General features: G+C 33.5%; 5 protein-coding genes across 5 annotated transcripts; 3 read left to right on the forward strand and 2 right to left on the reverse strand.

Moving 5' to 3' along the window:
• The first annotated feature begins 15,672 nt into the window (after positions 1–15,672).
• Positions 15,673–16,938, forward strand: LOC105764095 (uncharacterized). The gene is made up of 5 exons (XM_052624963.1): positions 15,673–16,073; positions 16,178–16,265; positions 16,364–16,437; positions 16,519–16,575; positions 16,661–16,938. The coding sequence occupies exons 1-5, from the start codon at positions 15,978–15,980 to the stop codon at positions 16,784–16,786; spliced, it is 441 nt and encodes a 146-aa protein (XP_052480923.1). The 5' UTR covers positions 15,673–15,977; the 3' UTR covers positions 16,787–16,938.
• A 10,956-nt stretch (positions 16,939–27,894) lies between these two features.
• On the forward strand, positions 27,895–31,630 carry LOC105764096 (ethylene response sensor 1). The gene is made up of 6 exons (XM_012582565.2): positions 27,895–28,130; positions 28,780–29,709; positions 29,930–30,298; positions 30,401–30,667; positions 30,924–31,051; positions 31,205–31,630. Exons 2-6 carry the CDS (start codon positions 28,804–28,806, stop codon positions 31,446–31,448), a joined length of 1,914 nt encoding a protein of 637 aa, XP_012438019.1. The 5' UTR covers positions 27,895–28,130; positions 28,780–28,803; the 3' UTR covers positions 31,449–31,630.
• Positions 31,631–33,025: 1,395 nt separating this feature from the next.
• Positions 33,026–35,188, reverse strand: LOC105764097 (60S ribosomal protein L19-2). The gene is made up of 5 exons (XM_012582566.2): positions 35,016–35,188; positions 34,265–34,387; positions 33,631–33,944; positions 33,421–33,482; positions 33,026–33,327 (listed from the first exon to the last, which is right to left on the reverse strand). Exons 1-5 carry the CDS (start codon positions 35,125–35,127, stop codon positions 33,303–33,305), a joined length of 636 nt encoding a protein of 211 aa, XP_012438020.1. The 5' UTR covers positions 35,128–35,188; the 3' UTR covers positions 33,026–33,302.
• A 1,031-nt stretch (positions 35,189–36,219) lies between these two features.
• Positions 36,220–37,880, forward strand: LOC105764098 (proline-rich protein 3). The gene is made up of 2 exons (XM_012582567.2): positions 36,220–37,266; positions 37,350–37,880. The coding sequence occupies exons 1-2, from the start codon at positions 36,252–36,254 to the stop codon at positions 37,688–37,690; spliced, it is 1,356 nt and encodes a 451-aa protein (XP_012438021.1). The 5' UTR covers positions 36,220–36,251; the 3' UTR covers positions 37,691–37,880.
• Positions 37,881–38,546: 666 nt separating this feature from the next.
• Positions 38,547–45,896, reverse strand: LOC105764099 (putative GTP diphosphokinase RSH1, chloroplastic). The gene is made up of 24 exons (XM_012582569.2): positions 45,551–45,896; positions 45,094–45,284; positions 44,366–44,536; positions 44,187–44,252; positions 43,998–44,090; positions 43,785–43,913; positions 43,560–43,661; positions 43,390–43,467; positions 43,242–43,313; positions 43,038–43,145; positions 42,753–42,850; positions 42,215–42,275; positions 42,054–42,116; positions 41,911–41,967; positions 41,723–41,824; positions 41,320–41,478; positions 41,069–41,200; positions 40,881–40,967; positions 40,720–40,791; positions 40,200–40,286; positions 39,658–40,111; positions 39,294–39,355; positions 39,135–39,203; positions 38,547–38,980 (listed from the first exon to the last, which is right to left on the reverse strand). Exons 1-24 carry the CDS (start codon positions 45,573–45,575, stop codon positions 38,876–38,878), a joined length of 2,643 nt encoding a protein of 880 aa, XP_012438023.1. The 5' UTR covers positions 45,576–45,896; the 3' UTR covers positions 38,547–38,875.
• Between the last annotated feature and the right edge of the window lie 26,193 nt (positions 45,897–72,089).

Raw genomic sequence — 72,089 nt, forward strand, 5'->3', positions numbered from 1 at the left:
ATAAATTATTAAAAGAATATATAAATTTACATTAAGGCTTAAATATGAATTAGGTTGAGGGATTCAAATCAATATTTCTTGAATTTTAACAAAATTTTCAACAAATTTTAACAAAATTTCTCTCGAATTTTTTGAATCAATATTTTTATTTTTCTTTAAACCCCAAACAAGTCCTATAAAATAATTTTTTGAATCAATCACTATCAAATCCAATCAGAACCATGATTAAATAGTTAGTTGAGGAGTTCAAATAAAAAAGCCTTTACTTATAGAAACATCTTTGGCTCCATTTCAGTGGCAAAGTGTAGGGCTTTGAGGGATTCAAATGCTTAAGACTAACAGGTGCTTCACCGACCGATTTTTCCTAATTAAAAAGAAAACACAAAACTAAGTTTGAGTATGTCTTTAAAAAAATCGACTTTGGGTGTGAGCTTAATGGTGAGTACTCAATGAGGATGTGATGATGTAGTTTGAGTCTGGTAAAGTTGGATATGAATTTGGTATGGTATTTGAGATTGTGAGGTGTGGCCGGGAGTACGAGAACAATGGGAAGCTTAAAGATGAACAGGAAATTAGATAAATGGATGAATATTGTTTTACAAAGTTTCTCTCTTTTGTTTGATTGACCAGAAAATCATGTAACAAGAAAGAAAAATTTGAACTTTTTTTCTTGTAATTAATCGCAATGTTGTGCAGTTGCATATATCAAAAGTAGGAGCATTTTGTGGGGTTTTCATGATTTTGAATTACAACTAAGAAAATTTTACTTACTTTGATTTTGGGTTTTGATCAATTATTTTTGAATGGTTTATTTATAAATTTTTAAAATTTGGACTAAATTGATAAAATGCACAAACATTAAGGGTTAAATTTATTAAATTTTAGAATTAGAACCAAATGACAATTAAGACTCGTAATTTATATATTTTTATGTCATTTTATAATAATTATATATATTTTTAAAGTTCTTAAAATTATTGAATTTTTGAATTTGGATTAAATTGACAAAATGTGCAAACATTGAGGGTTAAATTTATTGAAAATTTCTAGAATTAGAACCAACTTGACAGAATGTGTAAAGTATTAAGGGCTAAATTTGTTATTATACCTATCAAAAGACTACTGCATCAATATTCCATTCAGTGACTAAGGCATTTAACGGTGGAGTGATTAAAAATAAAAATTAATCTAAGAGAAGTAAGTAAATTAAGAAAAAAAATCGATAACCAAAATAGAAACGCATTAAAACTTGGGTGACTATCTGAGGAGTTTACCCTTTAAATTTTTTAGAATTATTATTAAGAAAGTATCAAATTGATATATTAGTTATAGTTTAGGGGCTAAATTGGCTATTAACCCTTTAAATTAACGTGCCACGTCAACCCTATTAAAGGAAGCTAACTAATGAGCGACAAAAATGTAATATTTCAATAACTTTAATGACAATTATATAACTTTCAAAAGTTATATGATTGAAATGTAATTTTAATCAAAGTTAGAGACAATTGATGTATTCTAAAGAAAAGACAACGATTGGCTAGGATATTATGTCCAATTTGCAAAGGTGAAGCTCATTGGGTCATAATGAAACTAAGGGTTAGTTTAGTAATGTTTTTAAAAAGTGCTTTTGAAAAGTGAGGTGGAGAAGTGCTTCTGAAAAGTTTAGTTTAAAATTTAAGTGTTTAGCATTACTGTCAAAAAGTGATTTTGAGAAATAAAATTTCTATTTTAGACATATTATTATTAAGTAACAAATATGCATTTAAATAATACTTATATTAGTTAATATTATTATATTTTAATAAGAATATTATAAAAAATTATTACAACTTGTTATTAATATTTTAATATATGAAATATAAATTTTAAATATTTTAAGCAATAAATATTAATTATTGATAAATTTTAATTAGAATATATAAACTATATTTTAAATATTTAAATATAACCATTAAATATTTATAATTAGTATTTTAAAAATATTTTTATTTTAATTAATGATTTTAACACATTTATAATTAAGCACCAAGAAAAAAGAAAATACTATATTATTGAAGGGATGAAAAAGTAATTAAGCACCAAAAGTGCTTTTAGGAGAGGAAAAGCTAAATTTAGCTTCTAACAAAAAATTTTAGCCAAAAGTAACTTGTTTAGAACAGTTTTTCTTCTAAAAGTATTTTTCACTAAAAAGCAGCTTGTTTAGGAGTGTTTTATCCTAAAAATATTTTTTAAAAGCAATACTAAACTTACCCTAGACCGAGGTTTTAAATGTAATTATCAAAACTAAAAAAAAAATGAACAGTTGAAAGAAATTGACACAAATATATAAGTATCAAATTTTATATTAATAGAATACTTTAAAATATAGCTATTGCCAAGTTTAGTAAATTGTAATATCAAATTGAGTAATTAATTATGATTACATTTCCAGAACTTATAACTAATGCTAATCTAATTGGAGACTATAGATAGATAGAGCAATATTTCAGATTCCAAGCATTAGCTCACAGCAGTCCAGAGGCTGTCCTTCTTAATTGTTTTCGCGCCATGTCTGAGCCTATGCTACTTCCAGCTAAGACCTAAGTTTAAAAACAAGAGGGAAAAAAATCAATCTCTAGATACATTATCATGTATATGTATATGTATATATATACTTGAAAATATTGGAGAGAAAGGGAATTTTGTGTAAGTACCAGAAGCAGCCTTTTCATATCTGCGTTCTTCTTGCGGAATTTCTCCACTTCCACTTCTAGCCATTTGATGTAAGCCTGATGATATATATATATATATATATATATATATGCAAAACAATGAAAAAAGGGTTTCATTTGGAAGTCTAAAAATTACAAGCTAGCTTTAGGGTGTTTTTTACCTTCTTTTCTTCAAATGCACGAGCTGCTGCCTCTCTATTTTTGATTTTATGTAATTCCTTCTTTTCTGCAGCTTCTTTAGAACCTCTTTCAAGTCTCTTCCTGGTACACCATTTCTTGATCACATGTTGTTCGTTGTTTAGTTTAGGTTTGACATTCATTAGTTCAGCAGTGGTCACCATGGTGGTAGTGCTGCCATGGCAGCTCCCACCTTGATCATGTCCTTGATTAACTTCCCCCTCATTTAGAATGGAATGCAGTTCGTCAAAATCGACGAGTTCGTTGATGTTAGTGAGATTGTAGTCCAACAAAGTTGGGGGAAAGAAGATACTTTCAAAAGCATCATCGTCTTGTAAAAGTAGCTTCATGTCAAGGTGTTGGGCTCTTAGTCCACAAAACTCAACTTCATTTTTCAACTGCTCCATAGTGCTTCAATTCTTAATTTGAAAACAGGGACTGATTTTAGATGAAACAAGAAATATGATTGAAGTCCAAGATTATTTAAGTGACTGGACGCAAGGGGAGGGAAATCACGATTGTTGCATGAACTATCTGGGAATAACAAAAGGAAATCATGTGTACGGCCCCTGGGAGAATTCTAGAGCCCCAAATATAGACTTGTTCCCTTCTGAACTGTAAGAGCCTTGAACGTGAACATGGGTTAGACTTCTTGGGCTGGCCTAGACCCAATTTTCCAAGCAACGGCTGGTTGTTCCCCCATGGAGACTAATGCTATCTGGACAAACATAAAAAGCTTCAATCACCATACGTCCCCGGTTTAATTTTAAATTTTCTGTCATCTCGTATCAATATCGTATCAATCAAGTCGTTCTGTTAATTTAGTCATTAGATTAGGTTTTACATGTTTAAATATGACGTGGAGAATATTTAAAACATATGAATCAAATTGTAAATACATGTACATGTACAATATGGACCACTTGAATCTGAAGTAAAAACAAAAAAGAATTATAATCTTCCTAAATTTTAAAGACGTATTTTTTTAATGCTTTAGATCCAAGTTAGGCTTATACATATGTGTTTACTATTTGATATATGTGTTTTAAATATGATATCGTTAAATTTGAATTAGTATTATAATGATAAACTTGATAGCTAGGTTGACAGAAAGATTTGATCAATGCAAGAATGATATTTTAAGGATTCAATTAGAATATTTTAAATTTTAGAGATGAATTTAAAATTTGGATGATAGTTTAAAACATTTGCTACAATTAATCCAAAAGAAAAGGAAAAGAAAATGGATATTGTTGACACCATTTTTGGATGAAAAAAAGAGTCGACTTGGGTTTTGAAAAATGAAAACGAAAGTGGGAGTCGCCACCAATCCTTTTTTATGAGGTGTGATTTGGATCACCTCGAAAAGTGGTTATTTTTAATAAACGGTTTGATTTTATTAAAACAACAAGTTTGGTCCACGAAATTAAAAAAAACGGGTTCGGGAGTCAGTTACGCACGAGGAAGGATTAGCACCCTCGATACGCCCAAAATTGGTACCTAGTTGATTACTTAATGTCTTAATGTCGAAAATTGAGAACTTTGAAGAATTTTAAAAATACGATCCTTGTATTAAAACGTTGAAAATTTTCAAGAAAATGGGCATATTTCACGTTATTCGAGAAAGATAATCATATCCAGTAAGTTAGGACACAATGTCTCGAATTCCCGATACGCGAATGAAAAATGCTTATTTAAAAGATATTTAACTATCTTGGATTAAAAAAGGGATCACGACCAGTAAGTTAGGACACAATCCTTTTTTAATTCCCGATACCGTTTAAAACTTGAGTTTGAAAAGATTCGTGTATTTAGATTTATCGTGAAAATCGAAACCCAGTAAGTTAGGGTACGATCTTCTCGAATCTAAACACGAAATGCCATTTTTTTTAAAACAAATTTTGTTATATCGAGTAAAATAAAACACAAAGTCGTAGTAAAAAATGTGAAAACTAATTACATTGTTGATATGCATGGTAATATCATAATGAATACGAAAGTATAAAAATAATACAGCAATAATAACTAAAATAAAATAAAGAAAAAGTATAGATTGATAGCATGCGAAATAATGAACCGTAACACATAAATAAGATGCATAAATACGTTTAAATATCATATCTAAAAAAATATATAAAAAAATGTACATGTGAGTTATATAAAGAAAAGATAAATATATATATATATATATAAAAGAAACTGTATAAAATATATATATATAAATAAATATGTATACATATATTCGTGAGAAAAAAGAAAAAGTTATATAGTTATACATATAAAAGGTATTTATATATATTAAATAAGTCTTTTAAAAAAAGAAATAATGATATTATACATGTATGTATATTTAAACTATCGTATAATAATATGATAAATAATATAATATAATAATAATAATAATAATAATAATAATAATGAATGATAATATATAAAATAATGAAGAAAATAATGAAAATGCTAAAAAGCGGACTAAATTGAAGTAAAGACAAAAATACTGGGCGAATTCGGAATAAAAAAAACAAAAGGGACTGAATTGTGTCGCGCACTGAAAGGGGAGGGATCAAAATGGTAAATACCCCAAAGCCCCAAAACGCTGTGCTTCGATGGGGACTAAAATGAATCAAAAATAAAATTATGCAGTGAAATTAAAAAAAAAAGAAGGATCGGATCGAGCTACAGCACAAAAGCGGAGGGGCCTATTGCGCAAATATCCCCTCAACTTCACAAACACGCGGATCCCCTCACCAAAATGGCGCCGTTTTATAATTAGTATAAATATTAAAAAATAAAACTCTAAAAAATCAGTTTCCTCATTTTTTCTAAAAAAACAGAGAGAAAAGCTCTCTCTCTCTCACTCTCTCGGTCCCTCCTCCGGCCATGGTCCGACGAAGGCTCCGGCGTACCTCCGCCGCAAGTGGCGGCCTGAGGCGCAAAACCGGGCCTTTCTTGGCCTCGTTTAAAGCTCGTTATGCCTAGAACCTGGATTCAAGGCTGAACCCTTTGAAAGGTGGCCACAGACCCCTGGAAACGAAGGGAAACCGTTTGGTTCCTCCTCTTCCGGCGCGGCGCAGGTGAGTAGTTTTCCTCTTTTTGTTTTTTATTTTATATTTTTTAGTAAAAAATAGAAAAAAAACTTGTAAAAAAAATAACAGTAAGTAAAGGAAAAAAAAAGAAAACCCAGTTGATGTTCAACCCCTTTTTTTATTTCTGTTCTTTGTAAAAATAGGGGCCGAACCCCTTACAATTTGTTTTGAATGGCCTTTTATAGCTATTTTTACAATGTTTTTATATTATTTCTTGTCCTTTCTTGCAGGCCACTTGAAGGCGGTGGAGTAGGTAGGCAGAGACGTGATGTGCGGCAGCCAGCAGAGCAGCGGTGGCAGGGCAAGTAGGCGACCCTAGGTGCGGCGCACCTAGGGTTAAGGTTACTGTTTTTTTGCTGAAAATGGGTTGGGGTGCTTTGGGCTAGGTTTGGGTATTTGGGCTTAGGTAGGTTATTGGGCTGTGGTTTGGGTTAGTGGTTTGTTACTGGGCCCGGGCAAAATAGCCTACAACAGCTGCCCCTCTTTGCTTGTTGTCGTGTAACGAGAACAGAGTAAATACCAAGAAAGGCCAATTTTGCCCGGTCTCGCCTGTTTTGGACTTGTCCTGTGCTTCTCTTCAAGTAGCTTTATTTCAGTCCACTGTAGTTTGTTGCTTCGCTCTACTCCACCGCACTTCTTACTTATAGCTTCAATCCACTCTTCTGCAACTTCAAGGGGACGAGATTCACCATTTTGGTCTGCTCCACTGCAACTTTAGGGAGATAAGACTGGATGCGATCTGCTCTACTACAACTTTAGAGAGATAAGATCTGTGGTTTTAATCCGCTCCACTGCAACTTCAGGGAGATAGGATTGGCTTCTTCTGCCTGTTCCACTGCAACTTCAGGGAGATAAGACTGGATGCGATCTGCTCTACTGCAACTTCAGAGAGATAAGATCTGTGGTTTTAATCCGCTCTACTGCAACTTCAGGAAGATAGGATTGGCTTCTTCAATCTATTTAACTACAATGTCGGGAAAGTAAGATTCACCGTCGTAGCTTCAATCTGTTCTGCTGCACCGCCTGGGGAGTAAGATTCGCCGTTGTAGCTTCAATCTTTTTAATTGCAATGTTGGGGAAGCAAGATTCACCATTGTAGCTTTAATCTGTTCTGCTGCATCGCCTGGGAAGTAAGATTCACCATTGTGGCTTCAATCTTTTGAATTACAATGTCGGGGAAGTGAGATTCACCATCGTAGCTTCAATCTGTTCCGCTGTATCACTTGGGAAGTAAGATTCGCCGTTGTGGCTTCAATCTTTTAAATTGCAATGTCGGGGAAGTGAGATTCACCATCGTAGCTTTAATCTATTCCAATGTATCGCCTGGAAAGTAAGATTCGTCGTTGTGGCTTCAATCTTTTGAATTGCAATGTCAGGGAAGTGAGATTCGTCGTCGTAGCTTCAATCTGTTCTGCTGCATCACCTGAGAAGTAAGATTCGCCGTTGTGGCTTTAATCTTTTAAATTTCAATGTCGAGGAGAACTAAGATTCGTCGTTGTGGCTTCAATCTTTTAAATTTCAATGTCGAGGAAGCAAGATTCACCGTTGTAGCTTCAATCTATTCTGTTGCACCGCCTGGGGAGTAAGATTCGCTGTTGTAGCTTTAATCTTTTTAATTACATTATCGGGGAAGCAAGATTCACCGTTGTAGCTTCAATTTGTTTCGCTGCACCGCCTGGGAAGTAAGATTCATCGTTGTGGCTTCAATCTTTTGAATTACAATGTCGGGGAAGTGAAATTCGCCGTCGTAGCTTCAATCTGTTCCGCTACACCACCTGGGAAAGTAAGATTCGCCGTTGTGGGCTCAATCTTTTAATTGCAATGTCGGAGAAATGAGATTCACCATTGTAGCTTCAATCTGTTCCACTGCACCGCCTGGGAAAGTAAGATTCGCCGTTGTGGCTTCAATCTTTTAATTGCAATGTCGAGGAAGCGAGATTCGCCGTTGTAGCTTCAATCTGTTCCACTATACCTCTTAGGAAAGTAAGATCCGCCGTTGTGGCTTCAATCTTTTAATTGCAATGACAGGGAAACGAGATTCGCCGTTGTAGCTTCAATCTGTTCCATTGCACTGCCTGGGAAAGTAAGATTCGCCGTTGTAGCTTTAATCTTTTAATTACAATGTCGAGGAAACGAGATTCACCGTTGTAGCTTCAATCTGTTCCACTGCACCGCCTGGGAAAGTAAGATCCGCTATTGTGGCTTCAATCTTTTAATTGCAATGTCGAGGAAGCGAGATTTACCGTTGTAGCTTCAATTTGTTCCACTGCACCGCCTGGGAAAGTAAGATCTATCATTGTGGCTTCAATCTTTTAATTACAATGTCGGGGAAACGAGATTCACCATTGTAGCTTCAATCTGTTCCACTGCACCGCCTGGGAAAGTAAGATTCGCCATTGTGGCTTCAATCTTTTAAATTGCAAACTATGGTATCTTCGATCTGCTTCGCTGTCAGTACAGAAAGGTAAGATCTGGTATCTTCATTGCTCTGTTCCCTGAGGAACATGACCTGTATAATCTATTTTATGAACCTATTTATGTCTAGTGATTAGGATGACATGATCAGAATGAATCAAATGCTCCTAACTAGATGTGTATGGATAACATTTGAATGAATGCAAAATGTCATGAAAATGATTCCTTAATGCTTAGGTTATCATCACGCAAAAGCTTATTAAGGTTTTATCACTGACATGCTACAACGCCTTCTTGCTCGACTGGCATATCCAAAGAAACACTTAATCTGATTGCCCCCCACTGTGAACGTCAAAGTTCAATCCACTAGGACATAAAATTTGTACCATCAATCTCCCACTGTAACCCAAGGGTAGAAAGATATGGCTTTTCTCAATCTTCTCCTATCGCAATTCAAGGATACAGAATGTGAAGCTCTTTGGTCCTTTACCTCATTCTTAGGTGTCATACCAAATGCTCATGCACAATTACAAAATTTTCTTCTCCAAGAAAACCTTTTCTTATCACTCAGTAATCATTGAAGCCTTGTCACCAACACGATATTTTGTCATTTTGTTCAATCAACGTTTGGACAACAAAATCCGAAAGATGGTCTTAATTTAGACTCTTCCTTCTTAGATATTTCACCCTTTAAACTTGGTGTTTTCTAAATAATAGTCCTGTTTCAGGTCCCTATATTATTTAGAAACTTCTAGAGTAATATGCAAAACTTCCATTGTGAAAGTATTATTAGTCCATTAATCATTATTCTAATACAACATGCTTGCAAAAAGAACATAACGATGGATGAAATAGAATTAATTTGAGAGCATAGCCCGAAGTGGATAAATTATCAATGATAGTAAGAATAAAAGGGAATTAATTGAGAACACGTATCTTGAAAAAGAATGAAGTATTCCAAGAACAAAAAAAAATTCAATATAAATAGTATGAGGACTAGATGCCCCAAATATCGCAGCTTGAACATCTCTGTATAAACTCTTTGAAAGAGCATTCTGAGTTTGACATGTGTTTAGGAGATCTACAAGACTTTGTTGATGCCCCAAGATGTCGCCTACCATTTCCTGTTGATTCAGATATAACAAGAACACCACATGCCCCAATTTGATCAAAACTTGAGCGGCTCTGATCACCTCATGATCCATTTTGTTCCAAAATTTGAGCCGCCCTTTTCGGGTTTTCAACTCAAATCCCCTTTGGTCTCAAGGCAACCTTTGCGGATTTTCACCTTGGCCTCTCATTTTCTCTCTTTTTTCTTTTTCTTCATTTTTTCTTTTCTTTTCTGAAATATTTTTATTGACTCTGAACTCATAGGATTAGGCATGTCCTTGTTATCCCTTTCTATCAAGATCAATGCTTTTCCAGATAAGGCCTTCTACATACGGTCCTTTCTAACTTGGCATAAAATTCTTTTTGTATGGGAAGGATCTTCTTCAATACCCGGTCCTTGTCATGGAATTCTCTAGGGCAAACTTTTTTGAGCTCGCATCATTTACTTTTGGCGCATTTGACAATGATGGATAACTTGAACATTCCTCTTCGATCAGGATTTGATCCAAAAACTCAAAGAGAAAGAATCTTATCTTCAATAGGCAAAATCGCAATAGGCCCAAAAGGCAAGACATTGCCTCGGTAGAGGTTTTTTTTTTGCCTCCACTATACTGTTCACTTTGGAGCAATATGGTGTTATTCTTGAACTGACTACAAAATTTTGATATGATGTCGTTGTTCAAATTTGATGAATTGTCAGATATGATCCTTTTTTACATTCCATACTAACATATGATTTTTCAAGGATTTGTTGACTGTCGACTTCGTGGCACTGGCATATAAATCGGCTTCTACCCACTTAGTGAAGTAATCGACGGCTGCAAAGATGAATTGTTGACCGCCAGAAATTTTTGGCAAGATCGGCTCAATGATACTCATGCCCCACAAAGGGAGAAGTTGTGGATTCCAATGATTCTTTATAGGGTAGGATCTGTTTTCCATCTTGTTCTACCATCCTCAATAAGTCCGGAGATAGGCTACAATCTATGTCATCTTTAAAGTCGTGAGATCCCTCTAAACACATGTCTCGTTTAAAAGGAGATTCTAAGTCTGCAGCAGCGTCATTCATGTCATTGATATTTGGGGACCTATTGTAGGTACAAGAGAATATACAAAGAATATATGAAGTTATGTACAATATGATTATAAATGCAATAATGATTTGGAAGAAAATCTAAAATAATAAAATTTGGAAGAAAATCGAAAAGAATGAAAGAATCAAAGATACTTATTCATAAAGAATGAAAGAATATTGGCTAAAAAAAAGATCAAAAAGACGCATTTCATAATGATGTTCAGACATGAGCCTATTTTTACAAAGGAATTCTTATCGCCTGTAGGCTGAAAGCAGCAAGTGTGTTCTGGACATTACTCTAAATAAACTCTAAATACTACAAAGATTTCTTCTGCAGTCCGATTATTTAGAACACTCCCAAGTTTATAAGGGCGGATATCTAACAAGGTCCATTTTCAGTTGTCTTCATGTATGACATTGATATGAACATTTTTTAACCCCTTCACAGAACTCTATCTTATTGGACCTTAGCTAACCGATCTTGTATTTGCAGTTGTAGTTGGTCTTGCCTTCCCCTTTGGAGTCGTTCAAGTTTTTTCAATCTTTGGTCCATTTTTTTTGTTCGGGTACCGCAAGAATGTTGGTTTTCCAGATTAGCTGAAATAATTTTACTCAATTAGGGTCTTTTAATGTCCTTAATGTACATAATGTTATGTAATGCAAATGCATGAAATGAATGCAAAAAGAGACGTTGATTCTTGGTTCAATTCTATTAGAACAACTTTACTAGAAAACAAATCTCTATACATAAAGCGGATATATATACGGTTTTGCCCTCATAGGCGGAGACATTCGATCCTCTTCTTCATTCAAGCATTAAGATAAATCTCACGAATTCTTCAAAAGGGACGTCTCTTCTATCTCCTTTTTGCTTGATCCGGGCCGTGACTCGTTAATCACTTATCCTCGTGACGCTCGTTGGCTTCTTTTTAAGAAAATTTAGCGGCTCTTGAATAGTCTTTGTCATCTTGAATCCTCAGGCAACAAAGCAATAGTCGTGTAGTCCTCCATTAAATTATCATCCTTCTCTTATCACGTTTTCTTGGACCATATTCGGACAACCGTATTATTATCCACTTTATCAAGAAACCCATTTCTTTATGACAAGCTCTCTATTTAACAACCGAACGTGAATCAACACCTCTTTTTATAATGCAATGCAATCATAATAAAAAAGAAAACAGGTTAGTACAAAGCAAAAGCAAGCAAGAATAAATAGAACACCTATTCGGGTGAATACTAGGGGTTCGAAGTGGTTCTACCTAGGGTGAGCTCCTAAGGGCTTCTACATGTGGTTTGGTTCTAAAGTAAAGGTACCCGAACCAGCAGATTCCTCGATCCTCACCCATTATAGGTTCATACGGACCGAGTTCAGTTCAGGAGAATACATTTCCCTATGGCTGCACGGAGATGAAAATCTCACGAAGACATAGGTACGGATGTATCCCAAAAGCGATCCACTATCCTGCACGGAGGTGAAAACCTCACGAAGGAGTAGCTTCTCACTCTCACTTAAAAAGGTATGACCAACGGTCATGCAATGCAATGTGCAGAAAGATGCCAAAATTTAAGTCAACACAACAATCATAAACCACAATAATGAAAATTGTAATGAAGACAAATGAAATGCAATGAAAGGATCGTAAATTTAAACCAAATTTTCAATTTTCGACAAAAAGACAAAAAGTAATCAACTCGTGGTTTGACTCTCTTATTTTAGGTCCCCAGTGGAGTTGCCAAGCTGTTGACACCATTTTTTGGATGAAAAACGGAGTCGACTTGGGTTTTGAAAAATGAAAACGAAAGTGGGAGTTGCCACCAATCCTTTTTTATGAGGTGTGATTGGATCACCTCGAAAAGTGGTTATTTTTAATAAACGGTTTGATTTTATTAAAACAACAAGTTTGGTCCACGAAATTCAGAAAAATGGGTTCGGGAGTCGGTTACGCACGAGGAAGGATTAGCACTCTCGATTCGCCCAAAATTGGTACCTAGTTGATTACTTAATGTCTTAATGTCGAAAATTGAGAACTTTGAAGAATTTTAAAAATACGATCCTTGTATTAAAACGTTGAAAATTTTCAAAAAAATGGGCATATTTCACGTTATTTGAGAAATAGAATCATATCCAGTAAGTTAGGACACAATGTCTCGAATTCCCGATACGCGAATGAAAAATGCTTATTTAAAAGATATTTAACTATCTTGGATTAAAAAAGGGATCACGACCAGTAAGTTAGGACACAATCCTTTTTTAATTCCTGATACCTTTTAAAACTTGAGTTTGAAAAGATTCGTGTATTTAGATTTATCGTGAAAATCGAAACCCAGTAAGTTAGGGTACGATCTTCTCGAATCTAAACACGAAATGTCATTTTTTTAAAAACAAATTTTGTTATATCGAGTAAAATAAAACACAAAGTCGTAGTAAAGAATGTGAAAACTAATTACATTGTTGATATGCATGGCAATATCATAATGAATACGAAAGTATAAAAATAATACAGGCAATAATAACTAAAATAAAATAAAGAAAAAGTATAGATCGATAGCATGCGAAATAATGAACCGTAACACATAAATAAGATGCTAAATACGTTTAAATATCATATCTAAAAAATATATATATATAAAATGTACATGTGAGTTATATAAAAAAGATAAATATATATATAGATATAAAAGAAACCGTATAAAATATATATATATATATATATATATATATAAATATATATACATATATTCGTGAGAAAAAAGAAAAAGTTATATAGTTATACATATAAAAAGGTATTTATATATATTAAATAAGTCTTTTAAAAACAAGAAATAATGATGTTATACATGTATGTATATTTAAATTATCGTATAATAATATGATAAATAAAATAATAATATAATAATAATATAATAAAAATGATAAGAATAATAATAATAATAATGAATGATAATATATTACAATAATGAAGAAAATAATGAAAATGCTAAAAAGGGGACTAAATTGAAGTAAAGACAAAAATACTGGGCGAATTCAGAATAAAAAAAATAAAAGGGACTGAATTATTCGCGCGCTGAAAAGGGAGGGATCAAAATGGTAAATACCCCAAAGCCCCAAAACGCTGCGCTTCGATGGGGACTAAAATGAATCAAAAATAAAATTATGCAGCAAAATAAAAAAAACAAGAAGGATCTGATCGAGCTACAGCGCAAAAGCGGAGGGGCCTATTGTGCAAATATCCCCTCAACTTAAAAAACACGCGGATCCTTGGGTGCGGGTCGGGTCGACGCGACGTGCGGATCCCCTAACCAAAACGGCGCCGTTTTATAATTAGTATAAATATTAAAAAATAAACTCTAAAAAATCAATTTCCTCATTTTTTCTAAAAAAACTGAGAGAAAAGCTCTCTCTCACTCTCTCAGTCCCTCCACCTGCCATGGTCCGATGAAGGCTCCGACGCACCTCTGTCGTAGCTCTGCCGCAAGCGGCGGCCTAAGGCGTGAAACCGAGCCTTTCTTGGCCCTGTTTAAAGCTCGTTATCCCTAGAACCTAGATTCAAGGCTGAATCCTTTGAAAGGTGGCCACAGACCCCTGGAAACTAAGGGAAACCGTTCGGTTCCTCCTCTTCCGGCGCGGCGCAGGTGAGTAGTTTTCCTCTTTTTGTTTTTTATTTTATATTTTTAGTAAAAAAGGGAAAAAATTGTAAAAAAAATAACAGTAAGTAAAGGAAAAAAAAGAAAACCCAGTTGATGTTCAACCCCTTTTTTTATTTCTGTTCTTTGTAAAAATAGGGGCCGAACCCCTTACAATTTGTTTTGAATGGCCTTTTATAGCCATTTTTACAATGTTTTTATATTATTTCTTGTCCTTTCTTGCAGGCCACTTTAAGGCGGTGGAGTAGGTGGGCAGAGACGTGACGTGCGGCAGCCAGTAGAGCAACGGTGGCAGGGCAAGTGGGCGACCCTAGGTGCGGCGCACCTAGGGTTAAGGTTACTATTTTTTTGCTGAAAATGGGTTGGGGTGTTTTGGGCTAGGTTTGGGTATTTGGGCTTAGGTAGGTTATTGGGCTGTGGTTTGGGTTAGTGGTTTGTTACTGGGCCCGGGTAAAATGGCCTACAACAGATATTAGGTCATGTTGAATACAATTTAAGGGTGAAGGTAGAAATTTTTTTAAAAAGTTAGAATTGAAGTAAAATACAAATTTATCAATATATTAATCTATAACTTAACAATTTTGTGAAGAATCTATGGTTAATTTTTTTGGGGTGACCATAGCTCCTATTAGATCTGATTATGGGTTGGGTTTAAGTCAGGTCGATATAAAATTTTAGGTCCAGGTTCGATTCAACCCAAAAATAGGTTTAAAATTCTGTCCAAGTTGGACCTAGATTAAAAATGTTAAATCTGAGCTTGACTCACCCGTTAATATTATTATTTTTAGATTATTTTTATATAAAAAATTAAAAATATAATACATTGAATACACTAAAAACATTAAAATAAATGTTTCTCAACAAAGTATAAAAAATCTTTATACTTAAGTAACACAAAGATAGTTACAACTTAACAAATAAGTACCTTTAAAATAGTAATATAATAGTGAAATGAGAGCAAAATGACATTAAAAAAATTAGATTAATTTAGGTCGGGCCTAGGCCAAAAAATCTATCTAAGGCTTGGTCCGTTTAAAAAATTGACCTTATTTTTTTTTTTAATCTCATTTTTTGCTTATATTTTTGTTTAAATTTTTTTATTTTTTGAAGTAACCTTCAGACCTGGACAGATGACCTAACACATTATCAGAACTAACTCCAACCTGTCTTTGATACTATCATGTCTCTTTGATTCAACATTATCTCAATCGAATTTAAAAATATATAAATTTGAATTATTTATATTTGAGTTACATTTAAAATCAAACTTAATTGACTAGCTTTATTTTTTAATGCCCAAAATGAAAAAATGACAAAAAAAAAAGCAAACTGGAATAAAAGTAGAAATTGATGCAATGGCAAGGTAAAACGTAAGCCACAAATGGTATACTAGCATGGACCACAGCATTTTCTCAGCCATGGGGGCTTTTACTTTTTAGACTTTAGAGACATCAATCTTGTGGCTCCGCACCTGTTGCTGCTGCATGTGGCCAACAAAATCCTCACTTTCAATCGAACCCTCTCGAACTTTCTGCAACCTTTCCCCCATCTTTGTGCCTTTCTACGCCTTCCACACCTATTTTCTTGCAGAAATTCATGTTGTTTTTGCATGTCTCTATAAATCTTACCCAAATATTATTTCGTTAATCACAATGCCATTGTGTCAACCTCTTTAAAGTGCCGAACCCTCATTTTATAAAGTCCAAACAGCTTCATTGCTGTTTGTTGTGCTGGTGGTGGTGGTGGTGGTGAAAAATGTCCAAATCTGGAACTTGTTATTATTCAGTTCTTGGAATTTGTGAACAAGCTTCCCCTTCTGAAATTCGTGAAGCTTATCGTAGACAGGCTTTGGTATATATATACTATATAATTATGTCAACTTTTCTTGACTCCTTGATTAATGTAAACTAATGGGTTCTCTTTCATTTTGTAATTTGTGCATGTGATTTTGAAAGAAATGGCATCCTGATAGATGGATGAAAAACCCCAATGTATCAGGTGAAGCTAAGAAACGATTTCAACAGATTCAAGAGGCTTATTCAGGTGGGTTATTTGTGTTCTTTTTTTAATGTTTGTTTATTAAATAGATAATCACAGAGATAAACTTAATTAAAGGAGATGTTTTTGTTATAATTATGCAGTTTTGTCGGATAAAGGAAAGAGAAAGATTTATGACGCTGGGTTGTTGGGTCTACTTACAGACGATGATGATGAAGTGAGTCATCTGTTATTTTTTATTAGAAAAATCCCATATGTAATATTAATCTATACGGTACTGATATGAATTATATGACAGGGGTTTCTTAACTTCATGCAAGAAATGGTTTTGATGATGCAAAATGTGGAGTCAAAGGTATACCCTCTTTTTTCCATATGCAAAAAATTAAAAGGGTCATGGTTTACCGAAAATTTCTGGGGTTTGGCTTTACTTTTTGTAGGAAGGAAACAGCTTGGAGGATCTTCAAGGATCGTTAATGGATATGATGGCTGAAGATGAAAGACGAATATTTGGATTTGAATGGGATTCTTCTCAAAATGCTAAGAAGAGAGCACGTTTTTGCTGATGGCCTTAATGGTTGGTTTTTATTTGGCAAATTAAGGGGCAATGCAAAGAAGGCATTCATCTGTTCTTCTTATATGTGTTTAATTAGTGTATTAAATATTCTTTCTTTTGTACAAATTAGCTAAGAAATATGCAAAATATTTCTATTTTCTCCTTTCTTTTTCCTTTACCATGATATTAATTCATAATATTATCATTTCTAAAGGGATAATATAGCAATTTTTTTAAAATTTTTTGAGGAGTCAAGGCCACTCCTTGCTTTTTTTAGTGCCGTCCCCTGCTCCTCTTCCTCTATAGACCCTTTCATCGCCACCGCCCTTGCCTTCTTTCCCTTGTCTCTCCACCTCCACCTCTTACTACTTCTCACTATCTTCACCGGTTCCCCACTTCTACCCTCTTTTTACCCCGTCGTGGGGCTTGTGCCAATGGCTCGTGCTCAGTGGGGGTTTACTTTTTCGAATATGTGACTTGCATGTTTTGTCTACATTTGATTCGAAAAGCTATGCTAATACCCACCGGGAAGATTATGAACATTGGCATTACAAACAACACACTAATTCACAACACTTTTGATGTCTAAAGCCCAAGAATGGTTTGTTTTCGAGTTGATTGTGATTTACCATAGTTTTTTTTCGTTGTGGCAATTTTTAAGATCAAGTTCCTGGTATGATTTGATCTAACATCAAGCACTCATACTGTTTTCTCTGGCAGCAATACACGACAGATTCCCTCCCAGTCTGGCTTGGGTCTCTTAGGGTTCATTGTATGATCATCACGAACTCTATATATAACCGACAGTTTAGGTTGGCCAAATATTTGCTGTTAAATGGAAATACTTCATCCATTCAATTTCTTGTTTTTGCTTGGCATAAAGTAACCAAAGAACTGTTAAATGGGGAATAGTGCCGGTCACTTTCTCGAGCAATTTTTTTCAACATATGTGGACTCTAGCTTTACATATTACCAGATTGGTTGAGTACCACAAATTTTATGGTCTTGTATTGGTCCCATCCCATTGCCTTCGATATATACGATGGTTTTACAGGTTGCCCATGAAAAGGGACACACATCCCCCCCCCCCCCCAAAAAAAAAAAATGTTAGGTACCCTCTAGAACACGTACAAACTGGTTATCCAGCTTTGATATCAGCTAACACCTGCATAACATTTTCATAATAGTCCATTAGTTTCGTGGATCAAATTGATTCATCCAATTTTATTAAATAAAACATTAAAAATTAATAAAAAAATTTAAAAAATTCGATTCAATTGGTCCATACCAATTTTTAGGTCAATAAATCTAATGTCCTTTTTCGGACTAGACCCTCGCCGATTATTGATCCAATTGATTTAACCGACTAGTTCGGTCCAATTTAAACAACTATGATTCTGCCTATTAGTCTAAATTTATTTTGTTCCTCCCTATATGAGAAATTTTAAATCTGCCATAATCTAGTTATTTATAAAATTTCTAACCGAGTTGGTGTCATGAATTAATTGGATACCAAATTAATTAAGTAATGACTAAAATACAATTATTTTACAGAATATATTATACTATTTTGAATATATATTTTTTATGTTTTATATCTTTTATATAAAAATAACAAAATATAGGCACATAAACTTAAAAGATATTATAGTTTTTGACATCTCTGCCTTACCATTTCAATTAAAATTTTATTTTTCTGATAAATATATTTTTATTTTCCACCCACGTCATCAGTCATAAGTATGCCATAAGCTAATTTATATAAATAGATTTGAACTATTTAAAAGTAAAGGTGATCATGGGTTGGGCTACCCGGCCTGATGGCCTGCCCGAAAAATTAGAGGGTTCGGGTAAAAATATAGGCTCGAAATATGAGTTTGGGCAAAAAAACGAGGCTCGTTTAGAAAACAAGTCAGGACTCGGGTAAAACTTTTTAGCTTGGGCCCAGCCCGACCCTAATTATATATTAAATATATATATTATTTTTAATCAAATATACTTTTTAATCAAATATATATATTAAATATATATTTTGGTGTTGTAAAATTTAATATGGGCCGGGCCGGACTTGGGCTTATCAATTTTCTTTTGGGCCAGCTTAGACAAATTTTTAGGCCCATATTTTAGGTTGGGCCGAACCCGGGCCTAGAAAATGGGCCTAAAATTTTGTCTGGGCCCGACCTGAACCCGGCCCGGCCCATGATCACCTCTACTTAAAAGCCATTTATTAATTTATTTTAATAAAAATAAAAATTATTTAAAAATAGATTTCACATTGTATTAATTCACGTTAAAATTAATAAAATTTAAATATACAATTTGTATTAATTTATTTAAATTAAAAATTCATTATGTATATTTATTAATTTATTTAAATTAATTCAACTACATATATAAAAATAAAGTATTACCTTAATAAAAAGTGTTATACAAGATAATATTAAATAATTTACAATATATTAGTCAAATATTAGCTAAAAATAAAAAAATTGCATTAACAAATTAATAATATTATAATAACTAATGAATGACATGGTAATATTATAATAACATTTTAAATATTAAGGATTTAGAATGTTGGAAGCATATAAAATTTTTGAGAAATTGTTCAATATGTTTGTTTATGTAAACATTTATATGAATTGAAATGATTTAAACACATGTGGTAAATTTGATATAATGAATAGTAGTTGAAGGAAGATTATAAATTGATCCAAAATATCTATATGTATTTCGTAGAATGATCATGATCAAAGTTTGTTATAATTATTGTTGAAACTCGTACAGAGATCAAAATATATTTCTCCAAAATTCTTTTCACTAATGACATTCAAAAGAATGATTATATAAATACTTAGCAAATATGTTGAAGTGATCATTTGAAAAGCTAATATTCAAAATTGAATATGTAGAATTGTCATGAGGAGAGTAAATACACAATGTATTTTTTCTCTTAATCGATGTTTTATCCTATTGGATTTTCTTGGTAAGGTTTTTAATGAGCAACATGTTATGTGTATTATAGATATGTGTACTTTTTTTCTTCACTAAGATTTTTTTCTCTCACAGGCTTTTATCTTAGTAAGATTTTAATGAGACACATTATCTATCAATGGACATCCAAGGGAGAGTGTTATGAATATCTTATCATTAAGTGGATGTCCATCAATATCAAGATAAGTTTGATTTACTTTAGGACTCTAATATCAATAGATTTATTTCATTTAAACTTCTTATGTCTATAAATATAGATTTTATAGAAGCACTATAGGCATCCTTATTGATTAATAAAATACGCTCTCTTTTGTTCCCCATATTTTTCTTTGTTATTACTTTCTTTATTTCATAACAGTTGTAAAAATATTATTTTTGAAGTTTTTAAAGCTTTTACAGAATTTTTATCATTCACTTTGTCTTTTTCAGTTTTGCTTTTTTAAAGCATGCAACAACGTTTACTTTTTTAAAATTTTTATTTTAAATTATGTCATGTCATATTTTATATACCATTTTACAATTAAATTAAATAATTTTAAAAAGCAGAAGGACTTGATTGATATAATATTAATAGTTTAGAGACATAATTAGAATGTTTTGTAATTTAATGACCAAATTTAAAATAAATATCATAGTTTGGAATGTTATGCAATTAACTCTTAAGTTAGTAAATTCTGAACTTTTGGGTTGATTATTTTAGATTTTATACTACTAATAATTTATGGTAAAATGATAGTCTCTCCTTCCATTAAATTGGTCACTTAAAACTTTAATCTTTTATTATTTAATTTATTATGGATAAAATATTTAAAAATGTCATAAACACTTTCGATATATATTTTTATAAAATTCAATTAATTAAAATATTTAAAGTAATTTTGGTTGAAGTTTAAAAATTGATCCAAAATAGTCAATTTTAATATTTTATTAAGACATAAGGAGTAATAAATGGATACGTGTTATATCTGTATATAGTTCATACATAATATAATAGTTATTTATAATTTTAAAATTTCAATATAAGAATTGATATTTTAATGATCGGATTATTGATCAAACTAGTTAAACTATTAATTCTTAATAGGTCTAATTTTATTATCAGTCAATAATAATTAAAATTTTATTTTATAAAATTTTAAAAATCAGTTTAACTGTCGGTTTTTATTATTATTTCAACTTCTAACTTTTTATTGATTTTGAATGACTCGTTTTGAGATCGATTCAACTCACCTGCCTAAACCTATATACTGACCAGTTTTCTATATAATTGGTCTGACCAATCAAATAACACAGATAACAATATATCATAATTTACACAATTAACATATAAAGATAGATGATATATTACTCTACCTTACATTTCTCCTTGAATTGCAATGAAAGGAAATTCAAACACCATTTGGAAAGTTGTAGAATAATAAAAGCCATGTAGAAATAAGAAATCAATGGGAATGCTTTACATTTACATCTAAAAAACACATTGCATTGAGGAATCCCCTAGCAGCCTTTTGACTTAGTTTTTAATAAGCAATGTTTATGGCAATGATGCTTAAATCAGCTCGATTCGATCGGTCGAATCTGATGGATTGAAAATCGATAGAATATCGATTTAGATAATAATATTAAATTGATTGAACTACGAATCGGTATGAATGGTTGAATTAATTCTTAACTTTTATGTTTTAATAATTTTTTAATCTAATGATAAATCGATGATTGATTGATTTAAATATTGATTCGATTCTTGGTTGATGTTGAAGGGAATTTCTTATTCACTCGTGGAAACAATGAAAGATGTATGTAGGACGCTCTTGGGGAGAACCCACTTTTGGGCCGCACTCAGAGTTTGCGAATCACTAGCTATGCACTCTCTTGTGATCCTCTCCATAAATCTTGGATAGATTTGATTAGAATTGTGAGTCGCGATAGATTTGGATTGAATTAATTCGAGTTTTAAAAATTTTAAATTATTTTGGGTTTAGTTGATTTCAAGTAGTTTTAGGGTGTTTTAAATTTAAGTTGTTTAAATTTGTTATGTCAATTCGAGTCAGTTTAATTACAAATTATTTTAAAATTAAACCATTTTAGGATTGAATCATTTTGGATTCTGATTAAGGTAGTTTCAGGCTTGATTGAGATTGCTGCCTTTTTATTATCAAATCAAAGGTAAAATTAAAATTTATTTTTTAGGGGTTACTAAAACTTTTAAAAATTAAAATATAATTCTACCCTTATATTAATTTATAACTTTATAGCTTGGAGATATTAAATAACAATTTCCGATTTTAAAGACTATTTGTGAGGCATTTAGATGAAATCAAATTGGTTAATTTTTGGTCAAAATATTCCATATCTATCCTAAGCTAATTGTGCTGCCGATTACTCTTCCAGAAAAAGTGAGCTACTGGTGTAAACTGACCTTTTAGTTAAAATTTTTTATCCAATTTTACTATTAAAAATTAATCTCTGTACGTCAGCATGAGATATACATGGCACGCCGTGTGCTATTGTTTGGTTACTTCGTCATCCACGCTAATTTTTAATAGTACAAATGAAAGAAAATTTTAATAAAAAAGATCAGTTTACTCTTTGATCTCACGTACAAAGACTAATATATTTATTTTGTAATAGAACAAACAAAATACAATTTGATTCATAATATAAAAACCTTAACCTAAATGAGTATGTTATATATTATAATAAACATAAAATATATATTTTTTAATTTTTAGCCTTTACTTTCCTTAACACGCATGGGTTGAGAATAGGGATTATCAAATCAAATGTCATGATCCAAAAATGGTTAGAGCATATTTCTGTGTTTCTTTTTCTTTTGTTGGTGGCATTGACGTAAACAAATTATTATTAAATATTAGAAAGGAATACTCCAAAAATCCAAATGCATTGAATATGGGCTAAGTTTGTAATACAGAGTATTGTGGTCCCACTCCCATCCCATCCCATGATTTCACTGTAAAATCTTCCAATTGGGGGGGTTTAAAGACAAGACACAACACAAGGGCATGTGGGGTTGCAAATATATCAATCAATTGAAAAAAAAATTGTTCATTTCATATTGCCAGAATATGTAACTCTCAATCTCAGATCAGACCCAGTAAAAGGGTTTGCCTATCTTATTCCTCTCTTTGCTTCTTTGCCTTTCAACTTGGCATCTAAAGTACCTTTCCCCTTCAATTCATGGGTCCAATAACCAACTCCTCCTATGTTAATCCATGCCAACCAACAAACTGTCCAAGCATATAGCTACAACACTTGTACCTTTTTGTCAAAAGAAAATAACATGCATTTAACCAATCATCAAAGAGAGTAGAAAACGATTGCAGCATTAGAGATCATCATATAGAGTTCCAAACATTATCACCATAAATCCTAAGAAATATCATATCAAGACTCAACATGCAATTAGATAAATCACATACCAAAACAGATATGGAAAAACTTTCAATTTGCACTTTGTTCCAACTATGATATGCAACCTATTGGTGGAACAGCAAAATTTGGTTTACACTCATTTAAAAAGTAGTTTCCTTCTAATTTTTGTTGGAATAGAAACTGAACAAAATTAGAGACCCAATCTTATATCAGTCTCGCTCAAAGAATGATTTTTATTCAACAATTGTAGGCTTAAGCCTAATTTACCCTTACATAAATAAGCATTTATAGCCCCAACCAACATTTACGGCTGAAGAAGAAAGTCGACCATCAGCCTATTTATGAGCTCTTCTCTAACCTGATAAGCAACCAATATATAAGAACTTATCACTAGTTTAAATGATGATAATTATCTTCATAAATTATCCTAAACACTATTCAAGTAAATCTTTTTATAGAATAACTTTTCATCATCTTCGAAACTCCTAAGAGATAAGGATAGGATAGTTCAAACTTCTCCCTTGTTCTCCAAACCGGTAAAATAGATAAACATGATATTTTTGTACAAAATGCTTCTTCATTTGCTGCACTAATGAGATTAAATCAAAAGTTAAATATATCAATCCAACAACTTTAACTACACCAAAGCTACCATTCCATCTGTTATTCGAACATGCAGAAGTTAAAGTCTTAACAAGATAAATAACATATTCGATGAATACCAAATCCTTTAATCACCTCCTTATAATTACCATATATAAGTGAATAATCCATTATTATAACCACTATAAAGAATCTCCCATCAATGGCGAAGCCTAGTAGAGGCCCAAGGGTCATGGCCCCCCAAAGTTTAAAATTTTTACAATTTAGCCCTTTATAGATATACTATAGTCCTCTAAAAAATATAAGTAGACCTCCCAAGGTTTAAGATTTTTGCAATTTCTCTTTTTGTATATATACTATAGCCCTCTCAAAAATCGGTTATTTATATGTTTAAATCGATTATTATGTAACACGTCTAATTTTAGCTTATTCCCTTTAAAATTAACATTCGACTCCGTCATTGTTTCCCATTATGCATGAACAGTAAGAATATCTAATTAAAAAAAGTAAATCCCAATATTTTTAATCTTAAAATAAATAACAAAATCATAAAAGCTATAAATTAAAATTGTTAAATCTTAAACAATTATAAACTGATAATCGCACTGTCATAAATAATGTTACAATAATAATTATAACGCTGTAAGTAATGCTATCAATATTTTAACCAAATTTATTAAATTATTATAAATATTATTATTTATGAGCATAATGAATACGACAATTACTAATATAATCTAATCCGGTTTCTCCACTACTAGTAAGTGTGTCGATGGATTGTAATAATTTATAATATAATAATATAATGACTTATTTCGTCCTCCAACTTTATAAGAAAAAGTCGTTTTAGCGCTCTATTTAATTTTTCATCTTTTTAACCCTTAAATTTGTGCTATTTATCAAATTATCCCAAAATAAATGGAAAAGCTAATAACGTTTGTTAATTTTATTGATGTGGCATACATGTGGATTGCCACATCAACAATTAATTTTTAATTTAAAATTCTAAAATTATTTTAAAAATTAAAATTATTAAAATGCCTTTTAAATATTTTTAATTTTGGCATATTAACTTATTTGGCCATCCAACTTTACTAAAAAAAAAGTTATTTTAGCCCCCTATTTAATTTTTTGTCTCTTTTAACTCTTAAACTTGAGTTTTTTTTTTTGAAATCACCCCAAAATGAATGGAAAAGTTAACCTTTTTTCAGCTTTGCTGATGTTGCATATACGTGGATGACACATCAACATTTAATTAATTTTTAAAATTTAAAAAAAAATTAAAAACTATAAAAACTATTTTTAAAAATTAGAAATTATATTAATTATGAAATATTTTTAAAAATAAAAAATTAATTAAATGTTGATGTGTCATTTACGTGGCAACCCATGTGCATGCCACATCGAATAGTTAATAAACATTAATTATTATTCATTTTGGATGATTTGATGAAAAATGCAAGTTCAAGAGTTAAAAGAAAAGAATAATTAAATGAAGGGTTAAAATAGTTTTTTTTAAATTGAAGGGCCAAAAAATTAATATACCTTTAATTTTTAAAATTAATTAAGTAGATTATCATATAGATATCACATTAGCAAAATTAACAAATGTTAACTTTTTCATTCATTTTAAGATGATTTGACAAATAATATAAATTGAAGATAAAAAATGAAAAACTAAAATAAATTTTTTTTATAAAATTAATACTTGATATAATCAAATCCGCTCTCTTAGCTAGGGCTGTGCATAATTCGGTTAACCCGATTTTTTTTCGGTTAACCGACCGAGTTCGGTTAATCGGTCAGTTAACCGAAAAAACTCGGTCGGGGGTCGGTTAATTTTTTTTGATTTTTTCAGTTAACGGTTAAATCGGTTCGAAACCGGTCGGTTAACTGAAAAAAATCGGGTAAACCGAATTTTGTAGGGTAGGGCCTAAAATAGATCAAATTAAACCCGACCCAATTTTTTCTCAAGCTCAACACCGAACTTTTTTGGTAATTTTCAGGTGATTCGGTTAATTCGGTTAATCGGGTAATTCGGGTAATTTGGGTAATTTTTAACCAAAATAAAAAACACATAATTTTCGGTTAATTCGGTTAACCGACCTTATTAACCGAAAAAAATTCTGTTCGGTTAATTTTTTTTTAAAAATTTGATTCGATTAACGGTTAAAAAGTTTGGAAGGTCGATTAATTCGGTTATAATAATTTCGGGTCAGTTAACCGGTCAGTTAATCGAATGAACACCCCTACTCTTAGCTGCTACCGACTGTGCATTGGAACTTTGTCTTACATTACTGTAGGCAAGATCATACGTTTCCACCCTTTCCAAAGTTCGTGAAAATTTGTGCACACACGTTTAGTTATAATGCAACATAAGTTATTAAATATTTATATTAATTTAAATATATCATCTTTCTAATAGTTTTTAACTTACCAAATTATGAAATATCTCCACTAGAATTTAATTATAATAATATGTATTAGGTGTATGTCCCTTGATTCATGGAATAATATGGACTCCAATCTCCTCAAATCATCATCATTTTTACCTCTAACTACATCACCATCATTCACACCATCCACAATCCACAATTATGAAATAAACTTGTTACATTAGCATACATAAATCTCATATTAGCCTTAGCTAAAACCACTCGCTTGAAAAAGACATGATCTCTTACATAAAATCATCTTGTCAAAGATAAAAAGAATCTCATTTAAGGAAATGATCGCTTAAACTAAAGGCTAACAAAATAAATCTTAAATCTCATTGATCCATCATTTCTTAGCATTAAATTTAACAATAACTAGTCACATCATGTCAACTCAGACAAATCTTAAACCTAACCATGTGTCACACTATCATTAAACTTATGAGGTAAGATGTTATTTCTGATGAATTCACAGCTGCTCCTCTTGAATATAAATTCCCATCGTCATTAAGAAAGTTCTCAAGCCCTTCCCCGTTAATCAAAACTCTACTCAATTTCTTTCATAATCCTTCATATGTCTCCAAAAGTCTTCTAAACATCTCAATGCCCATTGCATGCTCTCAACACCTTTAAACCTATCAACAAGTTTTAAGCATCAATAATCTTCATTATTTGTATAATTTCAAACTAAAATTAACTATAATTTAAAAGTTAATTATCTGGTATACTGCCAATAAAATTAAATTATACATATGTTATTTATTTAACCCTACTCGAATCCATTGAAAATCTAAAAAATAATAGCCCTTAAATCAATAGCTAACATATAGTTTGAAGTTATTCCTATGAATACCGACCATTAATTTTGAATTTGGTCCTTATAAAAATTCTTTCCATTCAATACCATTTTAATTTGTTTTTCCATAATTTATGAGGGATCTTACAAAGGTAAACTACAAAATTAGTCACTTTTATTTGCCTCGAATTACATTTTAGTCACTTATGTTTGAAATATTATGTTTTAGTCACTTACGTTATTGTTTTGTTACGAAGTGGTCACTCTACCATTAAACTCTGTTACCTCCCTAACGGCAGTCCTACGTAGTAGTCCAAATGAGTTTTAAATACCAATTTAGATATTTAGTTACTGAGATGAAAATAGATTTTTAGTTAAATAAATTTAATTTGGATTGCCACGTAGAACATCCAAGTTGGCATTTAAACCTCATTTGAAATGCCACATAGGACGTCATTAGGGAGATAATATAACTTAATGGTAGAGTGATCACTTCATAATAAAACAATAACGTAAATGACTAAAACGTAACATTTCAAACATAAATGACTAAAATATAATATGAAATAAACAAAAATAACTATTTTTAGAGCTTACTCATCTTACAAATTATAGCACACATAAATAGATTATAGGATTATAAATGATAAATAAAATTTAAAACATAAAATTTCAGCCCGATGATTTCACCCAAAATTTGAAATTACCACCAGTGAAGTTCCCAATCTTGTATACGAGTTTCATTCCCCCCCCCCCAACCCCCCAAAAAAAAACTCACACGTGCGAGTAAGATCCAAAAAGAAAATAAATTACTAAAAGGAAAATCCAACACAGTAACCGCACGTGTAAAATCGCCATTTGAATTCGTGCGTCACCTTCCCTTGTCCGTGAAGGATTTTTTTTTTCTTTCGGCTTTTGGCTGCCCATAACACTTTACTCATTTTCCAACCTTTTTTTACTGGTTCTTCTTCTCTCTCAGTCGCAAGTTTAACAACATCAAAAACAAAGAGGCTTAAACATTGGCCAAACAATTTTTAAAAAAAAGCCTCATTAATGGACGGCTGGATCACGAGCTTTATCTCTGCAACTGATCTCTTGCCGTTCATCCTCTTCTTCTATCTTCATTAGCAGTGGTAATCCATTTACATTTCCATTATCTTTTTTTTCTATTAGTTCATGTTTCTTTGTAGATTAAACTTTCAGATTTAAATACTTTTTTTTATTTACTATAAGATGTAAATTATGTTCCTTTTATATGCGGTTTGAGTGATTTTTGTTTCTTAAGTTGTGTTTGGTTCGAGGGAAAATGTTTTCGTGGAAAAAAAATCATATAATTAATATTACAGTGATGTGATTACTGAGTAGCTGTGTCGCCTTTTAGGAAGACTATTAAGAACAAATTCTCTTCAGATGGCCGAACGTTGAATTGTTGCCTGGCTTTTATATTTTTCTCTTCTTTTTATTTATAAAGATGGAGAAGCGACGAAGAATATTTATAGAAAAAAAAAAAGCATATTTAAAAAAAAAAAGTTGTGATGGAATCTTATGCTAATGTTTGTGTAGGAAAACTAAAAAGAAAAAACTTCTAACGGAATCTTATCGTTTCATTGATTGTTTTTTTTTCTACTAATGTAGCGCAATATTCTGTCAAATATGAATGTATAAATTTTGAAAAACATCTTATTAAGATAAGAAAATCTGTCATGAGATCACTGAGTTTATGTAAATTTCGCATTGTACTTTATTTATAACATTTTCTTCTTGATTTTTTTTTTGGGTCAGATTTAGCGCGGTTGTTGTCACATAATGGAGACTTGTGATTGTATTGACTCACAGTGGCCACCTGAAGAATTGCTTGTTAAATATCAGTATATATCGGATGTTTTAATCGCACTTGCGTATTTCTCAATTCCATTAGAGCTTATTTATTTTGTTCAGAAATCTGCATTCTTCCCGTATCGATGGGTGCTTATGCAATTTGGTGCTTTTATCATTCTTTGCGGGGCAACACACTTTATAAACTTGTGGACATTCACTATGCATTCTAAAGTTGTTGCTATGGTGATGACCATTGCCAAGGTTGCATGTGCTATTGTATCATGTGCGACTGCATTGATGCTTGTACATATTATTCCTGATCTGTTGAGTGTTAAAACTCGGGAACTATTTCTGAGGAACAAAGCCGAGGAGCTTGACAGGGAAATGGGACTTATTCTCACTCAAGAAGAAACTGGAAGGCATGTAAGGATGCTAACTCATGAAATCAGAAGCACGCTCGACAGGCATACGATATTGAAGACTACCCTTGTTGAATTGGGTAGGACCTTGGGTCTGGAGGAATGTGCCCTTTGGATGCCATCAAGGACCGGTATGGATTTGCAACTTTCTCATACTCTCAATTACCAAATACAAGTTGGATCTACTGTGCCAATAAATCTTCCCATGGTCAATGAAGTCTTCAATAGTGCTCGAGCGATGCGTATACCATACACTTGCCCACTAGCCAGGATCAGACCTCTAGTGGGAAGATATGTGCCACCAGAGGTTGTTGCTGTTAGGGTACCCCTTCTACATCTCTCAAATTTCCAAATTAATGACTGGCCTGAACTCTCTGCAAAAAGCTATGCAGTTATGGTTCTTATTCTCCCCACGGAAAGTGCCAGAAAATGGCGAGACCATGAATTGGAACTTGTCGAAGTTGTGGCAGACCAGGTCATCTTATGATTTATGTGCTTTCATTCATTGGATGCTTCTTTGATGTCTTAATGATATGCTGACCTTCAGTTTTAATTTTGTACTTGGCTGTAAGTTTATGAATTCACTTTCGAAAAGCTTCAATCACTGGATTTGATCTTCTTGCTCGTTATTCTATTTAGAAAACTTATTTACTTATTGAGAGACTGTGATTCTTATCATGATAATATTTGTACAGGTCGCCGTTGCTCTTTCACATGCAGCTATTCTGGAGGAATCCATGCGGGCTCGTGATCAGCTCCTGGACCAGAATGTTGCTTTAAACTTGGCTCGTCAAGAGGCTGAGAAGGCAATTCATGCACGGAATGATTTCCTTTCTGTAATGAACCATGAGATGCGCACACCAATGCATGCAATTATTGCATTGTGCTCACTTCTTTTAGAGACTGAGCTAACTCCAGAACAAAGAGTTATGATTGAGACAGTGCTAAAGAGTAGCAACCTTTTGGCAACACTAATCAATGATGTTCTAGATCTTTCTAGACTTGAAGATGGCAGCCTAGAGTTGGATTTTGGAATGTTCGATCTTCATGGAATCTTCAAAGAGGTAAGTGATGGTGATTTTGTACTTCCTTAGCATAAAAATGGAAATAATCTTGCCTTTTGCAGTTCAATTTCAGTAATAATGTTCATATTTCCATAAATTTAGGCCATTAATCTTATAAAGCCCATTGCATCCATAAAGAAGCTATCTATGACTATGATCCTGGCACCTGATTTGCCAATGTACGCTGTTGGTGATGAGAAACGGCTTATGCAAACCATTTTGAACATTGTTGGTAATGCTGTGAAGTTCACAAAGGAGGGCTATGTTTCAATTATAGCTTCACTTGCAAAACCAGAGTCTTTAAGAGACTGGCGACGTCCTGAATTTTACCCAGTGTCAAGTCAAGGCCACTTCTACTTACGAGTCCAGGTTCTTGACTGCTTCTGCTAAACTTATATTTCGTACTATGATCGCAGTTTATAGTTTTGACGGCATCTCCCGATTTTCCTTTGCTATCAAATGCTATAATTTTGATAATGCCATATAGGATTTCCGGTTGAAGACCATCTTCTAGTGTTTGTGATATATAATTCAATGAGTTACTGTCCATGCGGAGATTATCTAAGAGCTTTATTAGCTGCATCACAGGATTCTCTTGCTGATATCCTATCATCTATTCTGGCAGGTTAAGGATTCTGGTTGTGGTGTTCTCCCACAAGATATACCAATTCTTTTTACCAAATTTGCACAGCCGCGCAGTGGATCCAGTCAAAATAGTGGAGGTGCTGGACTTGGACTTGCCATATGTAAAAGGTAAAACTACAAATTCTTAAACATCCCCTTTTATTATAGGGATTAGTTTAAATTAGTCCCTCTATTATTAAATGGATCAAATGTAGCAATACCACAATAAACAGAATCTAGTAGATAAAAAAGTTTTATACGTTTGTTAAAATGTTGAGCCAGGTTTGTGAATCTGATGGGAGGGCACATATGGTTGGAAAGCGAGGGTGTTAACAAAGGTAGCACGGCAACATTCCTCATAAGGCTCGGGATATGTAACAACCCGAACGATGCATTGATCCGTCCTCAAGTTTCGTCTCGTGTTAGAGCTTATCATGGAAGTGCAGATCTGAGTGGACAAAAACCTATATTAAGAGAGAACGATGGTGGTGTTTCAGCCAATGCACGATACCAAAGAAGTCTTTAAAACTATTAAAAGTGGGGAGCAAAAGGTACAACGTTTAAAAAAATAAAAGAAAGGCAAGTAAAAGATTGTGTTATAATTTTGCATTATTTTATTGTTGGATGATAAAAGGTGAGCAGTGCTGTTTAAAACTGAATGTTTCAATATATCTACATGTTGAATGAAGGTGGTCAGTTAACCATAAAGGAGATTTATTTATTTATTGGGGGATGATACAGGATTTTCATTAGTAACTGTAAATGAAAATATTAAAATGTAAATTTTGAAAATTATAATTTTCAAGGAATTACTTAAAATTTTATATATAAAAAATCCGTCTTTTACTTGTATTCTTCAAAATTATTTTCTATATTTTCATCGATGGAGTAATATTATATAATTTAGATTCTGTCACGCTCGGTTCAAAAGATGTAAACTTACGCTCTATGATAAAATTATGGTTCAATTGAGTTGTCAGTTTAATTTCAATTAAATAAAATTTTAAAAATTATAAAAATATTAATAAAATATTACGTTGGCTCAGCCAATTGACTTCAATCAAATCTCTCGTACTTCACATCGGTTATCAATTGATTCTTGATTCATCCAAGTCTCAAAATCATAAATTACATGGCAAAATATCCATAATATTATATTATTTTGTTTAATTTATTTGGTTAAGTTATTGTCTTGTTTAATTCATTTGTTTAAAATGTAAAATTCAACTAATGAAAGGCACATTTACTAAATTATAATTATCTAAATTATTTTTAAAAGTTCCTTCAGTATTTTTTATCACAATTTTCATAAAATTTTGATAAATTATAGTAATTCGTATTTTCATTATAATTTATATATGACGTCAAAATAAATTTATAAATCATGTTGTAATAATTAATAATTCATGAAAAAACAATTGCATCCCCAATCATAATTGTAGTTACATATTAATAAATAAATTCAACCAAAATATGTTAATAAATAAATCATTAGAATAAATATGATAATTATAATTTTAAAGTCTGTCATCAACTAGAGCGAACAACGCCGAAGACAATAAGAGGAGGCAACGAGAGGGCTCAATCAGCCACACCACCCAAGTAGAAAGCAATTCCACGAATTGAACCTAACTCAATATTTATTTATTCATAAAATATATAAATACAAATATAAATAATGTATTTAAATATTTTAGTATACCTAAAATAATAAAATCAACATTCTTATTTGAAGAACTGCAATGAAGCTATAAATAATTTATTTAACAATTCAAATTTAGATTATTTTTAACTGTTCATAAACATACATGTAATTATAAATTCATTCATTTTATTTTATTTCCTTTCATCTAAAATGGGCGAATAAATAAAACCTAGAAATAGCTCAAGCCAGGTAATAGTTCTATTTCCACCTTTGATTCAATCTTACATGTCCTATTAAACATTTGATATCAATACTAGTGATCTGATTACTTTTCACGGTAAGCAAAATAATTTTATAAAATTTTACTACCGATATTTTTACATAAAAATATAAAATTGCCTCCTTTAATATAATGATTAAAATTATTTTGATTAATCATAATAAAAGCTTTCAACCACTGCAGTGAACATTTTTCAGATTTATTACGAGTGATGTTGAAAATCACTAAGATAAATTCCGACACAACATTATATCATGTAATTAACAAAAAAAAACAAATCAGTAAACTGATAAAAAAAACATTTAAAGCTTAATCCGCCTAAAAGAACAAAAGTTCATATCAACCAAAAAAACACAACATTGCCTCAACAAAATTACTTAAGACATCACTAAAAATCTAAATGTCACGTTCGATCAGTACTCTTCAGTAAGAAATTTTACTTTTTCTTTTCTGTTTTACTTCTTTGACTTCTTGGAACCCCTGAAAGTTCAAACAATGGGAGAATGAAATCATATTACTTAAAAACACTGATCCTTTTACCAAAAGAAATTCTATCTTGAAGATGGTACTTACACGGCTGGTTGCACAGCTGCCGCAGGCTGTGCTGCAGCTGGCTTTTCTCCTCCTCCAGGTCCCTAAAGAGAAGAAAAAAAAATTGTACATTAATCCATAATTACATAAAAGATGACCAATCATGATAAGAACTGTACCATAAGACCACAGAATTTCAATCTTTTTACTAAAATAACAGTAAGAAAATCGTTACGGTACAAAAGTTCTTACCTGGGCCAAACGCTCTTCCCTCCTAGCAAATTTTCTTTCCCTGCTTGCCTTATTCTTAGCCCTCTTAGCTTCAAACTGGTCAGCCAACGTCTTTTCTCTGGCCTTCTCAGCCTTAGATTTGTGGATGCTCTCCATGAGAACTCTCTTGTTCTTGAACACATTACCCTTGACTTTCATGTACATGTCATGGTACATGTGCTTGTCAATCTTCTTTGATTCCCTATACTTGCGGAGCAAGCGTCTCAGAACACGCATCCTCCTCATCCACAAGATCTTTGTGGGCAACCTTGCCTCCCTTGTACCCTTGCGCTTACCTAAAATCAGCATGGAAGTTAAGACCCAGTTAATCAATATACACAAATTTCCAACAATCGAAGTTTTTGGTGGCTAACAAAAGATTCCTCACAGGATTAAGAATCCTCACAGTACTTCATTTAATCTTTTAATAAAATGGTTTTGGACATTGTAACTTGGAAAACATGATGCATAATCAAGATTCAAGAATATAATCTGATTTCTACATGATACAGAATCTGCAAGCATGTAATGAAGTAATTCAAGCTACCTACCCTGCATCAGTAAATAACATCTCCCGTTAAATCTCACCATCATAAAGTACATAGAGAAGACATACCATAACCAGAGTGACGCCCCTTTCTCTTGGCTTCCTTCATGCGGCGCGCGCGAGACCGAGAGTGAATCTTGGTTGGCTTCCTGATGATAAAACCATCTTTAACCAGCTTTCTTATATTCTGGCCTGCATGCCAAACCAAATATAAACACGGTTATAACCAAAAACAATAAAGGAACCATTTTTTGTGCTAAGCTACAAACAAACTAACAAATCCATAGACTATTCAATCTCTTATAATAGATTACATCAACTTCAACTTGCTACTAATTGTTCAGAATTACAGCTAGTAAAATATAAAAAAATTTCTTAAAAAATATCAGAGGAGAAAACAACGATTTAACCTTGTACAGAATTCTACGATTAATCTGAAATTTTAATCTTCAAATGCAGGAAATCTCAAGTCAACTAAAGTAGCATTCGCTATAAGCTTTAGTTGAAAATATTTTCTCTCACAAGCAAACAAATAAATAATAGCATAATAAAAAATCAAATTGTATATATGCCAAAGCTCATCTCAGTGAACTATATAACACTTTACTGTTATAAATCACTAAAAAAGCTTAAAAGTAAACTACATCAGCAATCAGATATTAAATTCCTAAAAATTTAAAACTTCTTGCTTCGTTTTCACTATTTACCAACAAAACGATGCGAAATCAAGTCCAAATCATACCTCAACTTAAAAATGATTATTACGGAAGCGATACTACTCGAGTCAGTAAAAAAAGTGAAGGAGAAGAGGAAAACGTACGAGAGTTGGCCATGGAGATCTCGTTGACTTCATTTGGATCGAGCCAAACCTTTCCTTTTCCACACTTTAGAACGCTCGCTGAGAGCCGTTTCTGGAGCTTAAGCGATACCATCTCTCTCTCTCTCCCTCTCTTTGGTGTGCAGCTAACTGCTGTTAGCAAAGAAGGGCAATGCAGAAGTGATAGCGGCTTATTTATATGACCGCTTTAACCCTAGGGTTTGGAGGGTGTCTGCTTGCTTGATTTTAATATTTGGACCGGGTTCTTTAACATTTTGGCGGTGATTTTTTTGTACGGAATGTCCTTTCAGTTGTATGTTTATGGGCCGTTAGCCCAATTAACTTGTTCATGGGCCTTGTAAACAATGAAGGATTTAAGATTAGATTCCGAGGTGTCCAAAAATAATCCAATTTCGAAATTTTGATTCATTACTTATGCCAACTTTATAGCACACTCAAAAAATTAGCAAATATACATATTAAAAATTCATATAAAATCAAATAAAATTTTACTTTATAAAAATATATTTTAATAATATCCTAATTATTCAATTGATTTATAAGCTTATTACTATTATATCATACCATATATTAAAAGTTTTAATTGATATATTATGGCACACTCCTCGTCTACCATCCTACCTAAGCCTTAGATTTGTTATACAAATCATGTATGGGTCAATTCCACTGTACCTCCTAATACTATATCCGAATTCTAAATTAATCCTCACACTTTAAAATATTTCAATTAAATATATTATACTAATCAAATTTTTTGTCAACTTGAATGTTAATTGCTAACTCGTCTATATCTTGAAGTTTATTTAAATATGTGTATATAGCTCGGATTTGATACATTACAAACCAAACTGTGTCACTAAAATTTATGAAAAATTTGTCAATGCAATAAGTTCACACGTATCTAGAATTAGATTTGATAATGATACTTTGATGATTCAATTTGAACATTTTGAAGTTTAAGGATCAATTTCGAATTTGAATCATAATCAGGGGATGGTTGGTGGAATTAACCCGAAATATATTAGTTAGTGGTAGTCAAGTCTGTAGATGTTTCTGCCATCGTGCAACCAAATCATGACAAAGCCTATTTCTTCTATTGCTTAATCAATGACGCAATATACCAAAATTTCCTGTATATATACTGCAGTGAAGGTAGCTCCCTGCACTTCATCCCATCATATTTCTTCTCTTTGTGCTCGGTAGTTACAGTTGGAAAATATGGCTATCGCCCGTTCCTTGTTGGCTACCTGCTTGCTTTTATGTTCATTGCTTGTCATTGCTTATGCGAATGACTATGGTGGTTATGATTCATCCAAAAGCCCTGCATATGATTATGGTGCAAAACCAGAAGCAGAACAGAAGACTAACTATGAAACAAAGCCGATGCCAAATGGAGAAGAGAAGCCCGAGTATGGCACCAAGCGAGTCAACCAACAACAGCCAGAAGAGGAAGAAAAGCCTGATTATGGCACCAAGCAAAATTTCTATAAACCAGAGCTAGAAGACAAGGAGAAGGCAATGCCTGACGAGTCAGAGAAACCTGGTTATAGCACAAAACCACAGCCAGAAGAGGAAGGGAAGCCTGAGTATGGCACTAAACCAGAGCCAGAAGAGGAAGAAAAGCCTGAGTATGGCACCAAGCAAAATTTCTATAAACCAGAGCTAGAAGACAAGGAGAAGGCAATGCCTGAAGAGTCAGAGAAACCTGGTTATAGCACAAAACCACAGCCAGAAGAGGAAGGGAAGCCTGAGTATGGCACTAAACCACAGCCAGAAGAGGAAGAAAAGCCTGATTATGGCACCAAGCAAAATTTCTATAAACCAGAGCTAGAAGACAAGGAGAAGGCAATGCCTGAGGAGTCAGAGAAGCCTGGTTATAGCACAAAACCACAGCCAGAAGAGGAAGGGAAGCCTGAGTATGGTACTAAACCACAGCCAGAAGACAAGGAAAAGGAAATGGCAGAGCCAGAAGAGACAGAGAAGCCTGGTTATAGCACGAAACCTGTCTACCAAACACAACCAGAAAAGGAAGAAAAGCCTGAATATGGCACTAAAATTAAGTTCTACCAACAGCAACCAGAAGAAAAAGAAGGTAAAGAGAAGCCTGATTATGACAACAAAGAACAACCAGAAGAATACAAAAAGCCAGAAGGAGAAGAGCAGCCTAATCTTCCCATTGGTGTTGAAGGGCTTGTTTTATGTAAATCAGGTCCCAAGTATTATCCTATTCAAGGTATAATCCATTTGAGACGCACACTATTTAAGCATTTATATTTTATGTTTAAAGACTATTCAAATTTGTTTCAATGATCACAGGTGCTTTGGCAAGGATAACATGTCTAGTTGTTGATGAGAACGGGTACGAGAAGACTCATTCGGTTTGCAGCGGAGAAACCGATGCAAAGGGTTACTTCTTTGCGAGATTGTCTCCTTCGATTTCAGAGGACGGAAGTTTAAGCAAGCTCACAGAGTGCAAGGCATTACTTGAAAGCTCTCCATTGGAGACTTGTAATGTTCCCGTGAATGTCAACAAAGGCATTAGTGGTGCTCCTCTTTCTGATTTCCGTATTCTCAATCACATGAGGATCAAGCTTTACTCCGTTGGACCTTTCTTCTTCACCTCTCAACCTAATAATTCACTCCCTAATGGTTACTAAACAAGCAGCTTTAATTCTTTATTATTTTTGTCTGTCTGCTTTGGTGTTGAAGAAGGGGAGTGGGGTTTATTTCTATTTAATCAATTTGTTCTATTAACGTGTTAAGTGCTTAATTTGCTTTATTAATATTTCCCACGATTATTTTGTTGGACTAATAAAGTTCAATGTTTTATTTCCCCATTTTCTAAAATCCAATTGCATTTAAATAGTATATTAATTATCTAGCAAGTGTAAAGAAGGGGTAAGAGAGAGTGTAGCGATTAGCAATCATCACATAGAATTACATTGACCACCTCCAGTAATTTATTCAATTGTCACAAATATTATTGTAAAATATTGAAGTACACTTATGTTTTTTTAGGTGAGTATATTTGGGAATTTAATTTAGGATGTAAATGAGATACTGGTACACGTAAATTACTCGAGTTTAATTCGAAAAAAATTCTTACTTGATTCGATAATTATCAAGTTGAATTATCGGTTGAGTCGAATTTGAACTTAATAATACTTACTCAAACAGTTTAAGAGCCTTATCAAGCTTTTTATATTTTTATATTATTAAATTACATTGCCCTTGATATATTATTAACTCTAAGCTTAATTATTGAACCGAACTCGAATTCAAGCTCAAGTACAAAAATTGGAAAATAAGTTTAATCGAGCTCAAACTCGAGTCTTAAAAATAGATATTCGATCGAGCTCAAGTATCAAACTCCGAATTTTGAGTTGAGCTCAAACTTGACAGTATTAAATTCAGCTTGACTCGATTACACTCCTAAATATAATTAGCGAAAGGTTCTCCAATAAGTATAACTACGGAAGGGTTTGCAGGGTTAAGGGTATATTAAAAAATGTATTTAAAGAAAAACCAAATTATGAGGGTATTTATATGAAATACTTAAAAGAAACTTGTATAAAGTGTTCACCTATGATCCTTTTCATAAACTCTAACCTTCTCTTTTTCTTCTACATACAGTGCGGGCGTTGATGCAGAGTCAACTTCCTTGACTCCTGGTTTATTTGGTTATGAGCGTCTAACAAATAGATAAAGATTATGGAGTGGCGACGTAAAATTTGCTATAAGAAAGAACAATAGGTCTTTAGCTATATGTGGGACAAAACTTCATACCCAAGCTTGCATCTGGCTGGGTCAACTAGTTCGATTTAATGGATCCATTGTTTAAATTAGCACTCGAGGAGTTGGCTATTTTCCATCGAGCTTGGCCAGCTGCAACCAACGGACCATCCCAGCACACCCGGGATTAAATCGACCCTCGAACAAGCATTAACCTGTGAAACAAATGAGTGATTTATCGATATGACAATTCAGAAAAGTATATAAATGCTCTTTCATGCATGCAAACATAAATACAAAAGGGGAAATCGAAAATGAAAAGGTGAAAGGAATATAAGAAACAATAAAAATTGGATTTGAACTCAGTACCAAAATTTCGAGGTTGGCTTCAATATGAAATACCATGACGGCCATTCCCCTTCCTTTATCAGTCTCAGCCTGAAAAAATGAAAGTGGAACTGTTACGGAACTAGCAAAGATTTGACAGTCAGAAGCAAAGCATGTGATAGATGAATTTAAATCACTCACCACACAGGAACATATGGTGATGCCTACAGCCGCAAATGCCGTTGTGATCTCAGCCATCATCCCTAAAATCATGTTTGCAAATTAAACTCTTTAGCCAAAAAGAAATGAGTTAATATAACCTGAAAGTCTAATATGCCATGCTATATCTAAGACTTCACTAATGTCTATTGGGATAGCTTGGTAGGATGATCTATTCTTAAGGAAGCAAATCAATCAGAGTACTCTAATTCAATAATCTCAATGGCTGCCTTACAAATCTTCCCAGAAAACCAAGAAATGCCTACTTTTTTCCCACTCCAATTGTAAGGATTTGTATACCACTTATAATAAAAACCTTCTATGAAATGATTACCAAATGATTTACCTCTTAGGTCTATGCAAACTACAGAAAACCACAGAATCGAATGTCCTTCAAGATTGTGCCACAAGGCAATTTTACTGGCTTGCCAATTTTCCAAACCAGGCAATACCTCAGGTGGTGGAATATTTGCAGGTATTATTTTTGCAGCACCATTGCCTCGTAATGACATGTTCCCGTTGGCATTCAAACTCACATGCTGTACATGCTTGTTAACTTTCCCGTTGACCTTAGGGGTCCAAATATTTCCATTTTTTGTAGCCAAGGCTTCTTCACAACTTCTTCCTTGGGATGAAAAGTCCACAAAGTTCCCCGGGATTTTCTTCCATAGAGGTTTGCTCTGTCTGGAAATACGTGAGAACTCTTCCGTTTCACTCTCCTCTTCAGAGTCAGCAATGAAGCTATTTACTCTATCTGTTGTAATTTCTACAGCAGATAGTGCAGCTTGCTGCCTCAAGAACTGATTACAAGTAGCAATTAGACAATCAGAGCACTGACAATTAAGAGAATTGAGAGACTATAATTCATACACTACACGATAAGCCTACTTTCATAATTTTGTGCCTGGCACTACGTGTTCTAGCATGTTGCAACCACTGTTTATGCCTTTGAAAAGCTGATTTGCTTGAGAGCGCCTGAAACAAGAGGAAAAGTCCTAGCATGAGAAAAACAGGGCTACTGCTCTGCAGTCTGCAAAAATAACCTATAATATTAATAGTTCAAAACAGAACCAGGTAAACATATACAAGTTCAGTCAACAGCAATAACAAAATATTTGTAAGTACTTTAACCCGTAACCTGTGTTCTGTTCTTTCACAACTGACAAAACAGTAAATACATGTAAATTTCTTTGACAATAGATCTAATCACCTAAATCATGCAACAATACTCAGAATTTGATGGTCCTTACTGCTAGTTTCAAATTCTTGAAACAAAAAGAAACACAAAAACTATATATTTTCCCCCATGCGTAGCAAGGTGTGATTCCCACAATTTAAACATTATCAAGGGAACATGATTGAGCATAAGTAATGGAGAAGTAATTGGAAATGATCAATATGTACTAACATCATAGGTGATAATCTCCACAACTTCGGCATTGGCAAGTACGTGCGTTGGAGAAACAAGATTACCATTGACCTGCAAAGAGAAGGTCAAGCATTCAACTTGGCCTTTTGTTCAGGTCGACACTAGAATCGGAAAAATTGAGCCATAATATACAAAAATACCTTCGCAGCTACCATTTTGTTTCCAATGTCAGTGTGTATCATGTAGGCGTAGTCAATGACAGTAGCCCCTCTGGGCAGATTTTTAATCTGTTCATCACATAAAATATTTATCAAAACTCTAGTCACCATAGACTTCTGTAATTCTTTTAGCAGAAATACACGTGCATAACATTTAGTATGTGAATTACCTCTCCCCTTGGGGTAAAGACAAAGACACGACTACCTAAGAGATCTCTGGTAATGGTATCCACAAATTCTCTAGAACTCATGTTGCCAACAAACTCCTCTTGCCATTCCCTAATTGCATTGAGCCAACCAATCTGGAGAAAAGAAAGGGCTTCATCCATAAATTTGCATTCTTGTTAGGGGACTTTAAAAGGTCTTAAGGGATCTCCTTCAAGGACTTTTAATTACAATTACTCAAGGAAACAAGGTATACCCTGAGTGCTATGTTAGCATTGTTAAGGCAAACTGCCTTCCCTCTTGAACTTCTACCATTTGCCTCTGCATGCCCAACTAGACCAGTAACAAAGACTCTACCACTATAATGAGCAGCAATGCCTCTCTCAGCTATCAAATTCATCTCTTCAGTTCTAATCTGCACGATACCAACAATATTTAATAAAATATGCCATTCTTATTTTTTTCTTACGGAAAAAGAAAAGATCAGACAAAATTACAAATGAGATCACTTGTACATTCATTAATCGATACATTCATTCAAAATTGTTTGGAAACAAGTTGTAGATGTCCTCACATTTAAAAAATTTATTTCAAACAATTGAACCAAGCAAAAGATTGTAATGAAAAATAGCTCAGAGGACCATTGAGAATTTAAGAACCTGAACTTCCAGGCGAAACATGCTTTCATACAAAAATGGAATTACAGTTGTATGAAGACTTTGATAACCATTAGGCTTTGGTGTTGCTATGTAGTCTTTCATCTGTTCAAAAGACAGGCAATTTTTACTAAATATCAATAATCTAACATAAGAAAGACAAGTCAAGTGTGGAGAAAAAGGATACATACAGCTCGAGGAACAGGAGTCCAGATGTCATGGACTAATCCAAGAACATGATAGCAAATCTGCAGCAAAAAGAATAAGCAATTGTTACCCAAGTACAGACGCATTCTATCATAACTAAATAAGTTGCATTGGCAGAACAATTCACCTGCTGTGGACTACACAAAGGCCCAACTCCAACTGACGGCTTTGGTTTTATGATTATACGAAGCTGGTTAGGGATGAATGTGTCAATAAGCAAAAAAAAAAAAAAAAGAGAGATGTTTCAGTTTACGTGTCAAGATGGCTCAAGGAAATATCAGAACAAACCTGGGCAATTTGGTTAACCTCACTGATTGAACTGTTGGATTTAAGCACAGATTTGTAAATACTGTGATACAATAACAAAAAGTTACAAGCAAGGAAATTATCACTCAAAAGCAAGCCAAACAAGCCTTAAAAAAGCCAGCATAATAAGAGGTAAAAAAATGTATTAGGGAACAGATAATTAGCTGCTGGAATTCAAGGCAACACCATATTCAATATAGATATTAAAAATGATATCATACATCTCACTTAGTCTAACTGTCTTAGGGTCAAATGACATCTCTACTCCTCTTTGAGAATCAGGTGAAACAAGAAATTATGGGTCCCAGTCTCCCAGCCCCATTCCCAAAAAACTTAGAGCCATTTCGTAGGTCATTTCTACACCAAATTACGCATACATAGTCCCCACTTACTCAGTTGTAGATCATAGCCACAAAATGCAGTTTGAAATAATCCCAAAAGTTCTAGACATATGTATCACAAGGAAGAGAACTGAATAAATGATGAGCAAAGAGGCAGAAAAAGGTATTGAAGGCTTCACCTATAAGGTTCCTTGCACACAGCACGAATTTCAGTTTTAAGAGTCATAAGGTCCAGGAATTGATCATTCTCTATCCTTTTCATCAAAATTTTGTCTGCCTAGTACCAAAAAAGAAGAAAGAATCATAACCATGTAGATGTGATATTAGTTCAAGAACCTTCAAAGTTTAAACTTGACACTTCCATAAAGTGCACTTTCAACATTGAGCTACTTTGTTAATTATCACATGGATAGTATTCCAGAGCTCAACTTAATACTATTGAGTAAAAGAGGACAATACTTTACCTCCACAAGCTCTTTCTCATGTTCGTTATAGAGGTCAGCAACCCTTCTCTTCACTTTGGCATAATCTTCAGGATTTGTGTACATGAAGGATAAGTTTTCAAGTTCAGACTACAAAATACAATCAGATTGTGTTAACTCTAAATACTATCTTGAATTTGTGAACATAAAATTGAAATTGTAAATTAGAAAAGCATAAGAATGTACCTTGATTTGATACATCCCCAACAATTTTGCCAAAGGAGCAAAGACCTGCAATGTCTCCATTGCAATGCTGGACTGGAATAATACAACAATGTTAAAATAAATAAATAAATGACCAATTACGAGGTACGCTTCAACGCACACCACCAACCTGTTTATGCGGAGGCATGTGACAAAGAGTACGCATGTTATGCAATCTGTCAGCTAATTTGACAATGATGACACGAACCTAGAAGTGAAACCATTTGATTAGCACATTACTTTCCACAAAATAAAAACATCCCAAAAGATAAAAGAAAGAAAGAAAGAAATAATAATAACCTCCTCTGTCATTGATAGAAACATCTGCCGCAGATCATCAGCTTTCACATCTTGTACTGAATCATTTTCATTCTTATACTTCAATTTCCCCAATTTGGACACCTGTTCATGAAACAAGATTAAAGAAACCCAAAAAAGCCAAAACCATCTAGAGTTTTGTCAGACATGACATTCAAGCTAGTACAGACAAGTACACTAATAATATGCATATAATAAATAAAGCACCTTAGTCTCTCCTTCTACAATGCGACGTACAGTAGGACCAAATTCCTCCTCTATTCTCTCAAATGTAACATTTGTATCTTCCACAGTGTCATGCAGCAATCCAGCTGCAATAGACTCCCAATCTAACTCCTAGAATAATAGTCCAGGCAAGTTAGGCTTCAGATCAGAATGCAGAATACATTTTCCATTAAAAGCATACTTCTATTAACTCACAAGTTCTCCAAGAATGCGAGCAACTTCAACTGGATGAATGATGAACGGCTCTCCACTCCGTCTTTTTTGACCATCATGTGCATAAAAAGCTAGCTGTACCAAACAAAAAACTTGTGGTTAAGCCATAATGTCAAAAGATACTTTTCATAAAGTGCATGATAACAGTTTTTCACAAAGCAAAGACATTACCCTGAGAGCATTATGGACCAATTCCAACTCTTTAGGTGAAAGGTAAGATATAGTAGGCTTCAGATCCTGATGCAATTAGAACGATAATCAATATGAGCTTAAACACGTGACTGTAACAGCCTTGCTTAAAGAATAATAAGTATTACTAAGGAAAGAAGTCTCAAATGAGTCAATTGTACCTCCCACATCCTTTCAGGAGAAACCTCACTAGAGGTATCTGAAAAGACAGATGAAGAACAATACAACTGCCATCTTTTACAGCCAACATGAAGCAAGCTTGACCTAAAGAGTTTTTCAAGCAGTACAAACGCGGAAACATCCATAGAATGCCATCCACCTACATCAGGAGCCTGGTAAAAACACAAGATTGGATTAGCAAAAAAGCATTAGCAACTATGCTGTCTATGCATGCAATTCGTAAGTCACGTTATATAGCACCATAACTTGAAAACAAATAAAAGATAAATATTTCAAATAAATGCCTTAAGAAATTGCAGCTTTTAGTTGCCCAATAAATTTTTTTTTCAAAATGTTCCAAACCTTAATACAACATACTCTTTTTTTTTTTTTTAATTTAAGTAATTCACGAACAACTTTTTGGATGATTCCACGCATTAAAGAACCCACCAACTCACAGTCTGAGCTCACCAAAACATGTCATTTTTGTCAACCTAACATTAACAACCTCTCCTATGTATCAGTTTGGAATCTGATTGAAAGGCCTATTACAAGAGTCAATGTCCTATTCTCTTACCACAGCATCAATAAATGAAATAAATTACAAATACATCAAATAAAGTAAATTCAATCTAAAAATCATCTCCGATGAAGAGATATAATTTAACAAGCTTTTGAAATTCTAAAAATCTAACAAAGACTAAGCTGGAGAAGTAAAAATCAAACTTACTGATCTGATACGATTTCTTCTTCGGTGGCGGGCGTCGGCGAAGGATGAAGATTGAGAAGGATTGGCAGTGCTGGCAAGGAATCCAGTTAAGACTCTTGGAGCTTTTGAAGCACAAGAAAGAACACTACAGTCAAACCTTCCACTTCCTTCCGCTTTCGTTAACTTACATATATTCACGCATTCCAAGGAAACTGCAATCAAATGAACCAAACACCAACATAAATAAATAAAATCGGAGTTGAAATAAAGAACAAGAATTAAATTCTTCACACTCTTTTAGTTGCTTAAAAATCCAAACTAAGTCGAATTTTAAGTGAAGAAACAAGCACCAGAGAACAGATATTCCATCATTTTCCTAAACAATCCTTCGTAGTATCCAAACAAGAAACAAAGTGAATCGGAGAGCTTAGAAAATAAATAAAAATAGTTTTTTTTAAAAAAAAAAAGTGAAACTCACCGGATAAGGAAGAAGCAGAAGCCATTTCTACAGTAGCAGAGTAATCTCATTGAAATCGAACTAAGCATTAAACAATAACTCAATGATCAAACACATCAACAAGAAAAAAAACAGAAAGAGAAAAGGAGAGAGAGGTAATTGCCGGATGGAGGAGCTGATAGAAAAGAAATAGATTTGAGGATTGTCTCATTCGGGTTTCGAATTCGAGAAGACGTTACGCATTTTTTTTCTTTTTTGAATTTTGGTTTGAGAGCAGTGAAGAGATGGAAATTTGGACCAATAAGCAATGGATTTGAAGCAAAGGATGGTGGTAAAGAGATAATCCAGAGAGAGAAATGAGAGAGATATTGAAGCCACACAAATATACACTACCTTCAATTTCCATATTTTTATTTTTTAGAAAAAAAAAAAGGTGAGCGAAGGTTTTTTTTTTTAAATCAATACCATAATCTGGAGAAAAATAGTAAAACAGTATACTTCGCTTTTCTTTAAGAAAAGCATAATTACTTCAATGTTTTTATATTTTTATCAATTTGGACTTTATTATTTTATTAGCTAAATTTAACATTTTAAAATGTACAAATCACTTCTATTTATTTAACGGAAATGTAGTAAAAGTTTGAAATATTAATTTTGGGTAAACTATACTTAAGGTCACTAAATTATTAGTAAGTTTACGCTTTTGTCACTCAATTTAAAAAAGTTACAAAATCGTATTTAAGGTATGAGTGAAAAACCCTACATGAGGGTTGCATGTGATTGAAATGTTAGTAAAATATCTATAATAGTGATTCTAATGAAAATCTTATAATCTTTTAAATAGTTACTGCTGCTGGTTTGGGATGAACATTTGAAATGAAAGCTCCAGGTCAAGGGTAAAGTAAGTCTCTAGTAAGCCTCTAGACCCGTCTCCTGCGCATAATAATATCATGACCCTTGTATGATCGTTGTACACTTAGATAAGAATGTATTCTTGAGAAACTGTAGTATGTATGCTTGTTTGTGTGATTACCTGTAAAGCATCTATATGTATGTATTGACGTGTATATTGCACTGCATGGTAATGACGATGTGTGGTAATCGTATATGGAAAATTATGCATTAAAAATAAGGTTTGGCTGAGAGTATGAATGAAATCTGTGTAAACATGTTCATTATGTCATTTGAGTGATGCATGACAATGTATGTTGGCAGTAAAGGGGGTTCAGACGAAGTGTCAAGAATATATGTGATACGATAACGGACCCCTGCGGTGGTACCTTGATGACGTCCGTCGGGACAATTAACACGAAGGCTAGTATGGTGAAATGTAGTCTATCGGGACCGTAAACATATGATCCATCGGAATAGTAAACACTAGAAAAGGCCAGTGTGACAATTATGTGGAAAGACCATGGCCATGGCATATTCTGGAAATGGCGGATGAGCTGCATTTATCTTCTAGGGTTGCTGTGTGTCCTTGGGGTGATGATGGGCAAACCTCAGGTGATGTTGAGTTTAGGCAAATCCATATCGCTAAACATGACAGGTTACCTGGAAAGTCTTTGTGGCATATTATCTATAAAGCCTTTGTGGTGAACTATCTGTAAAACCCTTGTGGTGAATTCTCTGAAAAAGCTTTCGTGGCATATTATTTAGAAAGCTCCAATAGTAGAGTAATCTAGGAGTACTTGTGGCAAGTTTTCTGGAAGGTCTGCATTATGAATCCTGCAATGCCTAATTGACGAGTTGTGAATCCGCTTTTGTGGTGATACCTGAATATGGTCTTGAGGCATTTTCTGAAAGAATTCTCGGTAGTATGCCGATTGTTGAACCCACCATTGCGACCCCTCTGGACAGAAAGCTTCGTGCACCTGGAACTATGAGTGGTGTAAGTGTTCGCCAAAAACTGGATATTCTCTTGTATGTTTCGAAGTCATTTGGGATTTCTTTTGGATGGTCAAGAATATTATGTTCCTTGAAATGAGATCGTCTTTTGAATATACCCAAAGATATGTTGTACCTGGTATTCTGATGGTCGTCAAGGCCAATATAGGAATCTGCCAAGAGTAGTGCCAGTATAAGAATTTCATCCAACTTCTATCTTTAAAATATGTGTGGAATAAGATCAATTATAAATTGCGTAGTTTGTGATCCACCAATCTAGTGGAGCATGTACAAGGTGGTCAAGTTGGAGGTTGGCACATAATTATCTGTTAGGAATTAAAAAAGTATCCTCAAAAGTCTAAAAGAAAGTATAAAATTCTTAATTTAAGGGAAACTCAACAACATCGATTAAAGGTAATAATGTTTAAGATTCACTAAGTTCTGTTGAAATTATAGACGTTTATTTGTAATACAAGTTTTTGAGTTGAACTAACCTGCCCGAAGGGACCAAGCCAGAAATGCACCGAAGTGGCTGATCATAGGGCGATGTTATGCATATAGAGGAACTTTTTAGAAACATGTTTTCAAATGACAAATAGTAATATATGCTATGATTATGTCTGACTTATCAAACATTTATGTTGTAAGGCTTTATACTACCTTTGAGAATTTGTGACAAACGATAAACATTTCATTCAAATCTTTTGACTTAAAAAAGATTTTAAATAAATAAAAGGTACATTCAGTATGGTTTTCACAAATTGTAAAATTTTGTTAAGTATGAAAGTATTGTGGTATCTTATATTCGGATCCGGTAAATCGGGTTGGGTATAAGGTGTTACAAAACTTTTTTTGAACTAGTGGAACTATGAAAAGAATCATATGGGCATTCCAAATGAGTTTGAATACATCTTAGGGTAAACTAAACCAATAATCACTCAAGTTTGATAAAATAACAAAACAGTCACTAAACTTTAGAAAACTAACAAACCAGTCACTAACGTTATTGAAAAGTGACAAGTCAGTCGCCCACTAACATTTTCTGTTATAGGCCTAACGAGATAGGTGACTTGGCCTATTAACTAGCTGATGTGGCCAGTTAACTAGCCATAGTGGAAACCCAATTTAAGAATTAAACAAAACAGTAAAAGAAAAAGAATAGAAGAAATGGAGATGCTGAAACAAAAAAAACCATAAGAGATCCAAACTTTTCCTTTCTCACCGTTTATTTTACCCCTCTCAACTTTTCTCATCATCCAAACCATCAGGACTCTATGGATAAGTTTCTAACTATCCTTGTAAAGGATGGTAAGGTTATGTCTGATGCTTGGTAGTTGTGTTTTCATTTATTCTTTTTTAGCTGTACTGTGAAGAATCTGTTTTGGAATGTAATGGGGGTAGGTAGTGCATAATCCAACCATCATATGTATGATGGAAATGTGAATTAGTAGTGTTCTATTTGATAATATGATAAAAGCCATATTAGATTTTCTAAATGGATATTTGTTGACAGAATTGGCTTTGCAGGTGGCATTGGCTTCTTTGGAATGAGAGTAATATGGATGTGTGTTGTCTATATGTGATACCCTAAGCTATTACATCGAAAATTACTTGGAATAATATTCAGCTAGTCCCAAAAAAATTCACACCTCTATGACATTCCTCAGACTTTTCCAGTTCACAATTGCTGAAATATTATTTGGATAAACTCAGATACCTTTAGCTGATATCAAGTGGCTCAAAAATCCCACTTATTGTAGCCAGAACTCACATTTTTTAAAATTTACATATAATTGTTTCTCTCGCAAGGTTTGTAGCATAGTTCTTTGATCTAATCATGATCATTTTCATTCTTTGAGTAATCAAAATATCATCTATGAACATAATAACAAATCTATCCAAATACGATCGAAAAATTCTATTCACCAGATCCATAAAAGTGGTTGAAGCATTAGTTAGACCAAACAACATTACTAGAAATTCATAATATTTATATCGAGTTTGGAAAGGGTTTTTTGTAACACCCCTAACCCGTGTCCCTTGCCGAATTTGGGGTTAAGAGGCATTACTAATCAAACATAAATCAAAACAGACATCCAATATAAAATAAGTATAATATATCAATTCTACTTTGACCATTTTAAACGAAACATAAGATTTCAATCCAGTTAAACTATAAGAAAATAAGCCATATTCTTATAGCTATTAATTACATATACTGTACATCAAAGTACGACTTTCAAAATATTATCCAGCCTATACATGCCATAAGTTAAAAATTTCAACATTTCAATACCAAGATTGTAGATAGAGTGATGATCCTGCTGACGATCCCCAAGCTTGTAACTTGTTCTTTAAGTCTATAAAACAGAGAGACGTAAACAAACAAAGTAAGCTTTTATAGCTTAGTAAGTCTATAGCATAACTAAAATACTTATAAAAGAATCATATAATTCCTTTAGTAAATTTGTTGAGATCACAAATATCCAATATAATTACTATTCAAATATTAATATCTTAAGTCATTTTGTTGATATCTAAAGAATGTATATTTAACTAATACATATAAATGAACATATGTATATACATTATATGCATATAACCGAGTTATAAACATTCTCATTAATTGCATATATTGATTGCTAGTGTACTTATCGCTTGCACTTCATCGAATGCATATATATATTATTCAAATACATATGTCAAAAGCATATATTTATACTTATCAACCACATGTGTCGAATGCACACATATATATATATATATATACTTATAATCCACACATGTCGAATGCATACACATATTTATATATCCAACAATTTCATGATAACCAATATATATATATACTCACTAAACACAAAGATTCGAACGTTTATATGCTCATCAAAAACAAATAAACAGATGTTCATATACTTATCCAATATAAATAACCAAATCATATATATACCCAATGTATATAATCACTTAGCATAAACAGATTCACCAGAACTTAGCCTGCTAGGCTTAAAGCCTGATTCAGATCACCGGCACTTAGCCTGCTAGGCTTATAGCCTGATTCAGTTCACCGGCACTTAGCCTGCTAGGCTTTAAGCCTGAATTGATTCACTGGCAATATACCTGCTAGGCGCTGAGCCTGAATACTCAATTCACATAAGATATAATTCATTTTCGAACTATATATGTATACAAAATCCATGCATAAAGGTTCAACTTAAAATTCATAACTTATATCTTTGATACACATAGTTATATAAAGTTCAATCACCAATTCCAAACTTTGATAATTTAATGATTCAACCGAATACATTTATATATAACTTTAAACTATAGATTCAACTGCTACTATCATAATATTTAACTTATTTTATACTTAAATAATATACATTTAACATTCGAACATATTAAAATAATCTAAGCTAACAATTTCATACTTTTGATTCAATGCAAATCTTAAACATATATATACATATACATTCGACCTCATATATCAATATATAATTCCATGCCTAATTTCGATACAAGAAATTATACTGTACATACATATATATATTCAAATTTATCATGTACTTATGTAAATTCATAGTTAATTTCATAACAAGAATTTATACATGTATAATGTATAATCTAACCTCATACACTTAAATAGTAACATATCTAAATTCAATACGTAAACATACACATGTATATTTGCATGCTTAATCGAATTTATCATATACTTTTATAACATACATATCATAAATCAAATCCAAAGTTTACCATGCATATATACATATAAATTCATTCGAACCTTTTGTATATATTTATGATATCTATACCTTTGATTAAATCAATAATTTATACATGTATATACATACGTGAATTTGAATATTGTATATACATATGAAACCCTCATACTTCAACCATGTTCAAGAACATTTATATATATATATACTTATATACCTTTCATACTTTAACCATTTGCAAAAATTTATATAAGTATAAACTTATTTGTTCGAACATTAGAAATACTTATATATAAATCATTTATACTTTAAATTTATTAAATCAATATACTTTAAATTATAGTTCAGCAAAAATACAATACATATACATACATATATACTAATTTAATAAAATTTAATAGCTAATAGACTTACCTCGAACAGTGAAAAATCGAAACCGGACAATTAATCGACAGCTTTAGCTTTTCTTTGATCTAACTCCGATTTCTTTGGTTCTTGATCTAAACATATTTAAAATGAGCTAGTTTAAATATTATTATATTCAATTTAGTCCAAAAACACATAAATGGAAAATTACCATTTTGCCACTAACATTTACACTTTTTGCAATTTAGTCCCTATTGCATAAAACACAAAATACACAAAATTTGCCCACACTATACAAGGGCCGAATATTCCTAGTGCTCATAAAAGTCCACACATTTCATTTATTTCACATTTTAGTCCCTTCAAAAATTTAATTTCATAATTTAGCCCTAATTACTCAATTTCACCAAAAAGCCAAATACAAAACATGTTAATCTTTCACATATCTTTCATATTTCACCATTAACTAACAAAAATATCAAGCATTCACCAATGGCATATCTCAAAATCACCATCAATTTCTAAAATTAAAGCATGGGTTGGATAGAACACGAAGCAACGATTACAAAAACGTAAAAATTTTCAAAAATCGAACAAAAACGAACCTTGAATCAAGCTCCCTAATGGCCGAACCCTAACTTGGATGTTTCTCCCTTTTCTTTTCTCAATTTCAGCTTGAGGAAGATGACAACTAACCAATTTTTATGTCTTTTAATTAAAGTATATTATATAATATATATCTATTTACCTATTTAACCTTATTTACATAATTTATAATATAAAATCATTAAGTTTAATTTAGTCCATAACCATCCACTATCTATATAGTGGGTTAATTACACTTTTAAGCCTCCTAATTAAAAAGACATCAACAAATAGATGATTTTAAATTAAATCCTTAAGTTTTCATTTTACGCGATTAAGCCCTTTTTATCAAATTGAGCACTCAAACGATCAAATTTTCATACGACATTTTCACACACTATAATTCACATACTGCAAATACTAGAAATAATTTTAAAATATTTTTTTGACTTGTGTTTGTGGTCTCGAAACCACTTTATCCCATTAGGGTCAAAATCGAGCTGTTACAACTCTCCCCCCTTTGGGATTTTCATCCCCAAAAATCTTACCGGTGAATAGGTTTAGATAACGTTCTTTCATTGCATCCTCTAGCTCCCATGTTGCTTCTTCGACTCTGTGTTTATACCATAGTACTTTAACTTACAAAATTCTCTTATTTTGTAACTCTTTAATTTCACGAGCTAAAATACGAATCGGTTTTTCTTCGTATGACATGTCAGATTTAATCTCAACCTCTGACGGATTAATCACATGTGAAGGATCAGATCGGTATCTATGAAGCATCGAAACATGGAATATATTGTGAATCTTTTCTAGCTCAGGTGGCAACAACAATCTATAAGCAACCGGCCCGATAAGCTCAATAATCTTATAAGGTCCAATGAATTTCGGACTCAATTTGCCTTTACGACCGAATCTGAGTATTTTCTTCCACGGCGAGACTTTCAAAAACACTTTGTCCCCAAATTGAAACTCTATATATTTTCTTTTCAAATCTGCATATGATTTCTGATGATCGATGCTGCCATTAAACTATCCCGAATTACTTTTACTTTCTGCTCAGTTTCTTTAATCAAATCAACCCCATGTATCTTATTCTCGCTAAGCTCAGTCCAATACAATGGTGTACGACATTTATGACTGTATAAAGCCTCGTAGGGTGCCATTTTGATGCTAGACTAAAAACTATTATTATATGCTAATTCAATCAAAGGAAAGTATCGTTCTCATGTACCTTTAAACTCGAGAATGCAACATCTCAACATACCTTTGAGTATCTGAATGATTCATTCGGACTAACCATCTTTTTGTGGGTGAAAAGCTGTGCTAAAGTGCAGTTTCGTTCCCAAAACATATTGTAGTTTCTTCCAAAACCATGATGTAAATCTCGGGCCTCTGTCCGAAACTATCGAAATAGGTACACCATGCAACCTCACAATCTGTGAAACATATATCTCAGCTAGCTTATCAAGTGAATATTCTGTGCGAACCGGAAGAAAATGTGCCGATTTAGTCAATCTATCCACTACAACCCAAATAGCATCTCTCTTGCTCGGTGTCGACAGTAAACTAGATACAAAATCCATCGTGACTCTTTCCCATTTCCATTCAGGTATCATGATCGGCTGAAGCAACCCTGAAGGTACTTGATGTTTGGCTTTTACTTGCTGACATATTAAACACTTCGAAAAAAAGTCAGAAATGTCTCGCTTCATACCGTGCCACCAATAGTGCTGTTTAAGATCATTAAACATTTTCGTGCTACCTGGATGAGTGGATAATCGACTACTGTGAGCTTCATTCAAGATCATCTGAGTTAACTCTAAATTTTTTGGAACACATAATTGGTTTTTGTACCTCAAGCAATCCTCAACATCAACTAGAAACTATGAATCAAAGTTTAAGTCACACTGAGCCCGTTTTGCAATTAATTCCTCATCGGCTTTCTGAGCCTCACAAATCTATTAAACAAATAGCGATTTTGCTTTCAACTCAGCTATTATTATACCATCATCAGACATAGCTAAATGAGTGTTCAATGCATGCAAAGAAAACAATGATTTTTGACTCAGAGCATCAGCAACAACATTAGCTTTTCCTGGATGATAATCAATCATCAGATCGTAATCCTTAAGCAACTCTAACCATTGACGCTGTCTCAGATTCAGGTTTTTCTGTGTCATCAAATATTTCAAACTCTTATGATCGGAGTAAACATGACATTTCTCGCCGAACAGGTAATGGCGCCATATCTTCAACGCAAATACAATAGTTGCCAACTCCAAATCATGTGTCGGATAATTCTTTTCGTGCGATTTCAGTTGTCTCGAAGCATAAGCTATGACCTGACCTTCTTGCATCAATACACAACCCATACCATTTAAAGATGCATCACTGTAAATAACAAATTCTTTTCCCGATTTTGGCTGGATCTATACTGGAGCTTCAGTCAATAAGGCTTTCAACTGGTCGAAGCTTTTCTGAAACTTTTCGAACCACTCAAATTTAACATCTTTCTGCAACAATTTCGTCATCGGAGTCACAATCATAGAAAAACCTTTCACAAATCTTCTATAGTAACCAGTTAATCCCAGAAAACTTCAAACTTCAGAGACATTTTTCGGAGGTTTCCAATCAAGTATAGCTGAAACTTTACTTGGATCAACCCTAATACCAGATGCTGATACAACATGACCCAGGAAACCGACTTTACATAACCAGAACTCACATTTACTGAACTTTGCATACAACTGTTTATCTCGTAAAGTCTGTAACACGTCTCAAATATTCGACATGCTCAGTCTCATTACGGGAGTAGATCAAAATATCATCTATGAACACTACTACTACAAACCGATCTAGATAGTGTCTAAAAATCTGATTCATCAAATCCATGAAAATTGCAGGTGTATTAGTAAGTCCAAAAGGCATGACCAGAAACTCATAATGTCCATATCTCGTTCTGAAAGTAGTCTTTGGCACATCAGAGTCTTTAACTCGCAACTGATAATAGCTTGACCTCAGATCTATCTTAGTAAACACAGTGGCCCCTTTCAACTGATCAAACAAATCATCAATCCGTGGAAATGGATACTTATTCTTTATGGTCACATTATTGAGTTGTCTGTAATCAATACACATTCTCATTGTCCCATCTTTCTTTTTCACAAACAAAACTGGTGCGCCCCAAGGGGAGAAACTCGATCGCGCGAAACCCTTATCTGTCATTTCTTGCAACTGAGCTTTCGATTCTTTTAATTCTATAGGTGCCATTCTATACAGAGCTATGGATATCAGAGTCGTCCCTCGTACTAACTCAATCCCAAATTCTACCTCTCTAATCGGCGGCAACCCTGGAAACTTTTCAGGAAACACATCCGGATATTCACACACAACTGGTACTGATTCAATCTTCTTGTCAGTCACTTTACTATCAATCACATATGCAAAGTAAGCTTGGCAGCCCTTTCTCACATACTTCTGAGCTAACATTGAAGATATCACAGCTGGTAAACCATTCAAATCATTAGATTCAACCCGAATAATCTTATTATTCTGACATCTCAAATCAATAGTCTTCCTTTTACAATTTACAACAGCATCGTGTAAAGTTAACTAGTCCATACCCAGAATAATATCAAACTCGTAGAATGGCAACAACATTAAATCAGCCGAAAAACATCAATCTCGAATCATTAACGGACAATTCTTACACACTTTGTCAACCAAAACACACCGGCCTAGGGGGTTTGATACTCTAATGAAAAACTCAGTAGACTCAACAGGCAGAGTCTTACTGGATACTAAAGTCCCACACACATATGAATGAGTCGAATCAGGGTCAATCAATGCAATAACATTAGTATCATAAAGAGTGAAAGCACTAGTAATAACATCAGGGGAAGAAGCCTCCTCTCGAGCACGGATGGCATATGCTTTGGCAGGTGCATGAGCTTTAGATCAAACTATTGTGTCCTTTGTCCCTCTCTAACTACTACTTACATTACCTGTATGCTTGGGTGGTCTACCTCGTACTGACACATTACTCGGTCTGGTACTCTGTACTGTGTTTTGCTCGGCCACCATCGGACACTCTCGAATAAAATGATCCTTTGATCTACACTTAAAGCAAAACCGATCATGCAATCTGCAATCTCCTAGATGCCATTTACCACAATGCTTGCACTCTGATCTATTTTGTTGAACATTACCAACACTAGCAACTGAAGTAACTCGTGAACTCACGGGAGGTCGATCTCGATCCCTTCTAGAAAACCCTGCAGTAGCTTTAGATCGACCGTGATCTTCTCTAAATTTCTTTGAAGTTGACGGAAATGATTTACTGAATGTTCTTTTACGAGAATCGCTAGCTTCAAAGTCAGCCTTTCTATTCTCTTTTCCGAGTTCTTCGGCTTTGCAAGCTCGTTCAACAAGTACCACAAACTCTTTTATCTCAAGTATACCAACTGACAGTTTAATGTCTTCATTCAGCCCATCTTCAAATCTCTTACACATAATAGCTTCAATCGACACACACTCTCGGGCATATCTGCTAATTCGCACAAATTCTCGCTCATATTTAGTAATAGTCATACGACTCTGTTTAAGTTCAAGAAATTCTTTACATTTCTGATCAATGAATCTCTGACTGATATATTTCTTACGAAACTCCGTCTGAAAAAAATCCTAGATGACATGCTCTTTCGGTACAGCTGACACTAAAGTATTCCACCAATGGTAGACAGAGTCACGTAACAAGGATATAACACATTTCAAACATTCTTCGGGTGTACATGACATTCTTCAAATACACGGATAGTGTTATCAAGCCAAAATTCAGCCCACTCGGCATCATCATTAACTGTAGCCCTAAACTCTTCAGCCCCGTATTTTTTAATTTTATCAACAGGGGGCTTACTTAACCTTATCGGATCAATCATCGGAGGTATCAAAGGTATTGAAGACGGATTATTTTAAAGTGGGGCTTGTTGCACAACCGGATTGGTTCTAATATATTGAGTAAACCATTCATTCATCATTTGGTAGACGGCTTGTTTAGCCTCCCCCTCTTGGCTACTCGAGGTAGGTCGGGACTTAACTAGCACTGCCTATTGCGCGAGAATAGGCGCTATACTTTCAACGTCATCAGCTACAGCACGACTCAGATCCATTACTATACGAAAACATATTTTCAGATGTCAGAAATTATCACACTATTGGAATCTAAAATATGACATGTATAGCTAGACTCACAGGCGCTACGTTAGTCCTATAACTGACTAAACGTTAGCTCTGATACCAATTAAATGTAACACCCCTAACCCGTGTCCATCGCTGAATTTGGGGTTAAGATGCATTACTAATCAAACAAAAATCAAAACAGACATCCAGTATAAAATAAGTATAATATATAAATTCTACTTCGACCATTTTAAATAGAACATAAGATTTCAATCCAGTTAAACTATAAGAAAATAAGCCATATTTGTATGGCTATTAATTACATATACTGTACATCAAAGTACGACTTTCAAAATATTATCCAGCCTATACATGCCATAAGTTAAAATTTTCAACATTTCAATATCGAGATTGTAGATAGAGTGATGATCTTGCTGACGATCCCCGAGCTTGTAACTTGTTCTTTAAGTCTATAAAACAGAGAGACGTAAACAAACAAAGTAAGCTTTTATAGCTTAGTAAGTCTATAGCATAACTAAAATACTTATAAAAGAATCATATAATTCCTTTAGTAAATTTGTTGAGATCACAAATATCCAATATAATTACTATTCAAATATTAATATCTTAAGTCATTTTGTTGATATCTAAAGAATGTATATTTAACTAATACATATAAATGAACATATGTATATATATTATATGCATATAACCGAGTTATCAACATTCTCATTAATTGCATATATTGATTGCTAGTGTACTTATCGCTTGCACTTTATCGAATGCATATATATTATTCAAATACATATGCCAAAAGCATATATTTATACTTATCAACCACATGTGCGAATGCACATATATATATACTTATAATCCACACATGTCGAATGCATACACATATGTATATGTCCAACAATTTCATGATAACCAATATATATATACTCACTAAACACAAAGATTTGAACGTTTATATGCTCATCAAAAACATATAAACAGATGTTCATATATGTATCCAATATAAATAACCAAATCATATATATACCCAATGTATATAATCACTTAATTTAAACAGATTCACCGGCACTTAGCCTGCTAGGCTTAAAGCCTGATTCAGATCACCGGCACTTAGCCTGCTAGGCTTCTAGCCTGATTCAGTTCACTGCCACTTAGCTTGCTAGGCTTTACGCCTGAATTGATTCACTGGCAATATACCTGCTAGGCGCTGAGCCTGAATACTCAATTCACATAAGATATAATTCATTTTCGAACTATATACGTATACAAAATCCATGCATAAAGATTCAACTTAAAATTCATAACTTATATCTTTGATACACATAGTTATATAAAGTTCAATCACCAATTCCAAACTTGATAATTCAATGATTCAACCGAATACATTTATATATAAATTTAAACTATAGATTCAACTGCTACTATCATAATATTTAACTTATTTTATACTTAAATAATATACTTTTAACATTAGGACATATTAAAATAATCTAAGCTAACAATTTCATACTTTTGATTCAATGCAAATCTTAAACATATATATACATATACATTTGACCTCATATATCAATATATAATTCCATGCCTAATTTTGATACAAGAAATTATACTGTACATACATATATATATTCAAATTTATCATGTACTTATATAAATTCATAGTTAATTTCATAACAAGAATTTATACATGTATAATGTATAATCTAACCTCATACACTTAAATAGTAACATATCTAAATTCAATACAAAAACATACATATGTATATTTGCATGCTTAATCAATTTATCATATACTTTTATAACATACATATCATAAATCAAATCCAAAAGTTTACCATGCATATACATATAAATTCATTCGAACCTTTTGTATATATTTATGATATCTATACCTTTGATTAAATCAATAATTTATACATGTATATACATACGTGAATTTGAATATTGTATATACATATGAAACCCTCATACTTCAACCATGTTCAAGAACATTTATATATATATATACTTATATACCTTTCATACTTTAACCATTTGCAAAAATTTATATAAGTATAAACTTATTTGTTCGAACATTAGAAATACTTATATATAATTCATTTATACTTTAAATTTATTAAATCAATTGATAACACTCTAGAATAACGTATTTTTATGTATTAATTATGTATTTATTCTGAGTATGATCCTGCTAATTTGAGCTATTTATGATATTTTATCTTATAGGGACTAAATTTGAGGCAAAAACAAAATTAAGGGCCAAAAGCGTGAATTTAGAGATAAAATGGCCAATGTGCGAGACAAGGAAAAGTCGATGCCAAAAGTGCAAGCATGGAGGACATAAGGGTTGAAATGCAAAAAGAAGAGATTTTATTCTGTTAAACTCTATTTTAATTATATTAGGATAATTAATATTGAGATAATTATTAAAGATTATTTGTAGGATTTTATTTTATTTATCTTCAATTAAATATATTTATCTTTTAGGAATTTAAGTAGGATTAGATTATCTCCCCTAGCACTATAAATAGGGGGTGAAGTGACTCAAAAGTGATCGATCTTTTTTTAGAAAACACTCTCTCCCCAAAAGTCTAGGCTTTTGTTCTTCTCATACTTCTGTTCAATAAAATTTCCATTTTTGTTTTATTTATTTTCTTTTCCACAACAACCGTGAGCCACTAAATCCATCTAGCCGAAGGTTGTCGATATTCCCGAAAAAGGGTTCTTGAGGCTTAGAGTCTGTACTTAGCCTCCTCACAGAGTATTCATCATTTCTCCGCACTACGGGACTGACGCTTCCGTCCATGTCGCTTAAGAAGTAAGCTTTTCAACGTATGCAAAGGCGACTGCTTTGTATGTTTTGGGAAGGTTGCACAGTCGATTTGTGAGCTTACTGCGTCAGAGGTTGGCGAGCCCAAGAGACAAAATGGCGTGGGATTCGCCATTGAGAAGCGTTGATCTAACATAAGACGATCCCACAGAAGCGATTGTTGGCTAGAGTCAGGTTCTACCAAATCGTAAGTCTAAATCCTTGGAGCTGGTGGTCGTAGGCGTCCTCTTCCACTATAACTGGCTTATTCGATTTGGGAAGGATCATCTAAAAGTCGAGGATTGAACCCAAGGCGGAACGAGACAACTGGAGGCTGGAATCTCCCATAAGAATTTCCTTTCTCTCAACACTATTTTTAATTTCTCGAATTTTCGATTCAATATTCTTAATTCTGTTTTTATTTTATTTTTTCGTTTCCAGATCCAAAACTTTAATTCTGTTATTTTCTTATTTTTTATTTTTTCAGGAGCGCATATTTTGTTGGGCAAGATTCTGCTGAGATTTCACGGAACAAGATATTGTACAAATCCAGTCCTTGAGGATTCGACCCACCTTCCCTTTAACTATTCTTTTTCATTATTTATTAGGGTTAGGATATTTTTGGTGCTTTCAACGACCGCATCATCAATATACTTTAAATTATAGACTTACCTCGAACAGTGAAAACTCGAACAGTGAAAACTCGAACAGTGAAAACTCGAACAGCAAAAATACAATACATATACATACATATATACTAATTTAATAACATTTAATAGCTAATAGACTTACCTCGAACAGTGAAAACTCGAAACCGGACAATTAGTTTACGACTTTAGCTTTTCCTCGATCTAACTCCAATTTCTTTGGTTCTTGATCTAAACATATTCAAAATGAGCTATTTTAAATATTATTATATTCAATTTAGTCCAAAAACACATAAATGGGCAAATTACCATTTTCCCCTGATATTTACACTTTTTGCAATTTAATCCCTATTGTATAAAACACAAAATACACAAAATTTGCCCACACCATACAAGGGCCGAATATTCCTAGTGCTCATACAAGTCCACACATTTCATTTATTTCACATTTTAGTCCCTCAAAAATTTAATTTCACAATTTAGCCCTAATTACTCAATTTCACCAAAAATTCAAATACAAAACATGTTAATCTTTCACATATCTTTCATATTTCACCATTAACTAACAAAAATCTCAAGCAATCATCTCTCAAAATCACCATCAATTTCTAAAATTAAAGCATGAGTTTCATAGAAAACGAAGTAATGATCACAAAAACGGAAAATTTTTTAAAAATCGAACAAAAACGAACCTTGAATCAAGCTCCCTAATGGCCGAAACCTAACTTGGATGTTTCTCCCTTTTCTTTTCTCAATTTCGGCTTGAGGAAGATGACAACTAACCAATTTTTATGTCTTTTAATTAAAGTATATTATATAATATATATCTATTTACCTATTTAACCTTATTTACATAATTTATAAGATAAAATCATTAAGGTTAATTTAGTACATAACCATCCACTATCAATATAGTGGGTTAATTACACTTTTAAGCCTCCTAATTAAAAATACATTAACAAATAGATACTTTTAAATTAAATCCTTAAGTTTTCATTTTACGAAATCAAGCCCTTTTTATCAAATTGAATACTCAAACGATCAAATTTTTATACGAAATTTTCACACACTGTAATTCACATACTGAAAATACTAAAAATAATTTTAAAATATTTTTTTGACTCAGATTTGTGGTCTCAAAACCACTTTGTCCAATTAGGGTCAAAATCGAGCTGTTACATTTTTAACATATCTGGCTCTTTGAGTTTGAGTTGATAATAACCCGATCGAAGATCAATCATAGAAAACATGGTTGCTCCTTTCAACTGATCAAATTAATCATCAATACGAGGAAACGAATAATTGTTCTTTATGGTCACTTTATTCAGTTTTCAGTAATCAATAGACAATCTTAGGGTTTCATTTTTCTTTTTCACAAATAACATTGGAGCATCCCAAGGTGATACATTTGATCAAAAAAATCCTCGGTCTAACAATTCTTGTAATTGTGGCTTCAGTCTTTCAATTTCGTTGGAGTCATTCTATAAGGTTCAATAGAGATCAGAGCTGTTCCTGGTGTTATATCAATAACAAATTTGAACCTTTGTGTTAAGTAGTAACCTTGACAATTCTTTAGGAAACACATCAGTGAATTCTTTAACTATCAGAACTTGTTCTATTTTTTACTCCGGCACTCTAGTATTCAAAATATAGGATAGATACGCTTCATAACCTTTGTAACACCCCAAAATTTCAAATTTTGTTATTGTAAAAATATGACACAACTATGTATCTGCTTCAGCGGTTAAGTGTTCTGGGTGAGTAAGAGGTCCCAAGTTCAACCTTCGCTTGGGAAAATTTTGGTATTTTGAATGAATTAGGCCTTACTCTTGTTTAGTAGGCTTTTATTTGATTGTTGGGTAAATTACATCAAACTGGGCTTGCTAGTTTGGTGGTTAAATGGTGTGTTATTATGGTGGAAGTATTGTGTTCGAATCCCTATGCAGGCAAGGGTATTATTTTTGGCTTAGATTTCGGGATAGAGTTGTGTAATAGGGGGATTCTGAGTTGTGGATGTGTAGTGAGAATTAGGGGAGAAAATTAAGGGATTTTGGGGGTTATCGAGATTTTATTTTATTTTTTCCCATAACTAAATTTTGACTCTCTTTTCTAAAAAAAAATCTACCGTCTACTCTTCTCCCTCTCCTCTTGCCAAAATTCTCTGATTTTTTCCATCTTTCTCTTCTTTTTCTTCTTCTTGATTTTTCTCAAATCCATTTATTTTTCTTCGTTTTCACATGCGGTTAGTGCTCGCTTAGTTTCGGTAACTGTCTCTTTTCATTTCTGTCATGAATCTCTTAGCGACTGAAGTGGTAATGTTTTTGCTCTGCGATTCGGGTGTAGGGGAAGGCCCGGACTGGTGAATTCAATTTTCTTGTCTTAACAATAGTGAAATGAAGGGTTATCGTTGGTGGTAAGTTGGGTTTCTGTTCGTTATTGGTTGTCAATTCAATTTTAAATTTGTTAAATTGATGTTGAGTATCTTAATTATATGCTTTGGAGTGCTTGTGGACTGTTTTAGCATCAAACAAAACCAGGTGTGTACCCAAAACTCAAAAATAAGGGATTCGGAGAAAAGCTGAAATTGCTTACTGTTTGGACAGTAGCAGTAGAATAACTTTGAAAAATCACCATAAATTGTGGAAATCGAATTAGAGAATTAATGAAAGATAAAATTAAATCTTATTGAGTCTTGTTTCTCATAGAATAAATAGTGTAAGTAATGGAATTGTAAATCGTGAGATATAATAAAATTTGTGAGACAAGGTTAGAATGAATTCGAGTTCCCCTGTTTTGACTTTGGAAAATTATCAAAAATTGGAGAAAAATAATTAGGGGTTAAAATTTACATGTTTAAATTATTAATGAGTCTATTTTCAATATAAACAAATAGAGACATCTTTCAAATTTTGTACTATGATATAATTAATTTTTAGCAAAGAAGGGTCGAAGCTATTGGACAGCAGAACCGGGGTAAGTTTAAGGATTTTACTGTACTTATTGGCTGAACCAAAAATTCTGAAAATTTTATGGTAGAAAGGTATTTGAGTCTAGTTTCAAAGAAATCAAGTAGATCTTAATTCAGAATTTTGTATCTCAAGATATAAATAATTTAGTAATAGTGAATTAAGTTGATAGCTTCAAAGGAACATATAAGTAGAGAGTGAAAACCTATATGAATAATTAACTAGCACGGGTTACATTTAAAACGGATCATGCGGCCAAGGCCAATTTGGGCCGAGTGGGCCACATGGGCGTGTGAGCCCATTTTTCTAAAAAGTTTTGTAAGGTTGCATGGGTCACCCAAGTTAATTGTGGACCTACTGTAGGGTCGGTAAGCTTTACTTAGACCCCTTTATGTGTGATCTGTCTGTCTGATTACTATACCGAGCATGACTTATGATATCTGAATGTATGTGCTATTAATTGCATAATGGCATGACATATTTTGTATGTTGAATTGCATGGGGGTGGGTTGATGATATTTGGAGAAAGTGTCTGAAAGACTATTAAGTCTGTTATCTGGCAGCTCAGCTGCAACCTTCTGATTATGTGCCGCATTTCAGCACATCATAGTGTGTAGGGATGGGTGGGTTGATTTAATCCCCACATGGTGTGTAGGTTGGACGGAGATGGTGTATAGAGGCTGGTGGGTAGGATTACGATTTCATCAGATCAGATTCTCAGATTCGATTTGGGCCAAGGCCCTAATGTATTTTGAGATCAGATTCGAGCAGGTTAAGGCCCGAACTGATTCTGTGATGGGCACAGGCCCCAGATTGTATCTAACTGAATTCGGTTGATTATCTGTATGCATGATTTTTGTGGGGATTACACACTGAGTCTGCGAAAACTCACCCTTTCTCTGTTTAATTTGTACAGGTAATCCCCAGACTTGACGGGTCGATGCAGCGATGGACTTGACGTTGGCCACACGTAAATTTTAGACTATTTTCCATTAATGCCTAGAATTTATTACTTATTTTGGGTTTTTGATGTATCTTCTGGACTATAGACTGGTTGGCTTTAAATTTTGAACTTTATACTATTTTTATGGATTTTTTTTAAAACTGGAACTCCACAAAACACAGATTTTTTTTCTAAAAACTAAGGTCTTTCGTAAATAGGTACGATTTTCCCTAAATTAATTGGTTACAAAGGCTTCCGTTAAGAGACAAGTTTTAAATCAAACCAACTACTTTTTTTTCGAATTAAATGAAAGCTAACTTACTATAACGGTTTATAAACTTGACAATCTTGTCTTTAAATCCCTTTCCATGTGACATCGTCAGATTCGACCATAACGTCTAGGCTAGGTTTGTGGTGTTACACCCTTTTTATCAGTTCTCAAGCAGACATTACTGGTAATATATTGGTCAAACAATTAGATCTATCTACCCTAACGTTTACCAATTCACCATTTTTACATCTCATTAATATTCTTTTCTGTCTAAAGTTGACTATAACATCATGCAGAGTTAACCAGTCCATATCGAGAATAATATCAAACTCGCCAAACGACAACAACATCAAATTAGCTGGAAACTCACGAGTCTGAATTCTCACTTGACAGTTTTTAGATATTTTATTAACAATGACACAATGACCTAATGGGTTTGTTATTCTAACATTGAATTCAATCAACTCTACTGACATATTACTTTCAGGTACAAATGCAATGTATATGTAAGATTGTGTTGATTCAAGATCAATCAAAGCATGTACAATAACATCAAAAGGAAAAAATGTACCAGATTTGACATTAAGAGTATCAACTTCTTCTCTAGCCCGTATAGTATAAGCTCTCGCTGATGAACAAGCTTCAGATCTTACTGTCGTGTCTTTGGTTCCGCTTCAACTGGCTTCAACATTACTACCAGTTACCGGTCTCCTACCCCTCGTTAGAGTTAACACTAGCGTTACACTCTGTTCTTTACTTTAATATGGCCTATTTGAAATGTCGTCTTAAATAGTTTTTAGAGCCACATAGAAAATAGGCTCCACTTTTCAGTCTACATTCACCCTCATGAATTCTTCCATAATGTCCATAGGTACTGTGTAGTCTGCGATCGCATAGTATTCAAACTCGGTCCATCTTTTCTGAAAATCTCTAATGGAGTAAAGAATCGACTTTGAACATCTCTCGAATTTTTAGATGTAGAAGTTGGAAAAGATCTGGTCTTAGTCTATTTTTTGGAATGTAAAATCTTGTATTTGTCTTGCTTCATCTAGTTATGCATGTCCTCTATTTACTAAACCCTCTCAGATAGGAAAATAGACTCTTTTAATTCTAGGGCTCCTACTAACATACGTATATATTCATTCAGTCCCCACTCAAAATGGGTACACATTTCAACTTCTATAGGCACAATCTCTCTGGCATACTTACTGATACAGATGAATTCTCGTTCATACTCATTCATAAACATGTCTCCCTATTTTAGTTCCATAAATTCTCTCTTTTTTCTTCTCGAGATACAATTGGCTGACATATATCTTTTTGAACTCGATTTGGAAGAAATCTCAATTTACTTGGTCTTTTGGAATTACATATATTAGATTCATCCACCACGGGTATGTGTCTTCTTTCAATAGAGATACAATACATTTCAAACAGTCATCTAGGGTACACTTTAATTCATCTAGAACCCTCAAAGTAGTTTCTAGCCAATACTCAACTCTCGTTGGATCGTCATCTTTATTGCCTCGAAAATTTTTTCCCCACATTTATGAATTTTATCAATCAGAGGTCGATTAAAAATTACCAAATTAGGATTTTGAGGACGAGGGGGTGCCACAGGAGGCACAATCAAAAGAGGATGGTGCATTTGGGATTATGAAGTTAAAGGGGTAGCTCCTGTGAACTAAGTTAACCAATGGTTCATCATTTGAAAAATGTATATCTTGCCTCATTCTCAAGCCCTTGCAGATCAAGTAGACTATTAATAACTCTTTGATTGAAAGCAAGAACGTTACTATTGACTTCATTTGATACGACACGGTTAGATTTGACCGACATGGTTTATCTATATGAAAATAGAGTTAATTTGGATCAGAAGGCATCACACTATCGCAAATTATTATGCCCTGTAGTTCTAGGCTTAACACGCATTACTTTTTAGTCCTAAAATCCACTCAATCTTAGCTCTGATACCACTAAATAAAACACCTTTCACCCGAACTGATCTCCAGGTTTGAGCTATAGGATTCTACATTTGTTGTCGAAGCAACTACCGTAAAATATACAGTAAAATTTATTCAAACATACTGTAAGAGCCCATTTTTGCCCGAGCCCATACCAGCAAAACAAAAAATAAAAACAGTTCAGTTACAAGCCCAAACCCAATAGGCCCAAAAATTAGAAAAACCCTAACCCACAAAACTTAAAAATGTTTTCAGCCAAAGGAAACCCTAGGTGCGCCGCACTTAGGTCTGCCCATGGCCGCCGCATGCCTTGCTGCTGTAGCCTCGCACGCCTCTACCGCCACCTGTATCCACGCGTCTGACATCTACAAAACGGAGAACAACACGCAACAATGAATAATCCAAATAGCAAGACGACAAAAAAATAGAGATTAACAATTGTAATCGGCTATAAAAGGCCAAAGATCATCACTGTAATTTTCTTCTTCCTCTCTTTTCACGAACAGAAGAGAAATAAAAAAAAGTAATATTTCAATGTGATATTTCATTTTTTAGATCTAGTGTTTTATTTTTTAATTTGTTTTTATCTACGAAAATAAAGAAGTAAAATAGAAGTGAAAAACGCACCAGAATCGACTCATTGTCCCGCCGTCGATGGTCCGTTGTTGTCGGCAGATTCGGGCTTAGGGGAGGGCCAAAAACCATTTCTTTCCTTCGGATCTCCATCCCGAAGCTCTAACGGTTGAACACACTTCATAGCGCTGGTCAGAATCGACTTCACGTGACGCCGGCCACCAGATATGGAGGCGCTATGGCGGCGGCGCGGTCCACTGATCGAAGAGGGTGAGGGGTGAGGAGAGAAAAGAGGAGTTTAGCTTTTCTTTTTTCTTTTAACAGAAATGAGAGTTTTTGAAATTTTTTTTGTTTTTATAATGTAATATAACGACGCCGTTTGAAGGAAGGGAAACCTACGCACTCTTGCCCTAATGGGTAATTTGCGGCTTTGGTCCCTCCAATTCTGCGGCACATTCAATGCAATCTTTTGTTTCTTTAATTTTGGCCCCACAAATTTTCCGCATGTTTCAATTTAGTCAGTGCTTAAACACTGTGCTTTGGCGTGGGGAATATTACCCTGGAAGTCCCTCGCGCTTCATTTCAGTCCCCTGGCACCCTGTTTCATTTATTTGCAATTTTGAGCCTTGTTTTTTTAGCCCGATTTCAATTCGGTCCTTATCATGTTTAATTAATTTTTTTATATTTTTTAAAGGAAGAAAAAACTGTTTCATTAATATTTATTTATTTACTCATTTTCAATTTTTAATCAAACTTACACTGTTATTTATCTTATTTATTATTTTTTCTTTTACATATATGCATCGGTTTGTGTATGTTATTTACGTAGTTATTATTACTATCATTTCATTATCAAATTGCTTGCTAATCTTCAAGTATTTTCAAATGCTAGATTCCTTGGTATCATCTTTATCATAGTTTATTATTGTTGTTGTTGTTGGGTATGTCACTCATATTATTATTATTGTTACTTGTATTATCATTAGTATCATCCTTGTTATTGTTTGTGCTTGTTAACCTTGTGATTCATTGGTATTAATGTTATGTATGTTACATTTTGCTATTTCAAATGTATGATGCATTATCATTGCTTGTCACGTGCAACCTTTTACGTATTAAACGATTTCCCAAGGCATAACCGAAGAAACTACGTGTGTACTATTCTTAGAAATTCCATCGGCTTTCACCCATTATTCAAAAGAAAGAAGAATTTTAGAGTAAGGCAATATTTTGCGTTTGGAAGTTCGAGGAAACGTGCTCTAACGTGCTGGGTTTCGATTTCTCGTTCGACCAAGTAGCCAGATATCCTTTTAAAATTTCAATAAAAAAGGCAATATTCCGTATTTGGAAATTCGAGAAGTCGTGCCCTAACTTACTGGGTTTCAATTTTTTCTCGCGTTGAACCTATATGACCGAATATCCTTTTTAAATTAAAATAAATGAGGTTTAAATAAAAAATAAAAGGCAAGCTTACTCTCAAAAATACGAGGTGTCGTGTCCTAACTTACTGGATGTGACATCTTGTTACTTCGAGATAAGGAGGCATTTTCCATTTTGATTTATTTGAGTATTTTTAAAAATATAAAGAGGATCGTATTTTTAAATTCTTTTCGAGTTTTTTAATCTTCGACACTAAGACATTAATTAATCAACTAGGTACCAATTTTTGGGCATTACGAGGGTGCTAATCCTTCCTCGTACGTAATCGACTCCCGAACGTATTTCTTGAAATTTCGTAGACCAAAAGCATTGTTTTAATAAATCTAAACCGTTTATTAAAAACAACCATTTTACGAGGTGAACTGATCACACCTCACCAAAAAATATTGGTGGCGACTCCCATTTTCGTTTTCGTTTTCATTTTTTAAAACCCAAACCGACCCCGTTTCATCAAAAAAATGGTGTCAACAGCTTGGCGACTCCACCTGGGACAAAATAAGAGAGTTAAGCCTCGTGTTTATTATTTCTTGTCTTTTTGTCAAAAGTTGAAAATTCAATTTAAATTTAAGATCCTCTCATTGCATCTCTTTTGTTTTGAGTTATATTTTTCATCATGTTCTGTATTTTATTTTTATATCTCTGCACATTGCATTGCGTGACCACTGGTCACACCCTTTTAAGTGGGAGTGAGAAACTAGTCCTTCGTGAGGTTTTCACATCCGTGCAGGATAGTGGATCGCTTTCGGGATACATCAGTACCTATCTCTTCGTGAGGTTTTCATCTCCGTGCAGCCATAAAGAAATGTATTCCCCTGAACCGAACTCAGTCCGTATAAGCCTATAATGGGTGAGAATCGAGGAATCTGCTGGTTCAGGTACCCTTGTTTTAGAACTAAACCACATGTAGAAGACCTTAAGAGCCACCCTAGGTAGAACCACTTCAAACCCCTAGTGGTCACCCGAATAGGTATTCTATTTATTCTTGCTTGCTTTTGCTTTGTACTAACCTGTTGTCTTTTTGGTTATGATTGCATTGCATTTTCATCATAAAAAAGAGGTGTTGATTCACGTTCAGTTGCTAAATAGAGAGCTTGTCATAAGAAAATTGGTTTTTTGATAAAGTGGATGACAATACGGTTGTCCGAATATAGTTCAAGAAAACGTGATAAGAGAAGGATGATAGTTTAATGGAGGACTACATGACTATTGCTCCGTTGCCTGAGGATTCAAGATGACAAAGATTATTCGAGAGCCGTTGAACTTTCGTAAAGAGAAGCCAATGAGCATCACGAGGATGAGTGAGCAACGAGTCGCGACCCGGATCAAGCAAAAAGGAGATAGAAGAGACATCCCTTTTGAAAAGTTCGTGAGATTTATCTTAAAGCTCGAATGAAGAAGAGGATCGAATGTCCCTACCTATGAGGGCAAAGCCGTATATATATCTGTATTATGTAAAGAGATCTATTTTCTAGTAAAGTTGTTCTAATCGAATTGAACCGAAATCAACGTCTCTTTTTGCATTCATGCATCTGCATTACATTTTATTGCATGCATCTTTTCATTCATTAACATTATATTTCATTGCATACAATAATTTTCCTAAAATCCAAAAGTGCATTGAGTTCAGAACTCTAGTACAGAGCCAGATGGAGGTTAAAGAATTGAAATTCTTTGGAGATATCTATGGTATGGAAAGGAATGATGTTCGTGCCTTTGAAGAAGGTACTAAAAAAATTTTCAAGAATTTGTTTCTACATCCCTAGAGGCGTTCTAAACAACCGGACTGTGAAGGAGATTCTTGTAATTTTTTGGACCATTTCAGAGTAATATTTGGAATGCTCTTATTGCTCTAAGCCTGGAAGCAATAGAAAATCCTTTTGTGAAAAAGGCACATGTCCACTTTTTTTTTATTTCAATGAAATGCATCTTTGTGTTTTGTCTTGGCAAACATTCTTTTGTTCCTTTCATTTCATTCATACTCATACCACACAGATAATTTCCCTTTGATTCATTGGTTCTTTGAGCCTTCTTTCGTTCCTATATTAGGTCTCTAGATATCAATGATATGAGCGACACTGCTATTGACTCAGAATCTCCTTTTGAGCAAGATGTGTCCAGAGGAACCTTAGGACTCTGAAGATGATCGAGACTGTAGCTTATCTCCTAATTTATTAAAGATGGTAGAGCAAGTCGAAAAACAGATCCTACTTTACAAAAAAGAAATCAGTTGGAAATTGTGAGCTTAGGAGAAGAGAAAAAGGTGAAGATCAGAGCCTGTATCACCGCAGAGACAAAGTGAGATGTCATTGAGTTACTCCAAGAATTCAAAGATGTTTTCGCATGATTGTACCAAGATATGCCTGAGCTACTAAGACGTGTAGACGCTCTTGAGGCTAAGAAGATCTTGGAAGAGGTCTATAAGGGTGTCTGAGGAACACATGCATTGATTTTGCAATAGCCAAGTAAATCATGAGATATGGTACTACTGGTCCACCATGGAAGGGGATTGCATCAGTTATACCAAGAAACGCCACAAGTGCCAAACTTACGAAGACAAGATTTACCTGCTTCCTTTATCTCTTCATATTATGATTTTTCCATAGACTTTCTCTATGTGGGGCATGGAGGTCATTGAGCTAATCGCGCCGAAAGATTTTAGCGGTTATCAACTCGTTTTTATAGTCGTCAATTACTTCACTAAGTGGGTAGAGGTTGCTTCATATGCCGATGTCACAAAGTTGACGGTCAGCAAATTCCTAAAAAAGAAATCATATATCGGTATGGAATGCCAAAGGGCTCATATCAGATAGTGCACTAAGTTTGAACAACAGCACGATATCGGAAGTTTGCAGTCTGTTCAAGATTAACACCACGTCGCCCCAAAATGAACAGTTCTGTTGAGAAAAAAACAAAAATACAAAAAAAAACAAAAAAACAAAAAAAGAAAACAAGAAAATAAAAAAATAAAAAAACAAAAAAACCTCTACCGGGGCAACTCATTTGTCATTGGTATATAGAATAGGGGTAGTTTTACCCATCGAAGTTGATATTCCTACCCTTCGAGGCTTGTCAGAGCTGAAGTTGGATGAAGCAGAATAGATCCAGGCCCGATGTGATCAGTTAAATTTGATTGAAGAGAAAAGGTTCAAAGTTATCCGTCACGGTCAAACATACCAAAAGCGAATTATGCG

Source organism: Gossypium raimondii, chromosome 12 (assembly GCF_025698545.1).
Source record: "Gossypium raimondii isolate GPD5lz chromosome 12, ASM2569854v1, whole genome shotgun sequence".
Taxonomy (NCBI): domain Eukaryota; kingdom Viridiplantae; phylum Streptophyta; class Magnoliopsida; order Malvales; family Malvaceae; genus Gossypium; species Gossypium raimondii.

Coding starts and splice junctions, on each gene's coding strand:
- LOC105764097 (XM_012582566.2), bottom strand. CDS start 35,127: ATGGTATCGCTTAAGCTCCAGAAACGGCTCTCAGCGAGCGTTCTAAAG. Junction 33,945..34,264: donor GGGGCGTCACTCTGGTTATG/GTATGTCTTCTC, acceptor TGCTGATTTTAG/GTAAGCGCAAGGGTACAAGG. Junction 33,328..33,420: donor GCAGCTGTGCAACCAGCCGT/GTAAGTACCATC, acceptor TTGAACTTTCAG/GGGTTCCAAGAAGTCAAAGA.
- LOC105764096 (XM_012582565.2), top strand. CDS start 28,804: ATGGAGACTTGTGATTGTATTGACTCACAGTGGCCACCTGAAGAATTG. Junction 29,710..29,929: donor TCGAAGTTGTGGCAGACCAG/GTCATCTTATGA, acceptor ATATTTGTACAG/GTCGCCGTTGCTCTTTCACA. Junction 30,668..30,923: donor ACTTCTACTTACGAGTCCAG/GTTCTTGACTGC, acceptor CTATTCTGGCAG/GTTAAGGATTCTGGTTGTGG.
- LOC105764095 (XM_052624963.1), top strand. CDS start 15,978: ATGTCCAAATCTGGAACTTGTTATTATTCAGTTCTTGGAATTTGTGAA. Junction 16,438..16,518: donor TTACAGACGATGATGATGAA/GTGAGTCATCTG, acceptor ATTATATGACAG/GGGTTTCTTAACTTCATGCA. Junction 16,576..16,660: donor TGCAAAATGTGGAGTCAAAG/GTATACCCTCTT, acceptor TACTTTTTGTAG/GAAGGAAACAGCTTGGAGGA.
- LOC105764099 (XM_012582569.2), bottom strand. CDS start 45,575: ATGGCTTCTGCTTCTTCCTTATCCG. Junction 43,468..43,559: donor TTCTATCAATGACAGAGGAG/GTTATTATTATT, acceptor TTTCACTTCTAG/GTTCGTGTCATCATTGTCAA. Junction 41,968..42,053: donor CTTTGTGTAGTCCACAGCAG/GTGAATTGTTCT, acceptor TTTTTGCTGCAG/ATTTGCTATCATGTTCTTGG.
- LOC105764098 (XM_012582567.2), top strand. CDS start 36,252: ATGGCTATCGCCCGTTCCTTGTTGGCTACCTGCTTGCTTTTATGTTCA. Junction 37,267..37,349: donor CAAGTATTATCCTATTCAAG/GTATAATCCATT, acceptor CAATGATCACAG/GTGCTTTGGCAAGGATAACA.